At 49.0% G+C, this 69,562-nt stretch overlaps 3 protein-coding genes across 3 annotated transcripts; 1 reads left to right on the plus strand and 2 right to left on the minus strand.

Annotated features, from left to right (window-relative positions):
• The first annotated feature begins 6,204 nt into the window (after nt 1-6,204).
• Nucleotides 6,205-17,921, plus strand: LOC142819207 (stefin-C-like). The gene is made up of 3 exons (XM_075904422.1): nt 6,205-6,358; nt 14,133-14,234; nt 17,678-17,921. The coding sequence occupies exons 1-3, from the start codon at nt 6,290-6,292 to the stop codon at nt 17,810-17,812; spliced, it is 306 nt and encodes a 101-aa protein (XP_075760537.1). The 5' UTR covers nt 6,205-6,289; the 3' UTR covers nt 17,813-17,921.
• A 12,646-nt stretch (nt 17,922-30,567) lies between these two features.
• Nucleotides 30,568-39,747, minus strand: LOC102443525 (cystatin-B). The gene is made up of 3 exons (XM_075904445.1): nt 39,476-39,747; nt 32,592-32,693; nt 30,568-31,253 (listed from the first exon to the last, which is right to left on the minus strand). Exons 1-3 carry the CDS (start codon nt 39,539-39,541, stop codon nt 31,125-31,127), a joined length of 297 nt encoding a protein of 98 aa, XP_075760560.1. The 5' UTR covers nt 39,542-39,747; the 3' UTR covers nt 30,568-31,124.
• A 5,126-nt stretch (nt 39,748-44,873) lies between these two features.
• Nucleotides 44,874-46,932, minus strand: CASR (calcium sensing receptor). Its single transcript, XM_075919804.1, is given in 2 exon segments — nt 44,874-46,128; nt 46,131-46,932. Coding segments are annotated over 2 exon segments (1,149 nt in total). The 5' UTR covers nt 46,879-46,932; the 3' UTR covers nt 44,874-45,727.
• Nucleotides 46,933-69,562: the final 22,630 nt, after the last annotated feature.

The raw sequence follows: 69,562 nt of genomic DNA on the forward strand, positions 1-69,562 counted from the left end.
TCAGGGCCCTAGTTGTGGACCCACCGTAAATGGTCTTTAAGGATAAGGTCAGGCTGCATCCCCACCTGGCTTTTTTGCCCAAGGTGGTGTCTGTCTTCCATGTTCAGCAGGATATTTTTGTCCCTGTGTTTTACCCTAAGCCCCTTAGCTCTGGGACAGAACAGGCTTTACACATACTTGACACGAGGCGCACTTTAGCCTTTTATTTAGAGAGGACCGAGCCCTTCTGCAAGCCCCCCAATTGTTTACAGCATTAGCGGGTAGGATGAAGGGTCGGCCAGTGTCGGCTCAGCGTATCTCTTCCTGGATCTCAGATTGCATCAAGGCATGCTACGAGCTAGCGCAGGCTCCGGCCCCGCCAATTAGGGCGCACTTCACGAGAGCGCAAGCATCTTCCACGGCCTTTGTGGTCCAGGTGCCCATTGTGGAGATTTTCAGGACAGCTACCTGGTCCTCAGTGCACACTTTTGCAGATCATTATGCCATCACACAGCTCGTCAGGGAGGATGCTGCTGTAGGTAGGGCTGTGCTACAGTCCGTCTCTGCGTAGGCTCTGACCTCGCCACCTGAGGGTTGGCTTTGGAGTCACGTAAGTGGAATGGACATGAGCAAGCACTTGAAGATGAAAAAATGGTTAGTTACTTTCGTAACTGTTCTTCGAGATGTGTTGCTCCTGTCCATTCCACATCCCCCTCTGCCTCTCCTGCATCGGAGCATTCTGGGAAGTAGGAGCTGAGGGGGTGGAGGGCCAGCGGGGATATATATGCACCGATATAGGCGGCGCCATTCTAGGCGGCTCCCCAGCTGGCCTGACAGGTTCCGCTAATGAAATACTCTCCGGCAATCCATGTACGCGGCGTGCGCACACCTAAGTGGAATGGACATGATCAACACATCTCGAAGAGCAACAGTTACAAAAGTAAGTAACCGTTTTTAATATGTGCCTTACAGAACACATGCTGGTGTGCAGAGATAGCAAGGCTTTACTTGACCCCGGATTGGCATCACTTGTGTCGATTCCTCAGTCCTGTCACGTTTGTGGTGTAATACGTGCATTTGGCAGGCCGCAGAAATAGTTAAATGAAAGAAACTGACTCCCCATAAAATGTTCTGTAGTCTTGGTGTGTGTGTGTGTGGGGGGGGGGGGGGGGGCGGGAAAGGAGGGGGGAGGTGCACTTACCTGCCAGACTTTTCACAGAATTGGGGAAAGCATTCTCTGAGCCACTGAGGTTCATATTTAACAAACCACCAGATACTGGAGAAGTGCCAGAGGACTGGGAGGAGTTGGGAGAGCACCGATCACTGCCCTCATGAGGTTCTGTGTCTGTCCAGGACAGTGACTGGTGGAATATGTGGGACACCTTATGATAGCGTTGACACCATTATTATAAAATTGCAAGGAATAATGCTAGGTACACCATAGACAGTATCTGCAAAAAAGTTACAATTTGTTATGCACCCTGGGGCAAAGGCAAAATTTGCACGCAAAACCTCTGCTGCTGCTGTGCAGTGGGGCCCTGAACCTGCTGCATGGCTTAGCCTGACCGGGGGGAGAGGGGGGGGAAGGGAAGGCTTGTACCACATCTTCCCCTCACCTCCCTCCAGTTTGGGGCTGGGCCCCCGCATACACTAACCCGCTGGTGGAGACGGAGGAGGGTGGGGCTGGGGGCGGAGAGGTGTGGAGGAGGCTCCAGCTGGCAGCGGTGTGCAGAGAAGGAGCAGGAGAGCTGAGAGATGATTGGAGAACAGAGGGGGACTAAATTGGTGGCCTCCTAGCATGGCGCCCGGGAACAAATGCCCCCCGTCCTCCTCGTTACCCCACTGTTTGTCATTTAAGATAATCTTGTTTATGTGTTTGTATCAACTTTGTGTCATGGGCTATAGAGATGTGGGAATATCTGTACTTCCAAACTTGCGCTGTGTTTCTCAATGACACCCCCCCAGACAGATTGGCGTCAGCACGGTGTTGCTTGTTTGATGGCGCATCGGGGGCCATCAGTGGTACAATGAACACAGTGCAAGGCACGAGGGACGGCCCCCCAAGTCAGCAAGGCTTGTGGTAGGCCTGTGCACAGAGCACTCTCAGGTTTGTCTACACTCAGGACACAAAAGTGCTGCCGGGGCAGCAGCGCTCTGATGCGACTGTGTGGTCGCAGAGCCAGTGCCAGGAGCGTGTCCAGCTGGCACTTTACAGCGCTGAAACTTGCTGTGTTCAGGGGGTGATTACACTGGCCCTCGAGTGTGACCAGACAAGCCCCAGGGCTTTTGTGCTATGTGTCATGAACCCTGTGTGAGAGACAAAGGGAGCACAAGTCGTAGGACGTGGATGGAACGAGGCAGCTGCATCTTCTCCACTTTGTCTGCAATCCCGCTGCCCAGTCTGCAGTGACTTTTCTAGGAACAGAGGCTCTGACCCAAGGACTAAAGGACATGCCCATGCTGTGGCTGTCTGTGTTCCAGAGCAACTTTCCAGCCAGCTAACTTACCAGGACCGCCAATCACCTGACATAGGCACTTTGTAGTCTCATGTGTGCACCCGATTGTTTTCCCATTTAACAACTCTCTTCTGGTTCTTTTTTCTCAACTTTAGTTTTCTACACTACAGGACTGGCTGGCAGCTGTGGCGTTTTGGGTAAACTCCGGACCTATCCCGACTTGCTAATGTGGCTCAGGGGCGCAACTAGCTCTTCGGTGGGGGGCAGGGAGAGGGAGCGGCAAGCAAGATATTACTGTGGGCCCACCTCAGGGGACAAAAAAGAATTGGGATAAATGCATGGAGGTTCGGTCCATCAATGGCTATTAGCCAGGATGGGCAGAATGGGGTCCCTGGCCTCTGTTTGTCAGAAGCTGGGAATGGGTGAAAGGGGAGGGATCACTTGAAGATTCCCTGTTCTGTCCCCTCCCTCTGGGGCACCTGGCATTGGCCACTGTGGGCAGACAGGATGTTGGGCTAGAAGGACCTTTGGTCTGGTCCAGTAAGCAGATCTTACCAGAGAGGAAGATTATTTACCAGACAAGGCTGTGAATATTGTAACCTTCTATGAGTTTGCCGAGAATGTGCCTTTAGCCAGAATCCAGCTGGAATGGAACCCTGTTAAACATGAAGTTATAGCTGATGTATGGAAATTATCACCTACAGATCTTTTCATTGGGAATCTTGCATTGAAAGCATGTTCATTCAAGTTAATGTCATAACCCAATCCCAGAAATGAATGTGATTCATCTATGTTCTCTGTAATCAACAGCGAGATTTATAAAGGGGGAGTGTTTGACTCTAGGGGCTGCCTGTGTTTAATCAGGGTAAAGCCCTACCTGAAGATGGGAAGGGCAGATTTTTGGTGGGTGATGAATTGTTCGCAACTGACATGTGTAAAAGTGAGCCTTAACAAAGTAGGAGTTGCTTAAAGTAGCTTAGTATGATGAGTCATTGTCTGTGAAAAGAAGTGATTGTTTCTTGTGATAACAGGAAGCTGCATTCCAAATTTGGTGATCCTAGCCCTCTGGGGCACCTGGCTTTGGCCTCTCTTAGCACACAGGATCCTGGGCTAGATGGACCTTTGGTCTGACCCAGGATGGCCATTCTCATGTTGTCAGGTGAAACCATGTTTTGAAAGATCTGCTTGTTTTCCAGCAACTTGTCGTAAAAATGCAGCACAGTCTAGGGCAAAATTCACTCCCACAAACAAGATCGCCTTCTTGGGAAAAACACTGAGACAGGCTTTTTCAAGTGACCAAACTGCATTAATTATTTAAAAGACGCATTAAACACAGGCTGCGGTGTCTGGCAAAAAAGCCAAACTCACCTGCCTTTCCCAGAGCTGAGTATTCTGCTTCCTTGTTGTCTGTCTTGGGGAAAATGTTCTCCCCCTCCCCCCTTTCAGAAATGGGGATTTTTGATGTCACAGGCTACTATTGGTTTTGCATGTGTCCATGCATCACAAAGATGATTCTCAGCTATCAAACGTGAGGTGGGAAGTCTTGTGTGGCAAAGGCAAAGATCAGCATCTTCTCAACAGGGCCCACTCAACAGGGAGAAGCTTCTCCAACTTTTCCGTGAACTCAAAGGCAGGTTTCCAGTGCTCCAACTACTTTAAGGATGTTGAATAAAAATTCTCAACTGTATTGTAAAATGCCTCTTTCTTCATTTCCCCATCCTTGCCTCAACCAAAGACTGCAGGAGAGTGTTTGTGTGTGATATGACAAATCTTTCTCTGAGCCTCATGCTAAATTGTTTTGAATATGCAGTGCAACTTCTGTCACCGATAACTTGTTTTTATCGATTGCCTCTACCATGGTAGAAAAGAACATTCAATAATGTGTGTGATTACCACATCAGAAGGGGCAGCTGGGGGCTGTGTGTGGCCACGGGATAGCTCAGAGGACAGGGAGGGGGCTGCTACTCGGGGGGAGGGGCATGCCGGGGTTTGGAGCTGCTATCTGGGGAGGGGAGAGGTGCGCTGAGGACCGGGGCTGCAGCCTGAGTGGTGCTGGCAATTCAGGGGGTGCCCCATGGATAAGGGCTACAGCTCCAGGATGCTGGGAATTCAGTGTGGGAAGAGCCAACAGGGATCAATTTTTCAGCCCCACAGAAGGTGCCGGGGATCATGGCTTCTCTCCCACATCCTGAAAGGGCTGTCAGACCCCTCCCGCCTTGGGACATCTGGCTTCAGGGTGCTCATGGGGAGGGGCGACACACCCCTCACTCACATCCATCCCCATTATCCCTCTGTCACACTCAGGCTGCCTCTCCTCCTACTGGCTTCTTGTCTTTCTGTCAAGAAAAATGGGCTCAAAGTGCTATATGACTGCTTTTTTTGTTTTTGTTTTACCAAGATCAGACCAACACGGCTGCCTCTCTGACCATTGTTAAGAAAAAATCGGGAGAGCTGCAAGAAGGTTTCAATATGAGACTATCCTGTTAAAAATGGGACGGTTGGTCACCCTCACCATCCTGCAAATGATAACTGGGAATTCTTAAGGCATCTATACACTTACTACATAATCCAGAGACCAGCTGCAATGGGTGCATAACCACGTCTACACTGTTAGATATACTTTACATTCAGACATTCCAGGGCTAGAAGTGGCCAGAGTGACAATCTGGTTTGCGCTCTTGTGTAACAAAGGCCATAAACTCCCTCAAAAAATTCCCAGAATGGATCTCTTAGGAAAATATCCAATTTGATTTAAAACTTGCCAGTGATGAAGAACCCACCACTATCCTTGGTAAACTGTTTCAGTGGTAAATTGCTCATTATTAAATTGTATGGATTATTTACTGTCTGAATTCATCTAGCTTCGCTTTCCAGCCTTTGGACCATTTGTGCTGTGGATATCTGTGCGTATATTTTAAATCTTTAAAATTTATCTGTCATTCAAAAACTTCACTAAAAATTAATAAAATATAATCCAAATAATACAAAAGGCTGTGGAGAAGTATATTACTTTCTTTGGGGTCTATCTGCCAATTTATAATGACAAATGTAGAAAAAGAAAATGTTATTCCTGGTGCACAATTAAAACAAGATTAATTGCTAAATGCACATAGGTTTGGGAAAAGTTTGATAAAGAAATGTGCATGCATATTTCTCTTGGAGGGTGGGTCATATTTCTTCAGACTGAAAACTAAAATACAAGCAAAAGAAGGGGTAAGGGTGGCAGGCAGCATGTGCCAGCATTCTTATATGTCCTTTCAACATTTGGAAAACCTTTCAGTTTTGTAACAAGCAATAGAGAAATAAAATAATTAAAAATAAAAGGCCTGCTGCCTTTGCTTGCTTAGGGTAACTTGGAGAACCAAGGTTCAAGTTAAACAGGAATTACTGTTCCTGTAAATGAAACCTGGGGAGAACGTGTGGTAATTTTTAAGTTAATATTGGGAAATATTTGGGTGTTGTTCAGTGTTTACAATCACTTTCCTAAGCACAAAGAATCACACCCTCATGAGATGTGTTGAAACTGGTGCTGAATCAAGAAATTGCCACACCAGCCTGAACCAAATACTGTAATTAATAGGGGCTGGGGACTTATTTGTTTTCTGCTTTTCTGGGGTCCAGAAAGCAATATACACATTATGGTCTTTAAAGTGCTCTTTCCCTTACTATTACTATATTTTGTTTTCCTTTCTTCTCTCCTTTTCCCTTACAAACCTGATGATGGTAAAATCCACATCTACAAATCATGTGACTGTGCGGCTATATAATATCAGCAGTCTGAGTATTCTTGGTCACGTTTGCTCTAGATTTTGCATGTCAGTGTTTGCAAACACCCTAAGAAGTTATTTGCCACTATGAGTGTTCCCGGAGGCTACACCGAGAGCAAGCCTGCAACCCCAGAAATCCAAAAGATTGTTGACCAGGTGAGTGACAGCCAATGAAAGATGTAAAACAAACTAACAGCAAAAAAGGGTATGTCTTTAAAGCACATTCCAGAGAGATTATGGAATGAAGCTAGAATTTATTTTAAAAATCTAACATCCAGCATAGTCAATGAAAGCTCTTTAGACAACTTTAAAGCATGGGGCATGGAGAAATTGCTTAAGAAGAGATGATACTGTCTGCAGTCCAGGAAATTCCTAGATATGCCAACGTTGGAAGGGACTAGCTAGTCTGACCACGTGGTTTCCACAGGCATAGAACTTTTCAATCTTAATCAATTTACTGTGGCAATGTTCATTTTAAATTGGGCTAGTTTTTAATCAAAATGTCATGCAGCACCAAGTATAATGCCGTACAGTGGTCTGTTATATCAGTGGTATTACCTTTTATCAACCACTTTTATAATCTCATCAAAAAAGTTATCAGACTAGTCTGAGTGGATCAAATTTCCATAAATTCAGACTGATTGGCATTAGGTATACTAATTTCCTTTAATTCTTTATTAATCAAGACCCATATCAGCTGCTTTCAGTTTTTACCTATAGTCAATGTCCGATTGGCCTGGATTATCCCGTTTATACTCTTGAAATAGTAACACATTAGTTTCTTCCAATCTTCTGACCTGATTTTCAGTCTTCTCAAAGCTCTAGGGACATGTACAGAAATAGATGAAAGACAGCAAGGTCTAGTGGTCTTTATAGGCACTAGAAATTGAATCTACACAGCCAATTAACTGCCAGTGCAGTTCAACTGATAGTAGCAGTGATAGAAACACCCGTGGAGACAGGCTTTTACAAGTCACCATTGAAGTTTAACCTGTACAGAACTGGCTGACAGGGCACTAAAAATATCAGTGTTCTGTCTACACGGGCACTTGTGTACTTGGACTAGTGGAGCTGCACGGTTGGTGCATTAGGGGTCCCATTTGCTAATGCAGAGCAGCCCAGGGAGTCAGGCTTTTGTTCAGGGCAGCAACTAGAGTCCCATTACTGGGGGAGGGACAGAGAGAGTAGAAGAGGGGAGTGGGTAATTCAGAGACCCTGGATTCCACTATTTACAAAAACAAACAGCCTTCTAGGAGCCCAGGGGCTAGTTAAATCCCTGGGAAACCTTGGATTTTCAGAGTTTGTCAGGATCTTGCTGTGATTTATAACGTTGGCCTTTCCGATAATGATTTAAGGCCCCTTGAAGGTTGTTTGGGTTTGGGGGTTTGGAGGAGGGAAATACCCTGGGCCTGCCTGCTGCTATATGAACTCGCTATGGGACCGGAGCCGTGGACTCACTATGTGACTGGAGGCAAATCTCGTTACCTCTTTGTGCTTCAACTTCTTCAGCTCTAAAAGGAGGACTGAAGGGGGTGGGTTGGAGGACACTGAGGGTATGTCTACACTACTACCCTAGTTCGAACTAGGGTGGTAACGTAGTCAATCGGAGTTGCAAATGAAGCCCAGGATTTGAATTTCCCGGGCTTCATTTGCATGTTGCCGGGCGCCGCCATTTTTAAATGTCCGCTAGTTTGGACTCTGTGCCTGTGGCTACATGCGGCACGACCTAGGTAGTTCGGACTAGGCTTCCTATTCCGAACTACCGTTACTCCTTGTTCTCTCAATCGGTATTTCTAAGCTGACTTTATATTTGTACTCTTAAGCCTTCCTCAAGCAATGCATATTTAACACTCGGGAACAAAGACATTATTTTAAATTAATCAGAGTGGTTTGTGTGTTCATAACAATATTCATTTAGAAAAGGGAATATGAATGTATTTTGTGTGATTGAAATAATGATAGAAACTCATTTGTCCAACTATCTGTAAGAAAAGGGGAGTTCTCTCTTTGAAGGGAGAAAGATTACAGCAAGGATAGACAGTAAGGACAGGAAAAATCTGGAAGCAAATTTTTTGTACTATTGTAATTAAATTGAACATGTGTATTTTTGATCAGGGTGGTCTTTTGAAGAATTTATTTAAAACTTAGATGTCTGAATATCCAAGAATATAAGGTTAAAGATGAATACCTAAATTGTGCATCTAAAAATCGATGCAAGAGTTTTTTAGAGATGTGATTTTATAATCCTCACCAACGAACAATCTACAGTTTGCTTTAAATATTGTATTTAAGGGCCTAGTTCTGAGTAAATACGCCATGCACCACTGTTTGTGTCAGAATTGGAAAGTTCATACTTCAGAGTTCGCAAATGGCATCATTACCGCTTAATGGCTCTTTTAAGAGTTTCAGTGTTAGGTGACTAGGTCTGGTGAACTGGAAGGACTTTCACTTTTAAGTGACTAGATCTGCTCCAGAGAAAGACTCATTAGGCTGCAACAGCCTGTGGTGGGGAGACTTGTGGAAGAGTCAGAATGGGGAGAGGAAGAGAGAAGGGTTTGGGCACTAAAACCCAGGGGGAGCATTGGTTTCCTTTGCCTCTTCTACCCACTGCTTCTGATTTGGGATGAGAGTGGCAGCCTGGGAAGCAGTGGAACAGCTTCTCCTGAGTTCACCTTCAAGCAGAAGATGCTGCACCCGTGTGGCAGAGCACTGCAGAGAGGCCTCCAACACGTTATACCAGTGTTTCTCAACCTTTTTTTATAAAGTACCCCTTTAAAAAATGTTGTAAGTACCACTTACACTTTTCAGACACCTGTAATTTTTTCTACCGTTGCAACACATTTGTTTAAACAACTTAATCGTAGCCAGGCAGACAATAACATTTTTGGGTGTAAAAAGTACAAAAATAATAAAACTCTGTAAAACTTAAAACAAAAATTCTGTTTTCTCCAAATTGCAGTTGTGTTGACGTAGTCCCCAGACTTCTCTTGAGTACCCCTATGGGGACTCGTACCACTGGGTGAGAAACACTGGGATATACACAGACCTGAACTCTGAATTTCTTCTGCTGCGGGAGTGGACTGAAATATTCAGATAGTGAGGCCTGAGGATCCCTACCCTGCATTGGAACTGCCTCCCAAAGGTTACAGTGGGAACTTCTCTAGCCTGTTGGGTGAGCTTAAGGCATTTGACCTTTTTGGCAGCCCTAGTAAATGAGTATTTCATTGGTGCTGTGTATCCCAGAGCTTTTGAGAGCTGTTGCAGCCCAGGCTGCCTTGCAGCTGCAGTTTCTTTAATGCTTTCCCCAGAGATAAGGTACAGCTGGCATGCTCTGCCTAGTTCTGTAGCTGAGAAGGGCTGATGCGCCACAGCCCTCCAATGACCCCACCAGCTGAGGGTGATCACAGCACATCACTTGATTGTGCCAGATAAGACAGTCTCCTGGACAAACTATACTGAATTCCCTTTAAGTGTTATAGGAACATAAGAACATAAGAATGGCCGTACTGGGTCAGACCAAAGGTCCATCTAGCCCAGTATCCTGTCTGCCGATAGTGGCCAATGCCAGATGTCCCAGAGGGAGTGAATCAAACAGGTAATGATCAAGCGATCTCTCTCCTGCCGTCCATCTCCACCTTCTGACAAGCAAAGGCCAAGGACACCATTCCTTACCCATACTGGCTGATAGTCATTTATGGACTTAACCTCCATGAATTTATCTAGTTCTCTTTTAAACCCTTTATAGTCCTAGCTTTCATAAGCTCCTCAAGCAAGGCGTTCTACAGATTGACTCTGCGCTGAAGAAGAAGAACTTCCTTTTATTTGTTTTAAACCTTCTGCCCATTAGTTTCATTTGGTGGCCCCTAGTTCTTGTATTTTGGGAACAAGTAAATAACTTTTCCTTATTCACTTTGTCCACACCAGTCATGATTTTATAGACTTCTATCATATCCCCCCTTAGTCTCCTCTTTTCCAAGCTGAAAAGTCCCAGTCTCTTTAATCTCACTTCATATGGGACCCGTTCCAAATCCCTCATCATTTTAGTTGCCCTTCTCTGAACCTTTTCTAATGAGATGTGGAGACCACATCTGTACACAGTATTCAAGATGTGGGCGTATCATGGATTTATATAAAGGCAATAAGATAGTCTCCGTCTTATTCTCTATCCCATTTTTAATGATTCCTAACATCCTTTTTGCTTTTTTGACTGCAGCTGCACACTGCGTGGATTTCTACAGAGAACTATCCATGATGACTCCAAGATCTCTTTTCTGATTACTTGTGGCTAAATTAGCCGCCATCATATTATATGTATAGTTGGGGTTATTTTTTCCACCATGCATTACTAAACACTTATCCACATTACATTTCATTTGCCATTTTGTTGCCCAATCACTCAGTTTGGTGAGATCTTTTTGAAGTTCTTCACAGTCTGTTTTGGTTTTAACTACCTTGAGCAATTTAGTATCATTTGCAAACTTTGCCACCTCACTGTTTACCCCTTTCTCTAGATCATTTATGAATAAGTTGAATAGCATTTGTCCTAGGACTGACCCCTGGAGAACACCACTAGTTACCTCTCTCCATTCTGAAATTTTACCATTAATTCCTACCCTTTGTTTCCTGTCTTTTAACCAGTTCTCAGTCCATTAAAGGATCTTCCCTCTTATCCCATGACAACTTAATTTATGTAAGAGGTTTTGGTGAGGGACCTTGTCAAAGGCTTTCTGGAAATCTAAGTACACTATATCCACTGGATTCCCCTTGTTCACATGTTTGTTGACCCCTTCAAAGAACTCTAATAGATTTCTAAGACATCTTTACCGGAACCATGTTGTCTTTTGCCCACCAAATTATGTTCTTCTATGTGTCTGACAATTTTATTCTTTACTATTGTTTCAACTAATTTGCCTAGTACTGATGTTAGACTTACCAGTCTGTAATTGCCAGGATTGCTTCTACAGCCCTTTTTAAATATCGGCGTTACACTAGCTATCTTCCAGTCATTGGGTACAGAAGCTGGTTTAAAGGATAGGTTAGAAAACATAGTTAATAGTTCTGCAATTTCATATTTGAGTTCTTTCAGAACTCTTGGGTGAATTCCATCTGGTCCCAGGGACTTATTACCGTTAAGTTTATCAATTAATTCCAAAACCTCCTCTAATGACAATTCAATCTGTGACAAGTCCTCAGCTTTGCCACCAACAAAGGATGGGTCAGATTTGGGAATCTCCTTTAACATCCCCAGCCATGAAGACTGAAGCAAAGAATTCATTTAGTTTCTCCGCTATGACTTTATCGTCTTTAAGTGCTCCTTTGGTATCTCAATCGTCCAGAGGCCCCACTGGTTGTTTAGCTGGCTTCCTGCTTCTGATGTACTTAAAAACCATTTTATTATTATCTTTTGAGTTTTTGGCTAGCTGTTCGTCAAACTCCTTTTTGGCTTTTCTTCTTATATTTTTACACTTAATTTGGCAGTGTTTATGCTCCTTTCTATCTATTTACCTCACTAGGAGTTCGTTTCTGTTCTATTGAGGGATTCAATATAATTCCATGCGGGAGGGGAGACACAGCCCTCTAGGAACTAACAATAGTGCAGAGGGGGCGTGGTTAAGCAAATTGACTGAAATTGTAAGACCTCCGCAGAGATCCCACCACCTGGGGAGATACTTGCATTTACTGATTCAGTCTGGAATCTCCAGAGACCAACTGACAAAAAGGATTTTTAGATAAATAGTTTAAACAGAATCGAGCCTTTTTTCTGACCCTGCAAATGAGCGGGGGCTTGTGTCCAACCTTTGGGGAAAGGCTGGATGGGCCTAACCTACGGGAGCCCTAGGCTGGAGCTGGGGTGATCTCTAGTGAACTAGCTAGCGTGTGTGTAGGGCATGTATTGTGTGAATGGTTTCCATGGAATGCTTTTCCTTCACAATCAATGTGCTGGCTTAGGAGGAGCGGTGTGATAACCGGTCGCTGCTGGCTCAGCATTGTTCAGAGCCTGTGGAGAGAAAGCCGTACAGGTGCTGGCCCGCTGAGGCAGGCTGGCTTGCTGGAGAGATCACACAGTAGCTCAGGAAGCTGTGCAGCCTGGACTCCCTGCTCAGGAAAGAAAGAGAGAAGGGCCTTTGCCCAAGAGAGGTGATGGCTGAGGAGCTGTGGGCCTCGAGTGGTGCCCTTGGTGGCCTCAAGGGGAAGCACAGGTGCACTTGCCCTAGACCGGGGCTACTCAACTTTAGAAGCCTTGGGTGTGTGTGTGGGGGGGTGGGGACAATGATACTCACAGCATGTGCCGAGGGCCGCAACTTAAGTGTGGTTGCATAGACATGCAAATATACATGCAAATATATGCAAATAGCACTCACAGGCATGAATATAAAGATTAAGACTTAAGCCGCGATCCCAGACCCAAATGTGGTCTGTGTGAACCAGTCAGCACCTCTCAGGCTCTGCCCACAAGGCTAAGCAGCCAGCACTTCCCACAATGCACCGGTGCTCCCGGCACCTCCTCCCTGGGGGCTAGAAACACTGACACCCTGTACCTGTCTGTTCCTGTGGGCCCCTCCGCTTGCATCTTTCAGTGCTCACCCCGCCTAGGAGATGCCTCGCCACTGTGGAGCGTGTTCCCAGTGGAGGCCATTTTAAAGGATCCTACCCGTGGGCCCTGTGTTGAGCCCCGTGTAAACCCAAACTGCACCGCAGGCTGCAAACAAATGGGGGGCTGCATGTTGAGTATCCCTGCCCTAAACTGCGCCAGTGGGCACTTAGCCTTTGTAAAGGTCATTAATAATGTGCCTGTCACCTCACTGATGAGCCCCAAACTTCCCTTCCCCTCAGCTGTCTGTTACAATGGGAAACTCTCTTCATTCCATGTCATAGTCTTGAAGTCCTGGCACTGAAGAAGTTTTTAAAAATCCGCAGCATTTGAAGTTTCCCCCAGGCACACACACATCTACCCAAACCTGCCTCCTGCACCAGCACGTCCTGCCTTTGCCAGAGGGTGCCAGAGGGGTGTTAATCCCTGTGAGGCACTCGCCTCTGGGCTGCACCAAACCTGCCTTTGCCCTGCACACTGACAATAGGTGCACCCATGTGGTATCCAGCCCCTGATTCCTGCACAGCCACAGAAATCCCAGATCCTCCATTCCCAAAGGAACAGTGGACCCAGTTTTACTTTAAATCGCTGCTCCTGTAGCACACACAGCACTTGAGTTCACTTACAGTAAAACAAAAGAGAATTTATTAAAGGATGGACAGATTCAAACAGGAACAAGTGTGAAGTATGGAAACAAATGGTTCCATGTTAATCGCATACACGTAAATTACCTGTCCTATCTAATAAAGTATATTCCCAGCCCACAAATCAGTCTTTAACCAGTGTTTGCCAGCCCCAAGGAACCAGGACCCCTGGAGCACCCCTGCTCAGAGCTCATCAAGGTGCCTCCTTAGTCAACATATCATGAGAGTCTTGATATATCATGTGACCTGAGACCACTGGGGTAGCTCACACTGAAAATGTCAGGGCTCTAGGAGGGGTAGGGAGGAGCAGGGATGAAGAGGAGCGGGGATAGGGTGTACTCTGGAAAGGGGATGGGAAAAGGTGGACAAACTCTGAAATCGATGGATGGATGGGGGTATAGGAGGAGATGTTTGCAGAGAGCAGGAGCTTCAGATAAATGCTTTCAGGAAAGGCCAGGCAGCAATCCTAGTTTTGGGATGTGAAGCCTGTTGCAGGATCTGTGGATCTAAGGAAATACCGTGGGAAGCTCTGAGCTGAGTTGAATTGTTTGTTAAGAAGCAAGGCCCAAAGAAGCGAAATGTCTGCTGCATGTAAGTTGATCTACCTTTTCTGGGAAACTGAGGCATTAAACATATGATGAGAAGGAGTGTGCTGAGCTTTTTGCACATCCTAACCCTTTCTTTTTCATTATAGGTGAAGTCACAACTGGAAGAGAAAGAGAACGTGACATACGAATTCTTTAAAGCCGTGGAATTTAGAAGGCAGGTGGTTGCTGGAACAAACTACTTAATCAAGGTCAGTACTCAACAAAATCCCCCGCTTCTTCCAGCCTTGGCCAGTGTTCTACTTTAAGTAGAATGGAGCTGTCATTTGGAGTGGCTTGAGGCAAGATGTTCAAACAGTGAGCAAACAATGCAGGGAAAGGTCCAAGATGACTTTTAATTAAGGAAGAGACTATCTCTCGTGTGATTTTTGCCATGCTCATCTAGCATGTGTTGGCTGTTATTTCTCTACACGAGTTGAAAAGAAAAGAAGGGGGTTTTGTGAATCCCACCTAAGTATTTATAAAGCACGTGTCACAGGAGTTCAGCTGTAAATTGCCACATTTTGGGCTTGCCAAGAGGGCAATCTCCATTCCAGACTCTCCAATGGCTTTTACAACGCTCACCCTCCGGCACTGTCCTTCGCTATTGTGTAAGCACAACAATGGCTTTTCCTTTCTTCCACATCCCCACCCCCACCCCCAGTGCCCTGAGAGGAAGCAGAATCCTTTTCCCCATGCTCACCCCCTAGGCAGAAGGCCGGCCGCGGGAGTCTGGGGAGAGTTACTGAGAGGATCTCAAACTCCTCTAAGCAATACTAGACACAGCGAGTGTGTGTTGGGGAGGGTAGATCTCTAGGTCCCCACAACCTTCTGCTGCAGAAGTGCAGTCCAGCCCATTTTCCTTTCAGTCCTCGTGTCCAATTACACGTTCCAAGGCTTGCACTTCAGGGGAAGGGATGAGAATCTGATTATTAAGGAGATTTTCCCCTTTCCCAAATGTTTTCCTAGAACGGGGCCCTGTGGTTGGTCACAAGCTGCCTGGGACCCAGAGGCCAAGGCTGCTCCTTCTGTGGAACACGCTCTCTGAACATTCCTGCCCCAGGCCTCATTCTGGCCTCCTGAGCCAGAGTCCCACCTCAGACTAGTCTGTAGCCCAGCGGTCAGACATTTCTCTGACAAGTAGAAAACCCATGACCAAGACTTGTCCTGCGCAAAAGGTATTGACTGGGATCTCTCCTGGCCTTGTATCACTAGGGGATGGAAGTGTTTAGGGGTGGGATTTTCAAAAGCACAAAGTAAGGAGGAGGGGACTTTCTGAATTGTCTGTGGTACTGGTGCCCCTAAAATCATGTAGGTTCTTTTGAAAATCTTTTCCAGGAGCCTAACAGGAGGCACTCATTTTTGAAGATCTAGGCCTAAGACTTGAGGATTAAATGTGTACTTTTGCTACCCACATTCTGGGCCAGGCTGGCTCCTGAAACAGATTTACATGGTGTCCCCCAACAAAGGCACAGCATGTCCTGTTGCAGTCCAATATCTTTGGCTCTTTGTTACTGAAGAACAACATATTGGCTGGCTACAGCTGCGCCTGAAGGGCTGTTACTGCTCAGCTGCCCCATTGCAGTCCTTGAACACTTGTGCACAGACCCGGGGAACCGAAAACTGGGCTTCTCTGCTTTGAAAGTACAGGCCTCCACCACATGGATTCAAGGCCAGTTACTGTAAGTTCTGAGCAGATTGCAGGAGGATAGTCTCTGCGGGTGTCCAGCCACCAGAGTGCAACATAAACCTTTGAGCAGCTCAGATTTCACCTAATGGTCAGCTGTGGTGCTAGGCCAGTTTTCTCTGTTTTTAAGCCAGACAATCCGGGTTTATTAGGGCCTGCTCCCCTGTCCAGTAGGGATGTGTTTTTTTCCCATTATAGCGCTGCTCTGGATGGACGATGCCATTTTGAAGAGCGTACTGGTGTGATGTGACATGCAACGTCATGCTGGTGGGGTGGCTGTCCCACCTCCTTACTGAGTGCCCTAGCCACCAAGGTAGCACTACGAAGTGGGAGTCCCAGAATCAACTCTCTTATGTATATCAAATGAGGATAGTATTGAACCCTGGTCTCCCACATCTTAGGAGTACCCCAGCCACTGACGTAAGGGTTACATGGTGGAAACCACCATGTCCTCCTTGGGCTACTTTGTAAATCTCTCTTCCCACAAAATAAAAAAGAATAATTTTGGAAACCTTGAAAAAGCCTGTCACCATTACCAGAGAAATAGTTTGTTTGGTTTTTTTTGACATGTGACAATCCAAATTCACAAAATCCCATATGCTACGTCTACACTGGCAGTTTCTTGCACAAGAACAGCTTTTCTTGTGCAAAAACTTGCCGGGTGTCTACACTGCATGCACGTTCTTGCACAAGTAAATTTACAGTCTAGGTTCGAAAAAGAGGGCTTCTTTTGGAAGAGTTATTCCTCTCCCCATGAGGGATATGCCCTCTTGCGCAAGAGCTCTTGCGCAAGAGGGCAGTGTAGACAAGCAACATTAATTTCTTGCACAAGAAACCCCTATGGTTAAAATGGCCATCAGAGCATTCTTGTGCAAGAGAGCGTCCACACTGCCATGGATGCTCTTGCACAAAAGCACATCTCTTGCGCAAAAGCACATGCCAGTGTAGATGTGCCCTTGTGGAAGACTTTTTGTGAAAGAACTCTTCTGCAAAACAGTTCTTGTGCAAGAAGCTGCCAAGTGTAGACGTAGCCATAGTTTTGTTTGATTTGAAACTGCATTTGTGGTGAATAAGAGATTTGTCTGAAAAATCTTCCACAGCCCATGTTAGAGCACTCGCTTACCTTCCACTAGGACTCACTGCTCTCTGGTTCCTTTCTGGTGGTGGGATGCTTTGGGTTTGGTCCTTTAGCCAAGCAAACAGACGTCCAACAAACATTCCAAACGCACATCAGCCCTTGCTGTAAACTCAGCTAGTCCCTGCAGGGTCCAACAAAAGGGCTTCTTCCCATTACTCCCCTCTTGCCTCTTACCTGGCTTTCATCAACTGACTCTCATGTAGAAGATGAAGAAAACATCTCCTTTCCCCGGCTTTCTTTGCCCCTCCGGAGTGTCTGTACTGCGAAGGACCTTCTAGGGCACAAGGGGTTAAGTCTTCCATGGCCAATGTAGCCATGGGATGTGAGGGAAGTCAATGAGACTTTCCCTCGGGAAAAATGGATTGAAATCTTTTGGGTTTAAATCCTCTGATTTTCCTAATGCAAACTCACCCTGACTGCACCAATCCCCACAGAGATGTGCAAAGTTCAGAAGATAAGGGGTTGAGTGGGGTCATTTTTGGAGTGTGAAGAATGGGACTTAAATTAAGCCCAGGCATAAACAGGTGCAACTCCCAGGGCAACCAATGGAAGTAGCAGCTTGTTAGGGCAGGGCTGAATTTGACTTTGTGAGTGCAGGGATAACATTTCGATTTTTGCTGATCATCAGGAGCATCCTAGTTTAGACACAAAGGCCTGTTTCTGTTCACACATGTGGTATAACATGGGACAGGTTGAGGGGCTTGAATATTCCATGTTGGATTTAATTTTTATTTTAGAGCTACTCAAGGGCTCAGCACAGCATCTCCCCAACACATCCCTTCCTTGGAATCTGCTTAGTCCATGGGTGTCCTACGCTCTTTGTCTTTCAGGTCTCTGTCAGCAACAGCACTGATGAGTGTGTACACCTGAGGGTGTTCGAAAGCCTTCCCCATGAGAACAAGGGGCCCAGTCTTACTGCCTATCAGACTGGCAAAACCAAACATGATCCACTGACCTACTTTTAATGATCCACTTGGAATGGGCTCTTCTGCTGCTCTTTCTACAGAGGCCCGGCTCATAATGCTCGTGCCAATACATGAATGAAAATAAAAGGAATCTGATTTTCAAACCAAAGTTTGTGTTTCCATGTTGCTTGTAACAGAAGGGTACGTTCATTCCAGCAGTAAGCAACTGCTGCTAACTCACCAAGGGCCCTGCTCTCAAAAACTAAAGAAGGAGCCCACATTATGTCACCCAGAATTTAAAGAAAGAAGAAGCACCCGGCATCTTTTTCAGGGGGATAAGGCAGCACGCCACATTTATTGAACATATGTAGATCAATCAATACTTTATCAGATGCATATGATACATGACACTCATGCACTCATACACACAAGCACACTCGGTCTTGTTGTTACCAATAGTTGCTCCCCCTAACTGCACTGGGTTAGATGGGGGAGGGGTGGAGCCAGGTTTCTGCAGATCCGGATCGATGTTCCAATGCTGACAAGATGAAAACCTGGGGTCCTTCTGCAAGATGCCTCATATTTATCCCTCTCATGCAGACAGTTAGTTAGCACCTCGCCTTTTTTAATGCTGCTTCAAAGAGAGTCCTTCCAAATGCAGGCACTTGCTGCTTGACTCCCAAAGCATCTATATGTCCAGTCTTCTTTTCAATGAGCTCACTTCACAGGTATTGTCTTGGATCTGGCTCCCAGCCCCTCTCCACCCTTGCAACTGCTGCTGGAGGTGATCTCCTTTCATTCTCCATTCACACCTCTTTCATTTCAACAGGACAATCAATGAAAGGGGAAAGATCTATTCTACTCCTAGCAAAAGACATTTTTCTTTACCTTAACTATTCCTAAGACCTATAGCATAAAGAGCTTGATACAAAGTTTCTATGGAAAAGACAGGATACAGGGTTTCTCTTAATACAAGTGATTCTATAAGAAGGCTTAATATAAAGGCTGTGTCTACACTGGTGCGTTCTTGTGCGAAAACGGCCACTCTTGTGCAAAAACTTGCTGCCTGTCTACACTGGCCGTGCATTCTTGTGTAAGTAAACTGACATTGTACTGTAGAAAATCAGGGCTTCTTGCGTGAGAACTCTGACGCTCCCTCTCAGGAAGAAGCCCTCTTGCGCAAGAGCTCTTCCAGAAGAGGCCAGTGTAGACAGGCAACGTGAATTTCCTGCGCAAGAAGCCCCTATGGTTAAAATGGCCATCAGAGCTTTCTTGCGGAAAAGAGCATCTAACTGCCATGGATGCTCTTGCGCAAAAGCACATGCCAGTGTAGACGCTCTCTTGTGGAAGAGTTTTTGCAGAAGAATGCTTCCATAAAAGAGTTCTTGCACAAGAAGCTGCCAGTGTAGACGTAGCCACAGATACATCTATAAATATCAAAGGACTTACAAAGTTTCTCTTAATAGAAAGTTATATGAGCATGATACATGGTTATATGGAAATGTTACAGAGATTCATCCACAGACTGGGCAGATGTGCCTGAATGAGTGGGACAGGCTTGGGGTCAGTCAGGGTCTGCATGAGGAAGGTTCCCTAACTCCTGAACAAGCCCCTCCAAAGAAATGAGTCCATACTTCTCCCACCCACACCTAAAAGTCCTCCAGGTTCACTTCCAGGCTCCTTCTCTCTCTCTCAGACTCCCCCAGTCTTTTCACTTGTCTGAGGGATGTGGGAAATACTATAAGACAAACTTTCTGACAGGTATTTTGAACTAAATTACCAAAACAATTGAAACTGGCATTATTATAGTGTCACATATTGAGATATAACGTATGCAGAATTTTAATATACTTTGTGAAGCATTTTTAATATTCTGGAGCAGCATTCCCCCAGAAAAGCCACCCAAGTCACTAGTAGGTGAACACTTTTCACACTCTGTGTTGGAGCTGTCAATTCTTGTCAACTCTCCACTGCTGCTATTTCAAAATAATTACTCCCCCAAGTCATTCCCAGTAATTACTCCCCAGTGCTTCCTGTGGCTCTAAGTCAAGGTGGTGCATCCATGTTAAAGGAGTCTGCCTCGGGCTAATTTCAAGGCTTCCATGTAGTGTGGACATGCTATTTTGAAATAGCTATTTTGGGAGTTATTATTATTTCATTTCAAAATAATTTCCCAGTGTAGACATGCCCTGATTTTTTTTCCTTCTGTTGACCTACTAGCTCAGAAGCCTGTATCTTTCATCAGCAGAATTTGGTCCAGACAAAATATATTACGTCACTGACTTTGTCTCTCTTACATCCTGGGAGCAACACAGCTCCCAAGGTTGCAAACACATATTAAAAGCCGATCCAGTCGCTTCTAATGTACAAGATCAAAGTGCCCAAATTCAATAGTGGGACTTTTTGCTATATTGTAAATTTCCCATTTTCAGGATGAAGAAGTTCCCTGAATCACTGCAGTAAATACATTCTTTAGTAACCTTGAGTATCGCACTGGCAGCTTATGGGAATTTGCAACTTGATGCTTGGTGTATTGTAAGAAGTCAATAAGTTAATATGTAAACTGCACTGTGGTATTTACCAGCACCTTGCTTCCAGGAATACCAGCACCATCAACACATTCAAACGATCTGTTTTCGCTCTTAAGCAGGTGTCTGTCTCAAGACCATCAGCCCTAGATCTGGCATCCACAGCTTGGTGCATAGCTAAGGAATGGCACATAACATACTGTGCTGGTTTCCTCGCCCCCCTAAGGTGAGTTGCAGATGGGTGGGGTTGGAGGGAGACACAGGAGGAAGAGCGTGAAACCAAGGGTTGATCTGAGGTGTGGCCCCTGTTGCTATTGCCAGGGGCAGCACTGCTGAGTCAGGGCCCCAGGCCCAGAGCCTCAGAGGTATTATGGGTACAGTGGGATCTAAAGGCCTGAAAACTTTTGAGGCTCTGGGCGCTAGACACAGAGTTTGTGGGAGTTCTAGCAGGGCTGGCAATTAAACGCCATGGATGCGAGTGATTCCTGCACAGCACAATGAACACCTTCCTTGTGAAGAATAACCCCTGTTAAGCTCAGACCCCAGAGCATGGGAAGAGAAGGGGCTTGGTTCTCATCCTGGCTCCAGCAAAGTAGAGAGCTTGACACACACCCTGTCCCAAATTTCTTAAAGGTGAAACCAGGGTGGCCAGGGGCTAACGGGAGCTGCAACTCCCTTGGACAGCTCACCTGAGCTGCCCTCCCCGTGCCTCTGGGGCTCTCCCCATGCCCATCCCACCCCTTGCAGCCTGCAGCCAACCTCACCTCTGTCCCCCCTCCTGCTCCTGTGCCTGCTGGGGCTGATCTCCTACCCTAGCTCAGGGACTGACCTTCACTCCCTAAGCCCACAGCTGGGGCTGACTCCCGAGTTCCATCATGCCCGGGGCTGGAGCTGACCCCTCCAAGCTTGGAGGCTGATCCCACTTTGATTCCTGTGGCCACCCACTGCTAGGGCTGGGCCCCACTATCCCAGCCCCTGAGCTCTGTAGTGCCCATGGCGGGGTCACACACCCCAACCTTGGGCCACTCTCATCTGTGGCTGGATGGTGATTTCCCCCCTCTCCTAAGCCCCGTGCTACCTGCAGCTGGGCCTGAGCCCTCCTCAGGCCCACTCTGCCCACTGCCGGGGCTGATCGCTCCCCTCCCCGAGCTCTGCACCTCCCCCAGCTGAGGCTGACTGCTGCTTGGCCAGCTTTGCACCCCACTGCTGCTTGGCCAGCTCTGAAACCAGCACTGGCCCCAGCAGCACGTCTCCGCTGGCCTGCAGCTGAGCCCCGGGCAGGAGCTGCCACTCTGCTCTGTCTTGCAGCTGGGACACATGCCAGGTGCAATGAAAAAGTGGGGAGGGCTGGGCAGGGAAAGAACTGGCCAGCCCACGCCCGATTGGTCCTCATGCCTGGGACCCACCCCTCTGCACAGTGCCCCATTGCTCCTAGCAAACCACTAGTTTCGGTGCTACCCCCAAAGAGAGCATGCACCTGGCAAGCTCAGCCTGCCTGTACCAGCCTCTCCTCCCCTGCAGGATGATGAGTTCCTGAGGTAAAATCCACCTTCCCTTGCAAAGAAGGGCTCACTTAGCCGAATGGAGCCCACCCTGCTCAGTATAAAGGAGGGGAGTCTGGGGAGCCCAGTGTCAGAAACCACCCTTCCAGAAGCAGCAGCAAGACACCCCCGCGTCCTCCTCCATAAGTCATTGCCTGCTTCAGCAACTGAATGCGTGTTTGCGAGAGGGGTTGAACAAGCAGTAGGACTGAGTGGACTTGTAAACTCTGAAATGTTACATTCTTTTCTTGTTAATTCTGCATTCATAAGTTCAGTTCTCCTGATGAAGAGATGGCAAAACAGTACTCTAATGAGGTGAATTGAAGTTTTTATTACAAACATTTGCACTGTAAAAAATAGCAAGCACCGTACACTTTGTATCCTGTAATGTAATTGAAATTAATATATAAAAAATGTAGAAAGCATTCTAAACATTTACATAACTGGTATTCTATTGTTTTAACAACACAATTTTTTTGAGTAATCACTTGACAGTGCTAATTTTTAAATCATGTGCGGTCTTGAGTCTTTTTTTTTTTTGGAGGGGGGGGGGGATATTTAACTGCTCTCAGAATTGTGGGCTGTAGAAGAAATGAACCCAGCCAGTAATGGAGCAGGTCTGGTCCCCTTCCCCTCCCCTTCCCAGAATTCACATATCACTCAGGTTGCGCACACGGGGTTTCTGGTCAGCATCTTCAGCAGAGAAACGCAGCATGTCACCCAGTCACACCCTTCCCCAGGACACCCATTAACACCGCCCCCTGCCGTGAAAAATATCATTTGCAGCTTCACAGTTGATGTCTACAACTACCTCATCATCATCCACCATCACACAGCAAACTTCCCTGCCACTCTGACAGGCCAGGACCCAACCCCACGCCCTTCTCATGGCTGGCAACAACAAGCACCAGCACATCCCACCGCTGACCGGCTCAGTCCACCATCTACAGTGTGCCTGTCCCTGGGCTTCTGTTAAGCTGTGTGCCAGCATCCCCTGCAGGGACTCCAGACTGCAGCAGGGAGAGCTGCCTCCCGCCCCAAACCAGCTGCAGTTTTGAGGGGGGGGGGGAGGTGCTTCTCCCTGCTAGCCTTAATCCTGAGCTACTGTGACTGGGTGACAGACTCACTTCTCCCCATTGACATCGGCACAGAGCTTCTGAGGCTGGGGGAGAGGTGCCTCTGCCCACCGGCCTCCTTATGGGGCTGCCCTGGACTTGGAGGCATGTGGAGAGGTCCCCGCCCAGATTAACCCAGAACTGCCCGCTCTGGGGGACAGGAGCCCCTCCACCAGTCAGGCCTGCTGGAACTGCTGCAGTACTAGGGAAGCTCCTCTAAGCTGGTGCTGAGCTACTGTGGGCATCCTCTCCCCCCGGGGCGGCCTGCACCCCAAACTCTTTAGCCCATCCCACCCCAGAGCCCTCACCTCACTCAATCCCTCTGCCACAGCCCTTACCCCTAGCCTGCATTCTGAACCCCCAATCCTTGTCCCCACCCCAGAGTCTGCACCTTCAGGCACAGCCCTCATCTTTCTGCACCCCAACCTCTGCCCTAACCCTTGAGCCCCCCTACACCTCAAACCTCTGGGCACTACTGCTACCCCACACTGCCCGTGTGCAGAATGCCTTTTCTTATATGCTCACCTTTTTATTGTTGCACATGGACATAAAAAAAAGAGAGGGCACTTTGTCCCACACCACCGCTGGAGCCAAGATGCTAAGTGAGCCTGCCCCAGGCCAAGTTCTGCCGACGAGGCAGGCCTCCACCAGAACCCCAGCATTGCTTCACACTCCTTGTCAGAACAAGGCCCTGGTATGGGACGCGGGAGCATGCAAGAGAGCTCCCAAATGTGCCGGGGCACAAGGAGCCAATGCTCCGCAAGGCTCACATGAGCAATTACATTCACAGTAGGATGGAGCAGGCATCTCAGCCTTGGCTATAAGGCCGGAACGGACCAGCAGATGCAGGGCCTTCTCACAATCTGATGGCACCTTCCCAGACTGTTTCAGAAAGCTGGGGTTGAGCCTTGCAATTTGCAGCTTACTCAGTTTTGCTAGGGTGCAAATCTGCTAGGTATGTGTCCCTCTGTCCCCCGAAAGAGCCAGGTAAGGGATCTCTGTTGCACTCACCCTTCTCAATACCTTCTGCACCCGTGCTTTGCACACCTCCCACGACATTTAGTGAAAAGCTGATATGAAAGTGCCCCAGTGTGCTGATGTAATATAATGTGACACACAAATGAATCAGAAAAATTCAGAAAACAGATATAGGAAGCAATATATGCTGGCATCCATATGCTCCAACCATCATATTAGTTAAAATCAGCTCCTAAAAAAAGGCCATTTCTTAGCCCTATCAAGATTATGGAAAATAAGTCCTTATGGGTATGTCTACACTACAGCGCTAATTCGAACTAACTTAGTTCGAATTAGTTAATTTGAACTAAGCTAATTCGAACTAACGCATCTAGAACTAAAAACTAGTTCGAATTAGCGTTTTGCTAATTCGAACTAGCATGTCCACATTAAGTGGACCCTGAAGCGGGGTTAAGGATGGCCGGAAGCAGTGCAGGCAGGGCATCAGAGGAGGACTTAGAGTGTGGAGATGCTGTCTCAGGCTAGCCAAGGGCTGCGCTTAAAGGGTCCCGACCCCCACCCCGGACAGACAGTTCTCAGGGGTGCCCCGCTTGAAAACCAGTCCTGGCTTGGAGTGCCCTGAGTGCCCACACTGGGCACATCACACCACTCGGCCATCAGCCCGGCTGCACTTGCCGCAGGCTGCCATCTGGGCAGAGAGGGGAATTGGGGGGGCTGCAGGAGAGCTTCCGCCCCCAGAAGCCCGCAGAGCCAGCCCAGTCCTCCCCATCGGGGGCTCGTGCCCCATTCCTCCCTCACCTCCTTCCACTTACCCTTCCCTAGCCCCCCTTCCTGATGTACAAAATAAAGATAACGTGTCTTCCAAAATGGAATCTGTCTTTATTGAACAAAACTGGGGGAGACTGGGAAAAGGAGGTGGGAGAGGGGAAGAGAAAGGCTGGGAGAGGGGAGGGCAACTACAATGTTCAGGGGTTGGGAACAGGTCCCATATGAAGAGAGGCTAAAGAGACTGGGACTTTTCATCTTAGAAAAGAGGAGACGGAGGGGGGACAGGATAGAGGTCTCTAAAAGCAGGAGTTGGGTGGAGAGGGTGCATACAGAAAAGTTCTTCATTAGTTCCCACAAAGAAGGACTAGAGGACACCAAAGGAAAGGAATGGGCAGCAGGCTTCAAACTAGTAAAAGAAAGTTGTTCTTCACAAAGCAAAGAGTCAACCTGTGGAACTCCTTGCTGCAGGAGGCTGTGAAGGCTAGAACTAGAACAGAGTTGAAAGGGAAATGAGATCAAGTGATGGAGGTTGGGTCCATGGAGTGGTATTAGCCAGGGGGTAGGAGTGGTGTCCCTGCCCAAAGTTTGTGGAAGGCTGGAGAGGGATGGCACGAGACAAATGGCTTGCTCACTGTCTCCGGTCCATCCCCTCCAGGGTCACTAGGGTTGGCCACTGTCGGCAGACAGGCTACTGGGCTAGATGAACCTTTGGTCTGACCCAGGACGGCCATTGTAAGCTCAGGGCTCAGGGTCGGGGGTCTCAGTGGACCACCTTGATTTTCATGCACACCTGCTCCTGGGTGGCCAGGCTGGCAGCTCTCCTGCCCTAGACGGCCACCTTCCTGTGCCTAGTTCAGAGATCGTGGACAAGGTCCACGATGTCCGCAGTAGCCCAGGCGGGTGCCCGCCTCTTGCGGTCCCGGTCAAGCTCCCGGGAGCCGCCAGCCTGGTCCTGGGAAGAGGGGGAGGGCTGGGGGGCATCGGGTGGGTGGCTCGATCCGTGCCAGGTGCAGGGTCTGCTGGCTGGGTGCTGGCAGGCTTGCACCTGGCACAGGCACCGTAGCCAGTCCGTGCCCCTTTAAGGGGTCAGGGGCCGGGAGGGGGGCATAGAGTTTCCCTGGTGTTGGCCAGAGTGGCCACCAGGGAAACCTGGGAAGCCTTAGCCTCCCACTAGTTCGAATTAAGGGGCTACACACCCCTTAATTCGAACTAGTAAGTTCGAACTAGGCTTAGTCCTCGTAGAATGAGGTTTACCTAGTTCGAACTAAGCGCTCCGCTAGTTCGAATTAAATTCGAACTAGCGGAGCGCTACTGTAGCGCCTATGAAAGTTAGTTCGAACTAACGTCTCTACGTCTCTGTAGTGTAGACATACCCTATGACTCACTAAATTTAGTGATATCGATCTAGCTGATTCCTCTTTAACCAGTCTCTGGAATCTGGCTCTTGCATTAATTCATTAGAAGGGAAGTACCTTAAATTCAAAAAGTACAAAATCAATAATGGATACAGCCTTCTTCTGGGACTCCATAGCTAAGGAAGTTTAGCAGCAGCCCTTGTTTAAATCCATTGTGGTTAACTGTCACACCATATTTCATGTATCATTTTTATTGTACTTTTCCTTGACCTCAACATCCCAGATTTTGACAAAGACTTGCATGAGCAAGGGCAGGTAAGGCGTATGCTACTGTGTAGCAACACTGATCCAGGAATAATTTCTTTCTCTGCATCCAGAGTATTGTAAATTCCCCATAACATTTTTTGAGACTGACATCATCCCGTTTCACCTAAGAGCATCTCCCAGAACAGAGGAGAAAGTCACAGTGGAAATGTCTCAAGCTACATTGTATATCACAGCTTCTCATAGTTCATTTGAGTCACAATGATTGATTTTCCATAATCTTCATAGGGCTAAGAAATGGCCTTCCAGGAGCTGATTTTAACTAATGTGATGGTTGGTGCATATGGATGCCAGCATATATTGCTTCCTATGTCTGTTTCCAGAATTTTTCTGATTCATGTGTCACATTATATTACATCAGCACAATGGGGCACTTTCATACCAGCTTTTCAAGACGTTAAACAAATCTAGAACATAAATCAAGTTAAGGATCCCGAAAAAGAAATACAATGGGCCACTCACAAAGAACAGTCAAAGGGACATCATGTACCAATTAGTCTCCTCTGCCTGAATGACTCAGCAGAAGTAATTTTCTCTGACCTCAGCTGCAGCCAGGGTGCTGACAGATAAGCATCACCAGTTTTACCCATCAGGGCTATGTCTACACTCGCGGCTTCTTGTGCGAGTAATATGCAAATGAGGCTAAGCGTGGAATATCGCCGAGCCTCATTTGCATATTACTTGCACAAGAAGCCGCGAGTGTAGACATAGCCGACAAGTTCACCAGACAGGTTCTGGAATTTGTCTTGTGTATGTAAAAATATTTCTATAATATTGAATACCATGTTACCAGGCCAGGATTATATTAATATAATTTCTCCTTCTCATGAATATACAGTTCAGAGCACAATACATGCAAACACAACACGGAACATGGTCTGAACGCTTTTACTGTCATTTTCTGAAGAACAGGTGATCCAGCCTCTTGGGGTTCCTCATGGAACATCCTCAAAATTGGAGCTACACATTAGTTCAGCCTTACTCAAGATCTCATTAAACTAACAAATGAAGAACACTTTTCTTCCTTGTTTTAATCCCATCAAATGGGGTCCAGTCTATAAGTTCTCTTCCTCCACAGTGCTCTGTTCAGTATCATATCCTCTTATCACACTATTGGCTAACAAGCCTTCCTTTATGTTGACATCTCACCGCTTCTTGTTGGGTCAGCCTGTCTTTTTTTGGTCAATCTTGGTCAGGTGGACTCTCTTACCCATATAGTTGCCAGGACTGTGATGTACACCATCAAACCATCTGGGCCTCCACTGCCTCATTTTTTTATTTAAGGATGTTATTTTGAGCATGTCTCTAACATATATTTAGTCTTTCTTGCTTAGGCCACTCATCCATCTCAACATTCACATTTCTGTGAGACAGATCACCTGCTCATGGTCCTTCTTTGTGGTCCAACACTCAGTGTCATCCATTGAAACCGAAAGAGGTACCGTTTTGTAGACTTTCCCTTTTAACCTTATCAAGATCTTCCTGTCACATTCTGCACCACCTATCTTTTCCCATTAGAAGCAGGGATTTATTATCCTAGCTCTACTTTTGTCTTCCATTGCCCAAGTCTCTGGAACCCAAATTCTGGAGATTTTGCCCTAAATCTGGAAATTTCAGTCCTGTCTGCTAATCTAGTTTCAAGGACAATTCTCCAGCGTTCACATTACTGGAACTACACACCCTTGTACTTTGTGTGCATATTTTGAGCTCATGTCTCTTCAAACATCTCTCCCTTGAGCAAGATCCTCGTCTCACTGCAGAGAACGCCATTTTCATACAGCACACACCGAAGTGCCTCTTTCTGGATGTGTCTCGTGAGAGTATTTAGGACAGGTAGAAAGGGTTCTGTGCTGATGCCTTATGCTCTCCAACTTTAATGATAGCTCATCTGCTTCACCACCAGTCGGAACTTCAGGTGCTGTTGCACCTACATATAAGGCTTCAACAACCTGCACAAAGTCCCACACAATTTTCCCCCTCACACACAACCAGATGGCTACCCCTGGAATTCAGTCAATAGCTTTTTCCAGATTCAAGCACTTCACGGGAATACTTTTCCCCTGCACTAGCCCATTCCAAGCCCAGTTGAAAAGGAGGATTGGCAGCTGGTTGTAAAAAAATGCATTGATACTATAGTCCTGAAATGAATCAAGAACATGAGGAGTATTCTAGAAAGGATGCACAGTGCCCCCTCCCAAGTGTTGTGGAAAGCTGACCAGGGCCATGCCATAACAGCTAAGAAAACCGAGGGTATGTCTACACTACAAAGTTAGTTCGAACTAACGGACGTTAGTTCGAACTAACTTTAATAGGCGCTACACTAGCGCTCCGCTAGTTCGAATTTGAATTGAACTAGCGGAGCGCTTAGTTCGAACTAGGTAAACCTCATTTTACGAGGACTAACGCCTAGTTCGAACTAGCTAGTTCGAACTAAGGGCTGTGTAGCCCTTTAGTTCGAACTAGTGGGAGGCTAGCCCTTCCCAGGTTTCCCTGGTGGCCACTCTGGCCAACACCAGGGAAACTCTATGCCCCCCTCCCGGCCCCGAACCCCTTAAAGGGGCACGGGCTGGCTACGGTGCCGGTGCCAGGTGCAAGCCTGCCAGCACCCAGCTAGCAGACCCTGCACCTGGCACGGCACAGAGCCACACACCCGATGCCCCCCCAGCCCACCCCTTCTTGCCCGGACCAGGCTGGCGGCTCCCGGGAGCTTGCCCTGGACCGCAAGAGGCGGGCACCTTCCTGGGCTAGTGCAGACATCGTGGACCTCGTCCACGATCTCCGCACTAGGCACAGGAAAGTGGCCGTCTAGGGCAGGAGAGCTGCCAGCCTGGCCACCCAGGAACAGGTGTGCATGAAAATCAAGGGGGTCCACTGAGACCCCCGACCCTGAGCCCTGAGCTTACAATGGCCGTCCTGGGTCAGACCAAAGGTCCATCTAGCCCAGTAGCCTGTCTGCCGACAGTGGCCAACCCTAGGGACCCTGGAGGGGATGGACCGAAGACAGTGACCAAGCCATTTGTCTCGTGCCATCCCTCTCCAGCCTTCCACAAACTTTGGGCAGGGACACCACTCCTACCCCCTGGCTAATACCACTCCATGGACCCAACCTCCATCACTTGATCTAACTTCTCTTTCAACTCTGTTCTAGTTCTAGCCTTCACAGCCTCCTGCAGCAAGGAGTTCCGCAGGTTAACTATTTGCTTTGTGAAGAAGAAGAACAACTTTCTCTTACTAGTTTGACGCCTGCTACCCATTCCTTTCGTTTGGTGTCCTCTAGTCCTTCTTTATGGGAACTCAGGAAGAACTTTTCTGAGTGCACGCTCTCCACCCAACCCCTACTTTTAGAGACCTCTATCCTGTCCCCGCTCCATCTCCTCTTTTCTAAGCTGGACAGTCCCAGTCTCTGTAGCCTCTCTTCATCTGGGACCTGTTCCCAACCCCTGATCATGTTAGTTGCCCTCCCCTCTCCCAGCCTTTCTCTTCCCCTCTCCCACCTCCTTTTCCCAGTCTCCCCCAGTTTTGTTCAATAAAGACAGAGTCAATGTTGGAAGAAACGTTATCTTTATTTTGTACATCAATAAGAAGGGGGGCTAGGGAAGGGTAAGTGGAAGGAGGTGAGGGAGGAATGGGGTACGAGCCCCCGATGGGGAGGACTGGGCTGGCTCTGCGGGCTTCTGGGGGTGGAAGCTCTCCTGCAGCCCCCCGATTGCCCCCTCTCCCCAGATGGCAGCCTGCGGCAAGTGCAGCCGGGCTGATGGCCGAGTGGTGTGATGTGCCCAGTGTGGGTACTCCGGGCACTCCAAGCCAGAACTTCTTTGCAAGCGGGGCACCCCTTAGAACTGTGTGTCCGGGGTGGGGGTCGGGACCCTTTAAGCGCAGCCCTCGGCTAGCCTGAGACAGCATCTCCATGCTCTAAGTCCTCCTTTTATGCCCTGCCGGCACTGCTTCCGGCCATCCTTAAGCCCTGTTCAGAGTCCACTCAATGTGGACTTGCTAGTTCGAACTAGCAAAACGCTAGTTCGAACTAGTTTTTAGTTCTAGATGCGTTAGTTCGAACTAGCTTAGTTCGAATTAACTAATTCGAATTAAGTTAGTTCGAACTAGCGCTGTAGTGTAGACGTACCCAGAGTGAAATACCCGTTAAATAGATCATGTAACTTCCATTGAAATGTTATCTGTTTAGAAGTGCCTATATGGTTTTAATGCCTTATAAGGATTTTTGATTCAGATCTGGTGAAGAAACACTTGTATTTATACTTGACATGTCCTGTATTAGGAGCTATCTTCTACCAATTCAGGGGGATGGATCTGATCGCCTAGGAAGAGTTTCTATTTCAAATTACTGTGATCCTATTTCTTTTTACTTTTTCAAGTTTGCTCTGGTGTTGTAAACCTCCATCCTTAGCTCTCTAACAACAATATGCAGAGAACAAATGTGATTTACTGAGGAACATCCCGTTTCTGTCATAGGGTTAGGAGAAATTTTAATTCATATTCTGCCCCACGTCACAGCTGTACTGGTTACACTCCCTTCCTCTTTCGCTCACTTCTCCAGTCACTTATATGGAATTTACACCAGCATAACTCTACTGATTTCAATGGAACTACATCTGTTTTACACGAGTGTGAGAGGAGAGTTAGGGATGGCGAGGAAGGAAGAAAGCTGTAGAAAATTTGTCAGACAAGATTTTTAAGTACATTTTCATCGGTATAGAAACACTTTGCATCCTATAAGCATGAGAGGGGCTCTTTCAAAGAGCCCCCTAGAAGTAAGCCAGCTCATCATGCGTCGTCTTGCTGCTCTGATAGCTGGCGAGGCTCAGTGGTTTGTTCTCGTGAGGAAGGCTTTTGAACACCCGCAAGTGCAAGAACTCCTCATTGCCAACATGGACCTGAAAGGTAAGAAGAAAGGGACAGTGTATGACATGGGGAAAAAGCCTTCCAGGGACAGGGCATTCTAGAACGGGCGCGCTTGGGGATAGGGGAAGGGGCGCTGAGGAGGGGCCATCTTCTTACTGGGGCACAGGTGAGCTCACTTCCTGACTCTTTCACATACTGACTGTGTGGCCCTGGGGCAGGTCACTCAAGCACAGAAAGGTTGTTTCCCACCTGTAATATGAGGATCATCCTACTGGTTTACCTGCCCAGGGTGGGGTTCATTTATTAATGGAAGGAAATGCTCTAGTCTAATCTAAGCTGGGACTGCAAACCCTACAATGCCTTCTAATCACATGGCTGGTGCACGGTGCCACGCTAGGGAAGAGTGGCTTGTTTGGTGTCACAACAGACAAACGTACATTGGGTTTTCCCATCGCCCTCTTCTGGGGCACTCCCAGTGAGTCCCCACCTGGGAACGCTTTGTTCCCAGCTCCTTTTGCCCTAATCCAAGGGGCTCGATACCTGAGTCTTCCCACAGTCCTTGGCTCAGGTCTTCTCCCCAGGGCTCCCTCTCTTCCAGCATTCCACTCCCCCAGGCCCACCCGCCTGCCCGTCCTACCCCACCCTGCTCAGGGGAATCCACCCTCCAGCAAAACCCTCAACTTCCAGGCTCAGCTTCCCCAGACTGAGCTAGCTCTTCCCCTTGGACAAGGGGACGCTGCCTGAGACCTCTGCTTGTCTGGGGGGTTCCCAGCTCCTCTCCAGCAGCTCACACCTACTGGTCTCCTTCTAAACTCGGCTCTCTGCCAAGCAGCTCCTGTCAGATCTTCCTTGCTGCTTCCTGTCCCTCTCCGTATCCCCTTAGACTCTCCAGGTCTCTCGCTCTCTCCTGGTCTCAAACAGTTCTCACTTGCCAATATGCCCCCACCCCCACCCCGCACAGGGCCCTCTTTTAAGCCCAACCGAGGGAGGGCTGATGAGTAACAGGTGTGCTGCACCCCACTCCCTCTTAAAGGGTCCAGTCTCTCTGGGATATGGATGTAGCAGTTTAACTGGGTGTCTGATATACTGATGTTTATTGGTTTCGGTGAATGGTTAAACTCTTGCAGGATTGGAGCTGCCAGTAGCCGGTGAGGTAAGTTGTGCTGGGAGCCCACAGGACTGGCAGCCCGCAGAGCCCGTTTAACCACGTAAGCGGTGGAACTGTAATCGCTTACACAGTTAGTACTTTTTAGCCCTTTTTACTCTGTGGCACTCATTCTAAGGGCCAAATCACAGGCAGCTCTTTGTAATTAACTAATTACTATGCATATAAGATTCAAATTGAGACCCTGTTCCCCACTGCCCTGTACCTTGATGAAGTAGTTTATTCCAGCAACCAGCTGTGTTTTAAATTCCACAGCATTAAAGACCTCAAATTTCTTCCCTTCTTTTTCTTCCACCTGAAGCTTCACCTTAAGGAAACAGAAGAGTTTTTAGTGCTCAGTCTAGGCAGATGCAAAGTCTGGAACCCAGGCGCCCCACGATCAGTGTTTCCATCAGTACAGGTCACCCTGCCGGGGCATCTGTGCACATGTAGCACTTCCCGCATCTCCAAAACAGAATGGCTGAAGTAGGAGATGTTCCATACAGCAGGATGTAACAGAGCGATGGGCAACCTAGGCTCGTGAGTGGCTGCATGAGTGGCCCTCCTTCCGCCCAGCGAGCCACAAGATTGTCCTAACCGAGATGTTCTCTTGGGCTAGGGCAGTGTTGTGGTCTGCGCTTGGGCACTCGGAATTTGAGGGTTGCACTGACTGAACCTCCCGCAAAGCAGCCCCTCTTTAACTGGTGACAGAGGGAGCGCTCAGCAATTACACTCAGTGTTGTGTGCGATCGGCCTGCACCTCACTTCACGTGCCCTTGCTGTACGTGTGGTCACTCCAGTAATGCCAGTAAGAAAAAACCAATGTGGACAAAACCCAGCAGAATCGGGCAACCCTGTGTGTGCGCACCAGGAACAAAAATGTCTCATGGGCCACACGTAGAATTCCAATGGGCCACAAGTCGCCCACCACTGATTTTAACAGATGGCAATTTCGTGCCTTCTCCCCAAAAAGCCTCACTGAATGAAGTGTGAGTATCTTTGGAATCCAGTGTATTAAACCCAAAGGCTACACAGTACTGTGGGCTGGGACTGTATTTTCTCTCTACACGGGGAGATGTGATATCAAGCCTGGGAAGTAGAACTTCCCGACTGTACTGCATACTGTGCCAGAGAACAATGGGCTTTTGGGACAGAGTATCAAGTGGTTTGGCTGGCGTCTCTTCAGGGGGAGGTGAAAGCAAATTCCCTACTTCCAGTGATGCCCCAAACTCAGTCTTTTGAAGCTATACCCTGAGGAGAGGACGATTGTCTGATGATCACCCCCGAGTCTCAAGATTAAAGGCCAATTTTATATGAAGGAGATAACAGAAGAATGACGGGGGGTCACCAAATGAAATTAAAAGGTAGAAGGTTTAAGACAAAGGAAGTTTTTCCTCACACACAACACACAGTCAGCCTGTGGAACTCCTTGCCAGAGGATGGGGTGAAGGCCAGGACTTTAACAGGGTTCAAAAAAGAGCAAGATAGATTCATGGAAGATAGGTCCACCAATGGCTATTAAGCCAGGCCGGGTAGGAATGGAGCCCCTAGTCTGTGTCAGAAGCTGGGAATGGATCACTTGCTGATGACCCGTTCTGTTCATTCCCTTTGGGGCACCTAGCACTGGCCATTGCCAGAAATCAGGATACTGGGCTAGATGGACCCTTGGTCCAACCCAGTATGGGGTAATGGTTCCAGTCAGCGGGAGACCAGGCTGACTCTCTTCCAGGAGCAGAAGTCCGGATCTCGGGCAAGACTACAGGCCCAGTAGCAGTTTATGAGCCCAGGCCCTGGGTCCGGGCGGAGCAGCAGACAAACAGTTAAGCAGTTCAACACTCAGGCCTGTCTGCAGGCCAAGCAGGGGTCAGGTCTTCTTGCAGGCAGAGGGCCGACAGGCGAGGGGGTTTTCTCCCGACTGGGGGATTCTGCCACCCAAGGTGAGGGGTGGCAGGGGGGACGCAGGCCCAGCCGCTCCACTGCGTCCCAGCCCAGGGCCCTAACAGTGGCCGTGCGGGCTGCTTAGCGGGGATCCTGGCTGCAACACACCAACCAGGTCACAGGTCAGCAGGGATCCTGGCCACAACATGCCGCCCAGCTGACCTCTGTCTCCTCTGCTGGAGTCATGCTGGCTGCCCCTGGGCTGCTTCCTGATTCCTCCTGGGGTCCTACCTGGCTCCAACTCAGCTCCGCAGGGTCTGCTGCAGGGCAAAGGGGCTGGCAGCGTGTCCATGGGCTCTGGGTCCAGGGCAGGCAAGAGTCCAGTCCATTCTTCAGGACTTGGCAAGGGTCCTGGCAGCAGTCTCTGCAGCCCCACCCAGTCGTCAGGGCTCAACAGTAATCATGGCAGCCCGGACCAGTCCTCCCGCCGAGGGCAGCGCAGTGGGGCCTTCCTCCTAGGGAACTTGGGCCGAGCATCTGGCCTGCTTAACAGCCGGGCTTCAACTGAGGCGGGAGGTCCTCCTTTTATACTTCTGGCTCCGCCCTTCTGCTTCCTGTGGGTGGGGCCGGGTGGCCACGCTGATTCACTGTACTCCCCCTCCTGCAAACCCAGTCTTGGGTCTCCGGGGCTGGATTCTGGCTCTTTCACTGGGCGGGAGAAAAAGTCAGCATTTAGATGTTCCTTACTGGGTTGGTGTCAGACCGAGAAGGCGTATTGCTGCAGTGTTAGGTACCAATGTGAGGCGGGCATTGGTGTCTTTCATGTGCTGTAGCCACTGCAGAGGGGCATGGTCCGTCGCAAGGACAAAGGGAGCACCTAATAAATAATAACGGAGCCTCAATGGCCCCTTTGATGGTGAGGGCTTCCTTTTCAATAGTGGAGTATTTGCACTCCTGTGGGAACAGCTTCCTACTCAAATACAAGGCAGGGAGTTCATCTCCCTCCCCCTCTTGTGAGAGGAACACCCCCAACCGTACTCCGCAGGTTTCCGTCTGTAGCACAAATCCCTTATCAAAATCCAGACTAAAAAGCACTGGGTCCTGCGACAGAATCCTCTTCAGGGTGCCAAAGGCCTCTTCACACTCAGCAGTGCTGCTGATTTGTCAGGGGCTGTCCTACTTCCGGAGCGAGGCAAGGGGGGGCTGCAATGGCTGCGGATTGGGGAACAAAATGCCGATAATAGCCAGACAGGCCAAGAAATTGGGCGAGATGGACCCTTGGCACAACCCAGTACGGCCAGTCTTGTGCTGAGAGGTTTGGCCTGTTGGTGGGCCTGCTCGTCCTGAGCCAAGACTGTCCTGAACTCGTCACCACAGAAATCCCCCTTTGAGATTCGAAGGGCCGACTCCTACCAGAGCCCTGGCTGGAGACAGGGTGACCTCTGGTAAGTGCACAAGGGTGGGCAGGTTCTTTTCTTGTTTGTAATGTTTTCTCTGTGTTGCTTCCACCTGAAGAACAGAGGTGCTGGCTTAGAAGGAGCTGTGTGATGACTGTCGCTGCTGGCCGTTGCAGCTCTTCAGAGCCCTGGAGGGAAAGCGAGGGCCAGACACTGGCCTGCTTAGGCACCCTGGCTTGCTGGGCAAGGAACTCTGCAGCCTGGAAAACAGCCCTGGAAAAAAGGATGGAACGGGACATGTCACCAGCCAAGGAAGTGACGGCGGAGAAGCGGGGAGCCTAGAGCGGGTGCCCGTCAGGGAGCGCGCAGGGGAAACGAGCTGTGCATCAGGCTAATCCTTTGGTCTTAGCTCCAGCCAGGCAGTGAGCTGGGGAAGCAGCATGGCTCAGCAGCCAGGGTAGGAGGCTGGAAGTCAGGAGCTTTGGATTCTACATCCAGCTAACCAGCCACCTTCCTTTGTGACCTTCGGAAAGTTACGGCCTCTGAGTCTGTTTCCCCTTCTGTGCTGTGGGAAAAGCACATCAACCCACCCATGCAAAATGCTTTGAAGTTGACGGCTGAAAACCAGGGGTGTGATAAGCCGACAAAACCTCTCCTGGGCAACACGAGTCCACTTTGAACCCCGTGTCCTTTTCAAAATTAAAAGCTGGCATGGATGCACTGAAGGCCTTAGGCATTGCCACGCTCCGCGCATTTGCTACGGTGCATTTGTGATTTTTACAGCATCTCACTCTGATCCACAGAGCCTGACCTAGGCACCCAGGTTCCCGTTACAATAATTCGGGAGGAGCAGGTGTCTCAGACGGAGAGCCACGAAGAGGCAGCATTCTAGGAGCTGATGCGGACAGAAGAGTTATGCCCATCTCCACCCCTCCAGCGGATACAGGTGCCTAAGTCTGGGCTGCAGGCAAGGCGCCTCTCTGTGTCCAGTGATGCACAAACAGGAACCCTCTGCCTGGTGTCAGGGATTTAGGTGCCTACATAGTTTCTCATGAGAACAAGATAGGTACCTGCCTGCCTTGTTCACACAAAACAAGGGGCATGATTGTGAGGCAGATGGAGGAGGGATCAAGCTTTTTCAGTTCAACATTCAGAGCACTCATGATGGAGACCTAGGTTCAATTCGCTCCTCTGCTTAAGGGGGCGCAGGGAGACCCTTGTTTAAATCCTCTTAAAAGTCTCCTGTGGAACAAAGATCCCGTTTCCTATGGGAGTAGAACGCGTGTAACTGAAGGCATGTTAAGCGCAATGTGCGAGGAAGTCTGTTGAATGGTTCTTTCAGAGTACGATACCTGCTTGTGACTGATGATAATAATAAAAAAAGTAAAAAGCATTTTGCATTTCATAACTTCTTCAATCTTTCTTTGAGGCTGCCAGCCCCTTGTGAGCTAGGTATCTTTAGTCCCGTTTTACTGACTGGGAAACTGAGGCACACAGCGAGGAAATGACTTTTCTCACATCACAGACAGTGAGAGAACCTGAGAGAAGTCACAAATTACTGGTTGTCTTTCTGTGCTCTGATCACGTAAGCAGACTAGCCTGGGCAAAATACAGTCTGCGGGCTGCATCCACCCCACCAAGGCAGCGGATCTAGCCCGTGGACACTGCAGGGAGTCCCAGGCAGGCTCCCCACTTGCCTCATCCCACCCACACGCCGCTCGGAAACGTGGCTGTGGGGTGGGCTCTTCTTTAAAAACTGAGAGTCTGGAGGGGAGGCGGGGAGAAAGCTTTAGGAGCTGCTCCCACCCCCAGCACAATCCCATTGGCTGGTTTCTGGACAAAAACTGGCCAGTAGGAGCTGCCTGTTTCAAAAACAGGCAGCCACAAAGCACAAGGGGCTACAGAACACAAGGCTGCTGACAGTGCGGGGGCGGGGCAACAGGGAGGCAGATTCAGGAATGGCTGATAAGTCTCCTGGTAGAGCCTACCTCCAGCACCCCAGTCCCTCCCGTCCCCAACCTTCTGCCCCCCACTTCACATAACCCAAATCCTCTACCCCCCTCCTGTACCCATATCTCCTCTCAGATCTATCACCCCAATCTCCTGCCCCAGATCACAGTCCCCCCCGCCCTAGCTCGCAACCCAAACCCCTGCACCCCCTCCTCTATCCCAATTCCCTGCCCTCGGTCACAATCCGACCCTCCTAATGCCCCAGCCCAGTGCCCCAGGTTACAACTGCCTCCCCTTTCCCCAAGCTCCCTTCTGCACCCAACCTCCATCCTAGACCTCCTCCATTAATCTCATGGAAGAGTGCGGCCCTTGATCACTTTTCCAAATTCTTGGAGTGGCTCCCCATAAAAATTATTCTGCACCCCTGTTGTAGGCAGTAGGTTGAGGAGACGGATGAATTCAAACTTCATTTTTAGGGACAAGACAAATTAATTATACTAACACTAATGCAGCCTTGTAGGCCCTGCCTACAACAGCTGGTCTCACTTCTTTGTGATGCATGGGTATGTATCCCTCAACCTATCACAGTCTCTGGTCAAGGTTCCCTCTAAGATTTCCCAGCCAGGAGTGGAGGGAGTTTTGTTTTGTGCACCAGTATCGAGGTCCTGTGCGCTGGTTCGGATATTATTAACAAATATCTTATACATATTGTGTAAAATGTTATTGAAGAATACTAAATCGTGGGGTAATTAACAGGGTGCATTACTTACAAGTGTTCATTTAATATGAAGTCAAATAAAAAGAAAATGCTGCAACATTTTTGGCATATTTTATTTTTCCACCCTAAAGCACAACACAGCTCCCCGGCTCCACAGACACAGATGAGCTAGAGTCACATGAAGCTCTGGGGCTGATTTTATTACCAGAGAAACACTGACTCACAAAATCATGTGACTGACAGGCATCTCCACTCCTGGGAGGAAGATGTGCTCACAGGGAAAAGGGTTCTATGGTCTAGGAAGTGAGAGGCAGACAAGTTGAGAGTTTCTGTGTAAAGATACAAGGGTTACAAATAAGACTGATGTGTGTGTGTGGGGGCAGGGGGGTGAGAGCTGCTATGGACCATCCAATCATTTCTAAAACAAATAATAGCCAAAACAGAGGACCTGGCAACAATGGGGGACTTTAATCACATACACCTGTGGTAAAGTAATGAAGTAAACGGCAAAATCTCCACGAAGTTCTTTCTCTGTACTGGGAACAAGTTGTGGTCCAGGAAAGAAAAGAAAGTAAGGGGGGGAGGAGGGAACACAGCCATTTTACACATGATGCTGCCCAAGAAGGAGGAATCGGTACCGAATCTGAAGGTGAAAGGCAGCTTGAGTAAGTAGGAAAAGATGGATTTCGTGCCGGAAGGAGCGAGATCAGCAAAGTCAGTCAAATGGACTTTACAAGAAGCAGACTTTAGCAAAATCAGAGAACTGACAGTTAAGGCCCCCGGGTTACAAAACTGCAGGGGAAAAGGAGTTGGAGGAGCTGGCGGTTCCTCTGACCTGACAATCCACAAGGAACCCGACAAGTGGTGGAAAGGCGGGCCAGTCGGTAAGGGGCTGCAGGGGAAGTGCCTGAGGGGGGGGATGCCCATCAGCAAGCGGAAGGCACAAAGAGAGTTATTGTACGTGCGTGGGGTCAGCGCACTGTCTGCGGCATCGTCCCGTGCCCTGAGCAGCAGCTGCGCCTCCGGCCGCTCCGCTCCCCCCGTTTCCACGAGAGAATCGCTGCTTTGATTTTGCGGTGCACGCTCCCCCCCCCCAGGCACTGAGCCCAACCCCCCGCTCCTCCCTTGTGCCGGCGGCAGCTCCCCGGCGCGCCCGCGCTCCCTCACCTCATCCACAATCTGCTGCGTCTCCGGGGTGGCCGCCTGGGCGCCCGTGAGCCCCCCGCACTTCATAGCGCAGCAGCTGGGCCGCCTGGGAGACCCCGAACCAGCGAGAGCGAACGTTCGGCAGCGAGTGACAAAGATTCTGTCACGTGAGCTCTGGCCGGGCGGGTGTGGACCACGTGATACCGATTCATTTCCTCTCCCCGGCAGCTGTTCGCCGGGCAGGGAGAGCTGTTGGCAGCAGGAACCTCGCGCAGCCTCAGGCCCCAGCGCTGGTCTGTGTGTGGCTCCCCCCGCCCCATTGGTTCAGTCTGTGCCCGGCCGGGGGGGGGGGGGGACTCTCGAGCCCTGGGAGGGGCGGGGCGAGCGCGGGGCTCGGGCACACGCAGCGGCAAGTTCCATGGCGCCCGCGGGAGGCTTTGAAAAGAACCTTTAGAATTAGCTCGCGGCCGCTGCCGATCGCTGAAGGGGGCGGGGCAGAGCCGGGCGCGTGGGAGGCGCTGGAAATGGCTCCAGGCATCAGCGCGTTCCCGCCTCCTGGCCTGGGGGGCGGGGAGATAAGCCGGGGGGGGGGCCGGAAATGGGCGTTAGGGGCAGAGCTGCTGTCCCATCCCCGATCCCAGTACTGAAGCGGGTCCATGTGGCAGGTTGATCCTAGGCACTAACCCTACATTTAGTCTGTTGTGTGTGCAATTGTGTATACCTGTGGGGTGCAAGCTTTAAGGCCCGTGTCCTCTCCCCTTGTGCTGCAGGAGAAGGGGACTTTGCACTGAGCTCTACTCTGTTGCCAACTTCTGGAAACATGTTGCAAGGGACACTTGGTCAAATATGCTGGTTTGCTGGGGGCCACTGAAAGTTTTGTCTGTTCTGAAAAGATGTAGTAATACTCATGAACTTTATAAACGTAATAGCCACAAGTCCTCTTAGATGTTAAATCCATTTTACAGAGGGGGAAGTTCAGGCTCACATAGATTATGGTCAAAACTATCAAACTTGGGTATATCAAATTACACTGTGGCCCCTTTGTAATGAATGTTCACAAAGCACTTTAAGATCCTCAAAAGGGATTAATTTGTGTGTTCTGTGCTTGCTTGCTTGAAGCACATAGTATGGTCTGTTTGGGGGACTGTGTGCTGTGCTAGGCTAGGCTGAGAGTTTACTAGTGAAACTAGCTTGCCATCTTTCATCCCTAATCCATTCAGGGTACTTGAGAACGGGGAGACACTAACACAGAACTGGAGTTTACAAAGACAGCTTCTAAGTGACTGGAACTGCAGCAACAGGGAAGTTCTGGGAAGGTGTTTAGAGAGGGAGCATGGCAGGCAGATACACCTAACAAACATACTCTGTTTGAAGCGAGGTGGAGAACCTACCAAACATACACCTCCCTCCCTTAAGGGAGTAAAGGGAATGCAGGCAAAAAGTGTGCAGAAGAATGGGAACTAGCCACTTTAGGGTGGTGAATGGAGACACGTGTGCATTAGCTGTAAGCACTCCATGGTGTTCAGAGACTGAGTACAGACTCTTGAGAACAGAATGATTGGACTGGGGGAACTAAGGGAGACAGATACATAAAGGAGATGTTCAGGAACACAGTAAAATAGTTCCTTCCCCAGTCATACAGTCTCTGTGTTGAGGAGAATGAAAGTCTCAGGGAAGGAGAATGTTAAGCTGGAGTGGAGGGAAATGACCCCAGAGTTGGATGTCATGGTATCCTCTTGCACTGAGTTATTAGGAAGAGAGAGACAATTGTAATGGGGAGTTTGATTATTAGAAACATATTTGTGTTTGTGATAATCAGGAGAATTGCATGGTAAATAGCCTGCCAGGTGCAAAGATTGTGGCTCTCAATGAGACATCGGAACAGTCTTATCGGCAGTGCTGGGGAAGAACTGGTGGCTGTGGTACATGTAAGTAAGGAGAGGTTAGAGAGATGTGCTGGATGCCAAATTTAGGCTGCTAAGTAAGAGTAAAGTCGGAGATCTCCACAGTAGCATTCCATGAAATGCTTCTAGTTCCACCCCAAAGGCCAGTTAGACAAGCAGACTTGCAGGGTCTCATTGGTGTGTAAAAGTAAAAAGGTCTCAGAGAGGAGTTTTTAAACTCAGGGCTGGGGGAAAGCCAATAGGAGTAAAGGAGTCCACGGTTTTCATAATTTGTATTCTAGTAAAGGGTAGAAAATAGAAGTTCATGAAATATACATAGGAACTGAAGAGAAACAGGTCAAGTGAAAAAGTGTAGAGAATCTACAAGTATAGTGCTTTGGCCGCATGACAGGGCATCCCAAGGACAAAACCAAGAAAAGCTGCAGACCGTGGAGGACGATCTGAGAGTCAGCGGGAACGCGTGTAATCAAGAGTCCTGAGCCAACAATAATCACATCTGCTTGAGCCAACGCCTTCGAGAATGCTGTGTTTGGGGCTGGGAAAAAGCAGTTTGTGAAAAAGCAGGATGTGGACTTTTGGGAAGTTGAGAGGGTATAAAGATAGTTGTAATCTTGCAATAAAATGATTTCATGCTTGTACCGGCTGGAGTCCGTGCCTTCATACACCACAAAAAAGTCCTATTCAGTTTTATCACAGACAGTCTTGGCAATTGCAGGCTAGCAGGCCTCATTTTAGTGCCAGACAAATTGATTGTAATTACAGTAAAGAACAGAATTGTCAGCTTGAATGGTAGGACTTCTGTTGCACCAAAACAGCACCTACTGTACTAGCTCAGAGTTGCTGGCAAAGCTGCACAAAGACTGAGCCCAGGACGACTCCCAGAGCCCAAGATGAATGTGAGCTGGTGACAATTGGAATCACCCTTCCCACAATTTCTTTACCTACAAACTAACGACATTTGATCTGGAGTCCCTGGTGACCCCTTGGGGCCTGTAGTGAGGCAGTGTGGCCTCCCTGTAAGCCAGAGGGGGAAGAGCCACACGCTCAGCTCAGGTGAGCAGAGCCAAGCTGAGCTCACCCTGCCCGCTGGAAGTGGAGCAGTGGAGCAGGAGTACAAAAGGCAGAGTACCCAGCTCAATGGGAGCCGAACAAGGGAAGGAAACAGACGTGCCCTGTTGGCTGCAGTCCGCTGACCTACTGCTGAGCCAGGAAGCATCCTGGAGCTGGCAAGGCCTGGTGCGCAGGAGGACCAGAGCTGGTGGGACTACGGGTGGCCAAATACCTGGAGGAACCTGATCCAGAGCCGGGAAGGAAGCCACCTAAGGGCTTTTGTTTAACGGTGTTGTGGGGGAAGAGTCCCACTGAACCAGTCGTAGGACACTCAGGGGCTCTGAGCTTGAACGTAACGGAGCTGGGCGGGCCTGCATTCCCCTGTCTCTGCCACCTTCCTCATGGGATGGCAGCCTCCCTACCGGAGCACTACAGGCTCTTTGCCAGGGCTCCCCTGCCTGGGGTTAGAGCGCCTAGTCTGCTTACTGGCTCCATGGGCCGAGGAGCTATTGACTGCTGGGAGCTAAGCCTGGGACCCTGTGCCTAGCCTTCTAATTCTCCTAGCAGTGCAGTGATACAGTGAGGCAGTGTGACCTCCCGCTGACGTAGAGGGGGTAGGGAGGGGTAACTGACCCACCACAGGGCCTCGTGATAGCAAAGTCACTTTTCAGACCAGGACCACACGTTTTGTAAATATAAATAATTTACAAAGCCCCCAAACTTGGAAATAAACATGAAATTATCCCAGGGAAAGAAACCCACTCATTTCAGTCTGTTAAATGAGGAATCTTGACAGAAAGGAGCCCTAAGTTACTTTCCAATTCTCCTGCCTGCAGTATGTGCGGAGATATGTGTTTGTGTTTGTTTTCCTGTTTATACTTTATTTTCCCTCACAGGGTGCAGCTGGGGCTTGGCCCATGACTCTGCGGATTTGTGCCATTTAATGCAGTCAGCAGGACTGACTCTGCCAGGGGAGTCACAGGGAGGGTTACCACTTTGTAGACCATCTTTTGAACTAATTCTCATGTATAGGCTGGAATCCATTTGTCTTATTCTTTAGCTACGTCTGCCATCTAGTGGCCATTTCTTTTCACTCAATTAAAGCCCAAGACCAAGATTTTCAAAATTGGGTGCCTAAAGTTGGGCTCCTAAATCCACATGTAAGCACTTCTATATAGCCTAATTTTGAGAAGCTATGAGTACCTGAAGCTCCCACTGGCTTCAATGGCAGAGGCTATTTTTAAAAATTGTACCATGATGTGTATTTTTAAGTTTTCTCCCTGCTATTTACTTGTTTTTCCTCAAATGTCATTTTAATATGATGGTTACTTTAATTAATTTGCTGGTGTTTTTCTACACAGAAGCAGAAGCTCTGCCAGTCACAGGCATATGGGGACACAGCAAAGAAAAGGTTAATTAATCCGTAGCTTGAAAAAGCATCTCTACAATTCTGATTACCCTTTTGTTCCCCACAATATTCCACCTCAGCTAACAGTGCAGATTGTAAAGCAAGCCCTTGCATGGCAATATCACCGGGAAGTTTTATTTTCCTGCCCCGGCAAAACAAAACAAAACGACAACCAACCATCAACAGTAGCAATGTTTTTTCCAGCACATTTCCACGGACCTTTGTTTGTCTGTGTTCACCGTAAGCCTAAGGCCATCTTGTATTGCTGCAGTGACTAAGAGCATTTTATAGCGTTTTGAGAGAAGATTAAACCAGATTCACACAGGCTGATAACTGTTGCAAAAAGGGGTCTAAACTTTAAAGTGGATGTTTTCCTAATGATGTACTCTAGGAACTATTTGGGGGAAGTTCTGTGAATTACACCACGCAGGAGGTCAGACTAGATGATCACAGTGGTCTCTTCTAGCCTTAGAATCTATGTAGCACTAAATCCCTCATGTAACGCCATTGTCACCCGTGTGTCAGACAGTAAAACGGATTCTCTGATCCATGCACATGCAAGTTCATTTCAGTCATTCTCAAATGGGAGAGAAATGGGCATGTCTTATGAATAATCTGCAGCAATTGGGTCAACCTTGAGAAGCCCATTAAAGAGTGTCTTTAAAAGTCTTTTCTACTCCTCTCCCAACTCTTAAAGCTTCTCTTTCAGACAAAGGAAATATATCACATGCCAGACACCCCTTGAAAATGGACCACACTTGCCCTGGCTCATCAACCATATAAATCCTCCAAAAGCCTCGCTGCTCCAAAATATTCACTTGGCACAAAACCCAAATCATCTGGTTGACCATATGCATTTCCATTATACTCCACCGAGCCTTTTGTCTATGTATGCCCCTCAAATGCTCATTTTTCCTTTAGCTACCCTCAAACATACACACTTTTGAGGGGCAGTTTCCCCATCTTGATTAGCTTGAGTGAGTGAGTGAGTGTGTGTGTGTGTGTGTGTGTGTGTGTGTGTGTGTGTGTGCGCCTGTCTGAATGCATGGCTGTGAATGAGTGTGTGTGTGTGTTTGGGAGAGTGTGTGAGAGCGCGAGAGACACTTCATTGAGCATAGGGATCTAGTAACTCAAGGATACATCTCACTGAGCTCTTACAACATTCTGCCCCAGGAGCAAGCTGTTACCCCTTTCCACTAAAAAAGGCAACTTGGAGGTGATGTATTAACAGACATAGACCAACAGGACACTTGTGACTTGATCTAATGCACTGATGTCTGTGAAGAACACTGTCCGGCATTCACTACCGCTCACATTGGCAGCCACGGGAAGCAGGGGTTGGAACATCTTCTTATATACATACCAGGGAGGACCACCTGTCCTATTAAATACTTTACATGTTCAGACTGTTGGCTATACGAAGCATTCGGAATATTTATGTCTTTATTTGTTGTATTTTTAAAGGACCCCTTTCCTCAGGTCAAACTGCAAATCCTGTTTTAGTAAAGCCAAGTCCTTTCCTTGGTCTTAACACGGTTAGAGATCTCACATGTAGTCTACAGAGGGACTATTATACACAGTGGGGAAGAGGGGTTTTATACATCAGCATAAAAGCAGAGTAAAATGAAATTGCCTAACCCCCTACCTACACCAACTGAGCTGCAGTCTGCAGGCAGGACTGACAATGGCAAGGCAGTAGACAAATCCCAGCTGGGGGAAGATTTTCACTTGTCCTTTCAAGATGTCCGGATCCTGATTTCTTTAAACCAAACACAGTGTCAGTACAAGGGTCCCTAGATGTAGCCTCTGACAATCTGCCTCCTGTGTGACCTTTGGTGGTGAGTGTCTCTTTGCCTGCATTAGCAAGAAGGTGTGGAGGCTTCATCTGAGCCGTGTCGTTGGTGTTTTTCTCTAAGGAGCAAGTGAAGTCGGCAGAGAGCAGGGGTCTTCGTAGTTGCTCTTGCTACTGATGGAGGTTGAGGGGGTGGAGCCTGTGGAACTACCCAGACTGTTAGACCTCTTGCGTGACACATTGCTCCGTCTCAGCGTGGCCCTGGCTGCTACTTTGAAGGCATGGGCAGCCGTGCTGCAGCGCACTTCCTCAATGGTGTTGCGGGAGGGCTTAAAGAAGATGATGTAGACTTTGTTGAAGAAGATGCAGGCCAGCTGCCCAAAGCTGGCAGCCAGTATGGCAATCACCTCCACAGCTGAGACAAACTTGCCAGAGGTACTGGCATAGGCAGGTATGAAGGAGATCCACACAATGAAGAAGATCAGCGTGCTGAAGGTGATGAACTTGGCTTCGTTGAATTCTCAGGCAGCTTCCGAGACTTGAAAGCGAAGAAGAAGCAGATGGCAGCCAGAAGGCAGGTGTAACCATTCAAGAAGCCCAGAGCCATCAGGGAGCCTTCGTGGCTGGTGAGGAAGATGATCTCGTCCTCCAGCTCATGGTTCCAGTAGCTGGAGGGGGGAGCTGTGTAGAGCCAGATCACACAGATGATGATCTGCACAAAAGTGCACAAGAAGACCAGAAGGAACTGCAGGTTGAGGCCCCACCATTTGCGATGGAGGCTTGTAGGGATCTTGGCTTCAAAAACCAGCAGGACACGATTTGTCTTTACCAGGATGCAGGAGATGCAGAGGACAAAGCTGATGCCAAAGGTTGGCCGTCGCAAGCGGCAAGTCCAGTCCTGGGGCTTGCCAATGAAGGACAGGGAGCTGCAGAAGCAACACAGCAGGGAGAACAGGAGGAGGTAGGACAACTCCCGGTTGGTGGCCTTGACAATGGGTGTGTTGCGGAATTTGGTGAAGACCCCCAGAACGAATGAGGTCAGGAAAATTCCAAGCACAGCAAAGAGAGTCAGAGCTATTCCAAAGGGCTCAGTCCAGGACAGGAACTCGATTTGCTTCGGAATGCAAGAGGTGTGGTTTTCGTTGGACCAGAAATCCTCAGGGCACTTGGCACAAGCACTCGCATCTGCAAAATAAATAGGACTGAGTGAACAGTTTGTTAGACTAGATGGCCACCCTAAATAAAATGGAGCAATGTTTAGTCCTTCCATACTAAATATAGAAGTGCTTCCTATAGGAAATGCTCTGCGTGCTTGGATCAAGAAGGAACATTGCATGATGGGACCTCTAGTCCAGTGGTCCCCAACATTTTGGGGCTGCCAGGCGCCTGGGGCCGGGGCCACTCACGGGCCTGGGGGAAGGGCCAAGCATGCGCCGCACCTGGGGCCGGCACCGGCATGTGCCGTGACCCCAGGCAGGGGCTACCCAGGCACTATGCGCCCGGGGCCGGCACCAGCATGTGTCGCGCACCCGGGGGCAGGGCCGGCACCGGCATGTGCTGCGACCCCGGGGCAGCGTCTCCCATGTGCCCGGGACTGGCACCTGCCGCACACCCGGGAGCGGGGCCAGCCCAGATTGCGTTGGGGACCACTGCTTAGTCTCTCAGGAGCCATGGGTCTGTATTAAAGAAGAAGGCTATTTCTGAGCCACACTTTATAGTTTTGGAGCTGCACTCTGGCTTTCCAGACCAATTCCGTGGAATCATTTTAGAATATGTAGTATCTGCTAGACAGCTCTGTGTTTCTTGTTGTCTTCACTATGTACCTCTCTCTTTACTCTCTCCCTCTGAATTTTATCTTCTCACCTCACATACCTACCTCCTCCGTCATCACATCACGGTGGTATCTGAGTCATTCTGGCTGACTTGATGACAAATGATGGAAATCAAAAGAATATGCTAGCTTCTTTAGCTGCAGTGGGATCCCACTTCACATCCTAAGGAGGTAAATCTTGGATGCATTTAAACTGTTCATCTTAAGCAGACAATCAGTGCTCTTGATTTCCCCAAAGCCTTAAAGCTCTCACTTTAGAATGGCAGGGAAAGGGAACCCTGACTAGCTGAGATCTTCTTTACGTTGTTTTAATCATGCACAACATAAGGTCCCAGATCTCTCCTGTCCAGCTCCAAAGAGCTTGGGAAATGGACCGATCCAGGCCTGGTAGGGGGTACAGTCTGGGCATCACCGGAGCTCCGGGCTCTAGAACCTCCCTCACCTCTCAAGTAGAACCTGACCTAGAAACCAGGGGTCTCTGCATTTCTATCTGCTGCCCAGGTTGTGGGTCTTTGGGCAGGTACAGCAAATCCCATCACAAGTGGTGAAGATAGATGGCATTGTCAACTTTATAGGACTGGTGACCCAAGAGACCATTTCCTTAACGTTTATAGTAGAAGGGCATCGGAACCAATATACTTTAATAGGATCCAATTTCCATTCTTCCCAATAATTGTTGGCATTCTTTGGCTGGAGTGACGTGACCTGTGTGGCTCCTGGTGGTGAAGGAACATTAGCTTTTCCCCTAAATATTGCCAGAAAATGTACCTCCAAGAAATTGACCTGCTCCCCCGGAGGTGACATGCAACCCAGGTAATAGCGAGAAAGGTGGGTGTATTGGAAAATATGAATGTGGATTCATTACCCTCCTATAGGGTTTGCAACTGGTGCCCTATGGATACATCTACACTGTGCCTGAATCGGAAATGGAGGCACTATGCGTGCATATCTTGGAAAAGCTCACAAAGAGAGTCATTCAGTGATCCACCTCTTCAGCAGGGACACAAGTCCTCTTTGTGCAAGGAAAGGATGGGTTACCATGCCTCTGCATAGACTATCGTGCATTGAATCAGGTGTCTATTTGTAATTGGTATCTCTTGTCTCTCATCTTGGAACTGCTGGGCCGCTTGATGAACTCACTTAGGTTTTAGGGAGATGTACCATCTAGAGCACATAAGGCCAGGGGACAAATAGAAGACTGATTTTTGTACCTAATATGGGTATTTAGAATGCTCAGTAATGCTGTTTGGCTTAACTAGCATCTTCATAACATTCGAATAGTTCATAAACAGAACGTTCAGAGACATTTTGGACTGTGTGTGACCATCTTATCCTAGTGAGATATTGGTGTTTTCTGCCAACCCGGCGCAGCACTGCCTGTTCTGTCCTGGAGAGACTGGTTTGTTTGCCAAACCAGAGAAATGTACCTTTGACCAGGACACCTTTGAACTTTTAGGTTCCATATAATCTCCCTGGAGGATATTCAGATGGACCTATAGCAGATGGAAACCATGCATGACTGGAGAGCTCCCTGTCTTCTCTGAGAACTTCAGCGCTTCCTCAACTCTGCAAATTTTTATAGGTGACTGACAGCCAACTTCCTTGAACAGATAATCCCCCCATAAAGCCATTTCGTTTACTTGGTCACTTGAAGCCTAGCTTCCTTCTGACCAGCTCAAGATCACCTTCACCCCAGCCCTGATTCTGGCACACCCTGACCCAATCAGTTCTGCACCCTTGTGCATTCTATTCTCAAGAACTCGTCCCTGCTGAGATGAACTATGGAATACTGGACACCTAGCTCATCGCAATCCAAACTGCATTTGAAGATTGGCATCGCCATCTTGAGAGAGCTTGGCATCCAGTATTGATTTTTAACTTACCATAAGAACCTGCAGCAAAAGATCCTGCAGCAAAAAACTTCAGGACAAGACTTCAAAGAGAAACTGCTGAGCTACAGTTCATCTTCAAGTTTGACACAATCAACTCTGGATTAAACAAAGACTGTGAATGGCTAGCTAACTACAAAAGCAGCTTCTCCTCTCTTGGAATTCACACCTCCAGATCAGCTACTAGAAGTGGGCCTCATCCTCCCTGATTGGATCCACCTTGTCATCTCCAGCCTGATTCTGGCCTGCATATTTATACCTGCCTCTGGAAATTTCCACTACATGCATCTGACGAAGTGGGTCTTTGCCCACAAAAGCTTATGCTCCAACACTTCAGTTAGTCTATAAGGTGCCACAGGACTCCTCGCTTCTTTTCCCATAAGAACCTTGAGTACTTCTAGAAGGCCCAAGCTTTGATTCAGAAGCAGTTAAGGTGGGCTTTGCTCTTTCTCTGAGTGTGAGTTTATAGTTACCTGCCACCTGGGAAACTGAAAGGGGAGAGCCAATGCTCTACTGTGGAACAGGAAAGTCTGTTAGGAGAACAAGGAACCTACTTCTGAGACCCTTCCTACCAACTGAAGCCTAATAATGTTGTCAATGTCACAATTCAGCATGACCTCGTCTCCCCCCTCCATTCTGCCTGGAAAGATCTACCCACCCAAGGAACACGATCTGTGCCATTGTGGGCTAAGTACTGTTCTGTGAGAGATGGGATAACATACTTTGGCAAGTGCATATATGTCCCTATGGAGCACACCAACTGGAGGTGCTATGACCATGCCAGAGTGTTGTCAATGTCACAACTGGTGGATCGCTTTGGAATCTTAAATTGTCCTTCATGGTTGCCCATTTTTTCAGGTGGCCCTCTAGTCAGGCTGAAAATCCAAGCTTTTCTGGACTTCTGCAAGTGTTGTGTATGTACCAAGATGTTTTGAATGGAATCCTTCAATTGCTTCATAACCCCAGAGTCCAACTAGTCCTTCTTTGGCCATCAGCCTAAACGTCATTGAGGAGCTCCCAGTGTCTGGTGGCTGTAGACCATCTGACTAAAATGGCCAATTTCATCCTTGCAACCCCTGCCTTTTGCTGAGACTACTTCCCATCTCCTGGCACAAAATGTGGTTTGTCTCCATGGACTTTCAGACCAAGGCTCATGGTTGACACTTCATATTTCCTTTCAGAAGCCCTGTAGTGAGAACCTTTTCCATGACTGAACACCACCACTGCCTCTACCAGGCAAAACAGAAAGCGGTGGTTTGTAACCTATCCTTTAAATCAGCTTCTGTACCAAATGGCTGGAGGAGAGTTAATGCAATGCCAGTTTTTAAAAAGGCTCCAGAAGTGATCCGGGCAATTACATGCCAATGAAACTAATCTCAGTTCTGGGAAAATTGGCCCTGCTTAACTCTAAGACTATATCTACACTACAGACTTCTTGTATAAGAAGCTTTTTTTGGAAGAGATCTTCCGAAAAAACTTCTTGTGCAAGAGAGCGTCCACACTGCCAAAGCACATCAAAAAAGCAATGCGCTTTTTCAAAAGATAGCATCCAGGCAGTCTGGATGCTATCTCGCATGTAAGCAGTGATTTCTATGGACAGATTGGCCACCAGGGCACCTGTGCTTTTTCCTCTTCCCTCATTTTCTGAAAAAACACTCTCTTCCGCATCCACACACACCTTTTTGCAAAAGAGTTGTTTCTTATAGTATTTCTTATAGTATTTGAATCAAGAAACTTATGGTACCATATACCCGCATTTAAAGAATGGTAACTGATATTTTGAGAATGTGATTCACACACATGGCAGCACATTTTAAATACTGCTGAGAGCTTGTTGAAACTTTCATTTCAGTAATGGTTGCACTTTGGAGTGTAGCACGATTTTGGATGCAGAAATACGCTGACACAATAATTTGCTTTCATTTTCTGAGATATGTCCAACCCTGAGGCAGCAGTCTGACAGAGGCATTGGAAATTCAAAAATTTACAATTTGCTCTAAAACTGTTGTTCTGTTTTCCCTCTATAGTGGAATGGTGTGGTTTAATCAAACTCCCACTTCAATAGGAGTTGAATTGTGCCCATGGGTCATATCAATCTGCTTTATTAATTTCCTGCAGAAACTATGGTAGCTGATTCAATTAAGGGAAATGTTCATCTGTGCAGGATGAATACAGGGTTGTCTGATGACAGTGGATGCTCTAGAGAATGGACTTTATTTCCTCATAAAATGGGGAATAAAATCCTGAAAATAGAAAAATTAAAAGTAGGATGCAGATTGGAATTGAGTTATGGAGCATTTCACCTATAGCCTGTGGGGGAACCACAGGGTATGGCCGCGGTGTAGTAGGAATACTGATGTCAGATTCCTGGGTTCTATTCTGGGGGTTTTCTCGGTGCCCTGGAGCAATTTCTGTCCCATCTGTCTCCTAGAAACCCTAACTAGGGATGTAATAGTATTTCGATTAACCGATTAGCGAAAGCTTATAGGTTAATGCTATAAACTACACGCATTTCCCTCCCGCTGCTTGCCAGGAAATTTTTTAGTAGACTGGTCAGCCGCCCAGTTCAGTCCTGGCTTGCGCCAGGCCCGGGACCTACTCCCACGGCAGCTCTGCATTTAAAGTGCATTAGGAGCCAGGCAGGCAGGCAGCCCGGTTCAGTTCTGGCTCATGCTGGGTCTGTATCAGAAGCAGCAGCGCGGGGTGACAGGCAGCCTTTCTGCAAGCCATTCTGGTTTTTAAACTGGCTCCCCTAGTGGGCAGCTCCTGCCTGGCCCCCTCATGCTGCTGCCTCTGATACATGGGCTCTGAGGGGGCTGAGGGCAGTTATTTTAGCAGAGGTTAGGAAATGAATAGGCCATGGAAACTGAATCCCCCTCTGCCCTTTAGTGAAGGCCCCAGTGAAGCCCAGTGGGAGCGCCTGGGGGCAGTTGGAGGGGAGGCTGCTGCATGTGCTGTACCTATTTCCCCAGCAGCGGCTGGTACAACTGATCCAGGAGCTGCCTGAGATGCTCTGGTGACCCCCAGGCCATCCATACTGGTGGTGGCAAAAGTCAGAGAGATCCCAGAAAGTCACAGGATCCATGGCCTCTGTGGGAAACTCGCAGCCTTAACCATGACTTGATCACATTTATATTGTGCACAGAGAATAAATCTAGCTCATATGCCCAGACACACCCAGACAGCTTTAAGGGCCAGTATCACAAAGCTGAAAACAATTGTGAGTGAAATCAGTGGGATGAAGAATTTAATCAGGGAAATATGGATTGTAATTGGGAATCATTTAAGAACACCTGACTTAGGGTACGTCTAGACTACATGCTTCTTGCGACAGAGGCATGTAGATTAGGCTACCGGGCATAGGAAAATGAAGCGGCGATTTAAATAATCGCCGCTTCATTTACATTTAAGTGGGTGCTGCACTGAGCAGATCAGCTGTTTGTCGGCTCAGCGTGGTAGTCTGGACACTCCGTGGTCGACATCAAAGGCATTTCCGACCTCCCAGGTAAACTTCATCCCAGGAGGCGTACCTGGGAGGTCGACAATTGCCTTTGATGTCGACTGCAGGGCGTCCAGACTACCGTGCTGAGCCGACAAACAGCTGATTGGCTCAGCGCGGCAGCCATTTAAATTTAAATGAAACGGCGATTATTTAAATTGCCGCTTCATTTTTCTCTGCTGGGTAGACTAATCTACATGCCTCAGTCTAGACGCATGTAGTCTAGACGTACCCAAGTGCCCTGAAAGCCACAATCCAACAACGGAGGCTGTGCAAGTTAAAAAAACAATCTGAGTTACAGAGGGGAAGTGATGGCAGCGGTAAAAAATAAAATACACAGAGATACCAAATGGAAGAAAGGGAAGCTGACAGTTATGAATATCAATCAGAAGTTAGGAACTGAAGAAAATTAAGAGAAACCAAGGGACACATGGAGAAATCTGTGGCCAATAGAGGTAAAGATAATAGGGCATTTAAAAACATATTAGGAATTAAAAGAATCTTGACAAATGTTATTGGTTCATTCCTAGGTGGAAAAGACAGAATTATCAATAATAATGCAGAAAAGACAAAAATATTTAATACATATTTCTGTTCTGGATTTGAGGAAAAACAGTTGATGTAGTCTCATCATGTGGTGATGATAACACTTTCTCAATTCTACTAAAATCTGAGAAGGATGTGAAACAGAAGCTATCAAAGTTAGACATTATTAAATCAGGAGATCTGGATAGTTTGCATCCAAGAGTTTTAAAAGAGGTGGCTGAAGACCACGGGGGTCCATCAATGCTGACTTTCGATAAGACTTGGTGTACTGGGGAAGTACCGGAAGACTGAAAGAAAGCTAATGCTGTGCCAGTTCTTAATAAGGATAAATGGATCAATCTGGGTAATTATAGGCCTGTGAGCCTGACATCTGTCCCAGGTAAAATAAGGGAAAAACTGATACTGGATTTGATTTATAAAGAATTAAATTCATGCAAATCAACATGGATTTATGGAAAGTAGATCATATCCGACTGACTTGATAACTTTTTGATGAGATAAGTTTGGTTATAAAGGCAATAGTGTGGACTAATTTACTTAGACTTCTGTAAAGCCTTTGTCTTGGTGCTGCAGAACATTTTAATTACAAAAGTGAAACAACATATCGTTGACATGGCACACGCTAACTGGATTATCAGTTGGGTAACTGATAGGTCTTAAAATGTAATTGCAAAGGGGGAATTATCATCAAACAGTAAGGGTGGAATTAAAGGTCGTACTGGTGGAAAGTGTCAGACTGGCAGCCCGGAAGACTGACATCTGCTGAGAGAATGTGTAACTGCAACCAGCTTTACCAGTATTCTGCACTTTAGTGTTTGAAGGACCATTTCTAGAGAGGAGAAGGTAGGCCGTAAGTCTTTGCAATCTACACTGTACAATGGACACAAATTACACTGGGAACTCGTATTTAGGGTTCTGTTTTTCAGTTTTTAACTAATAAAACTTCAATAGAACATCCCCGATTAGAAAAAAATGAAATCAATGTTTAAATGAAATGTGTACTCAACTCATGCTTACTATATCCCTTTTCCAGTATTTATACAGGTGATGTCCATGCTCCCTAGCTCGTATCTAGTGGCTTTTCTACACAGAGCAGTAATGCAAACTCCCAGGGTATGATTTCTAAAATGCACTAATATTTTGTGTATACAACCTACGTGTGTGTGTGTGTGTGTGTGTCTCCAATTTTTGGACATCTCTCGAATTCAAACATTACAAAAAATAAATACTTAACACTGAAATTATTAAACCCTGAGAAACAGAAGTCCAACTTATGTTACTCATAATATCAAAATGTCATAAGATAGTAACAAAAGCCAGTTCCCATTGGCCTGACTTTGAATTAGCAGCCTAGAGGTGAAAGGTTCTTCTTGCCAAGAAACAGACTGCTAAGACAGCCTGCCCCTCTGCTATTACATGGGTTATTACTAGTAACTAAAAAAAAGTAGAATGATTTCTTGCACTTACTTTTACCCAGTGCCCCCATCCTACACAAATCTCCTTCCTCCAACACCGAATAAAATAAATTAACTAACTATAAAAAAATGCTACCCCAAGAAACGGTATAACCCTCAAAAGGGAGACGGGCTAGATTTTTAGGTATTTAGTTTTTAGGTATTTTTAGGTATTTAGGTATTTAGACAGGCACTTGGGAGGATTTTCAAAAACTGCTAGATATGAAATGAGTAGAAATAGGCTAGACACATAATGGGATTTCAGTGCCTAATTGCCATTGAGATCCTCAAAACACCTGGTGCCTAAAGTCCTATTGTGATGGGGCTCTCCATATGCATTATGAAATATGCTTATGATATGACTATGACGTAAATGAGATATACTCTATGCAAGATGGCTCATATAAGGTATCATTGAAAAGGTTATGAATTGCTGAATATGATTATTCCATTTGTGTGCCTGTATCACGTCTGTGCCTGAAGTTAGGAATATTGACCTGTGTATCTATATTTCATATTGGCTGCTTGGGTCACTCCTTCAGCTGACACTTCAGATACTACAATAGGAAATCCAGAAAGAGCTGCTGGTCCATCAGTGAGGACAATGGTCTGTGAACAGGCTTGTCCTTCCTGGGGACACACCACACTACTATTGAGCCATGGATGCTAGAGAATCAGGTCACCTGATATTAATTAGGTATGCAAAGTCCCAGTTAATCAGTTAATCAGTTGACCCTGGGGGGGTCACGAGCAACTTAGAGGGGGGTTGCGATATCACAAAGTTTAAGAACCCCTGGTCTGCTGCTCTTGGGCCGGAATGCAGCCACTTGAGATCAAAAGCTGTGGTGCAGGGAAAGAGATGCTTCAGGTCAAATGGCCCTTCTCTCCGGATACGTGGTACAGGCTAATAATCACCATGAGCAGGTGGACCCTATTGCTCATGGTGATTAGCATCCTGTACCACTATCAAACCAGGTGGCGGATGGGAGAACAGATGCTCACGGACCACCTGAGGACACAGGGCTATGCTCTGCCCCTTTGTCCGTGAGCGGGATAGATGTTGGCATCCTAGTCTGGATTTGAGGGATCTGAATATCTTCGTAGTAAGGTCCAAGTTCAAGATGGTTACCCTGGCCTCCTTCATTCCTTCCATAAACAAGTGAGACTGGTACGCTGTTCTCGGTCTCAAAGACGCCTCTTTCCACATTTCCATCTTCCAAAGGTGGGGGTTTCCCCACCTGGACCTGTTCACCATCTGCTTCAACAGGAAGTGTCCCCGATTTTGCTCTCTGTTTGGGCACAGCCTGGGTTCTCTGGGGGAAGCGTTGACGATCCCCTGGCCTGCTGTAGGTCTTTCCCCTTTCCCGCTGATCCCCAGAGAAATCCTCAGAGTCAGGGAATTCCGGGCCTCAGTGATCTTGATAGCCCCGGCCTGGCCTCATCAGCACTGGTTCCTGGACCACCTCGCCCTTTCAGTGGAGCGGCCTCTGGCCTTCCCCCTGTGCCCGAACCTAATCTCCCAGCAGTTTGGCAGGCTCAGACACCCGAACCTCCACTGTCTGCACCTCATGGCATGGAAGCTCCATGGCTAACAGCCTCAGAGAGGCAGTGCTTGGAGCAGGTCAGGCATGTGGCGGGTTTAATGGGTGCGAGCCCCGCACCCTAGCTCCCCCAAGCAGGGAAAAAGGGGGGGCTCCGCAGACCCACTGCCTTGCTCAGTTTGTCCGGTCGAGTTGCAAAATCGAGTTGATCCGTCGGCTTTGAGGACCAGCACAATGGGACTGCGCCACTCGCTTGCTGATTCTTCTATTACCCCCCACTGTCGCATTAACTGGATCTCCCGCCTTACGGTGTCCCAGGTTTTCCTGGGAAGGGGGCGTAGTGGTTCCCGTACAATCCGGCCTTCCTCCGTGGCAATCTGATGCATCCCCAGGGTCGTTCGGTCCGGCCGCGACATGAGGATCTCTTGATACCGCTGGAGGATGTCCCGCAGTTGTTCCTGTTGTTTTGGGGTCAGGTCGGGGTTCAGGCTAATCTCCGGCTGCTTTGTTTCCGCCCTGCCCCATGGTCCCAAATCGTCTTCTCCTGATGGTGGGGCGATTAGCAGGGCGTCCCGGGGTACCCACTTCTTCAGTAGGTTAACATGGAAAAGTTGGGTCCCTTGGCGTCGGACTGATAGCTTGACCTCATAATCGACCTCCCCTATCTTCTTGATGACCTCGAAAGGTCCCTGCCATTGTGCCAGGAGTTTTGATTTTTTTGTGGGCAGGAGCAGCATGACCCGGTCACCCGGCTGGAACTCCCGCCGACGTGCGTTGATGTCATAATACTTCGCTTGCCGGTGTTGGGCGTCCTCGAGGTTCAGTCGAGCGTACTCGCCCAGGTGACTTAATTTCTCTCAGAGCTGCACAATATACTGTATCGTCACCCGCCCGGTGGTCGGTTGGCATTCCCATCCCTCCTTCAGGAGGTCGAGGATTCCTCGGGGGCGGCGTCCGTACAGCATCTCGAAGGGGGAAAAACCTGTGGAAGACTGCGGGACTTCTCTCACCGCAAACAGAAGACTAGGCAACATCAGATCCCACCCTCTTGGATCGTCCTGTACGAACCGTTGCAGCATCCCTTTAAGTGTCTGATTAAACCGTTAGACTAAACCGTTGGTTTGCGGGTGATAAACCGAGGTTCGTAGCCGCCGGATTTTCAGCATCTTGCACAGCTCTTTGATGACCCGGGAGGTTACATTTGGGCCCTGATCCGTGAGGATCGCTTGGGGCAGGCCCGTTCTCGAGAAAATCCGGAGTAGCTCCCGCACTAGTGTTGGGGCTTTTGTGTTCCTCAGCAGGACGGCTTCGGGGTAACGGGTGGCGTAATCTACGACCACCATAATGTAGCGGTGCCCCCGCCCCGAGGGTTCTAAGGGCCCGACCAGATCCATGGCTATCCGCTCGAAGGGTACGCGTGCTGGGGCCGTCCTTTGGCACTCGGGGCATGAGTCACAAAAATCCCGCACTGCCCGGAAAACCCCTGGCCAGTAAAATTGTTGGAGGACCCGATTCAATGTCCTCTCCCGCCCGAGGTGCCCCGACCAGGGATTGGCATGCCCCAACTCCAGTACCTCCCAGCGGAACCGGGCGGGAACCACTAGTTGTTTCCGCACCCCCCCTTCTGTCTCCTCCGTCACCCTATACAGGCAGTCACCCCATACCTGGAACTGTGGCCCTTGTGGCGGCCTCGCCAAGTCCTGTCCCGCGTCGTCTGGAGCGACGACCTGGTCCCAGGCGTGTTGGAGGGTGGGATCCATCCTCTGCTCGGTCATGAAGTCCGGCTCCGCCTCGAGTTCCAGGCAAATCGCCCCCTCTGTCGGGCTCATTGCTGATGTTCCGGCATCGGGCCCCCCTGTGCCTTTTCCGGCCGTTGGAGGGTCCTGGCCCTTCAGGAATAGCTCAAACCCCGGCCAGTCTCTGCCGATTAACACAGGGTATGGCAGGGTCTTGGCTTTTCCCACCGGCCAAACTCGGTCTTGTCCGCCCCTGGTCAGGCGGAGTTGGAAGGTGGGGTACTCCCTCACGTCTCCGTGGACGCACCTCATCCATACGGGTTCACCTTCCGGACGCCTGGGGGGGACTAGGTCAGCCCTTACGAGTGTTACTGACGAGCCGGAATCCACCAGAGCCTGAACGGGGCGGCCCTCCATCAATACGCTCCGCACCACGGGGCTGCCCCTGCCCCCGCCATCCCCCCTAAGGCCGGCCGCTTTCCCTTGGGTCAGGATGCAGTCCATTAGGGGACATTCCCGCTTGAAATGTCCGTCCTGCCCACACTGGAAGCAGGGTCCCTGGGGTCCGGGTCGGGTCTCCCGCGGCCCTCCCTCTGGCCGTCCCTCGACTTCGGCCCACTCCGGGGTGGGGTGGGACCAGACGGGCGCTAGCCATGGGGCAATGTCCCGCCCTCGTTGCATCCCCAGTGGGGGTTCTCTCCCCGGGGGTCTTCCCTGGGGCCGGGGCCCCCCTACCTTCGGGCTGGGTAGGGCGACTCTTCCGCCGCCACCCTCTTCTCATTCCGCAAGGAGGTGGGCCTCCATTAACTTGACCGCCTCGTTGAGCGTTGTGGGCTGGTTTCGGCGGACCCACCTTTGCCCTTCCCTTGGCAGGATATGGATGAATTGTTCCATCACCACCATTTCGATGACTTGGTCACCCGTTTTGTGCTCTGGTTCTAACCAGCGGTTGGCCCATTCCTTCAGTCGCTGAGCCACTGCTCGGGGGCGGTCCTCCCCCTTAAACGCCTCCTGGCGAAACTTCTGCCGGCAGGTCTCAGGGGAGTGGCCCAGCTGATCTAGGATCGCCTCTCGTACCTTGTGGTAATTTAAAGCTTCTGCAACCTCCAGGCTGCAGTAAGCGAGTTGGGCTGGCCCGCTCAAGTAGGGGGCCAGTAGGGTTGCCCATTGTTCCGGCGGCCACCGGGCTGCCGTTGCCACCCTCTCAGAGGTGGTGAGAAACTCTTCGGGGTCGTCCTGGGGGCCCAGCTTCGTGAGACGCAGGGGCAGATTGGGTCCTTCCCCCCCTGCTCCTTGCCCTCCAGTTGCCTCCCCCCATCACCTTTCTACGGTCTGTCGCCACTGGTCCTGCTGGGCGGCCAACTCCTGGACCAGCAGCCTCTGATGTTCCTGAAATTGAGTGGTCAGCTGCTGGACCAATTGTGTCTGTTGCTCCTGCTGGACTTGATGTTGTTGTCGCTGGGTCTCGATGAACCACTCGAGGAACTGTCTGGGCTCCATCGGCTTGGCTGCCATTTCTCCACCCGCCGCGGGGTCCACGGGCCGATTGGCCTGTTTGCGCTCGTCTGTGGGAGGAAATTTCCTCGATGCCCACATTCTCCACCAGTGTGGCGGGTTTAATGGGTGCAAGCCCTGCACCCCTGCTCCCCCAAGCAGGGAAAAAGGGGGGGGGGCTCCGCGGACCCACCGCCTTGCTCAGTTTGTCCGGTCCCCCGCAGGAATCGGTTCAGGGGGCCAGGGTAGGGTGCGATCACCCCTTGCCTCTGACGGCCGAGGGGGTTCGGCGGACCCTTCCCCATGTCTCTCTGGGCGGTACCCCCAACGGGGCTCAGCCTGGGTGCTTGACCTGCTCCTCGGTCCTTGGCCCTCTCCCCCTCGGAGCCTCGGGGGGGGGGTGATTAGGCAGTACGTTCGTGGGGCTGGGGTGCGGCTTCTGTTCCCCCCCAGCCCCTGCTGCCCGGGTCGTCGCTTCGGGGAATTGCTTCAGGGTGGGGTGTGTGGGGAGTGGGGGACCCGGGCCCGCCCTCTCCTCCGGGTCCCAGCCCGAGGCCCTAAGTGGAGTCGGTGCTCACGCGCAGCTCTCCACGGCCGGCGGGGCCGCTATTCGGCCCTCGCCTGCCCACGGGCGCCAGAAAGGCCCCGCTTCGGGCCCCTTCCACTCCCCGCCAGCTGGCCCCAGCGGCCGGACCGGTGTCGGATCACTTACCCCGCCGAAGACGCCGAGTCCTCCCCAAGGCGAGTCGCCAGCTGCTTGCGCCGTCCTTCCTCGTCGCCCGGGGTGCCGGGGGTCTGACGCCCCTGGAAGCCAGGGTGGCTGCTCCCTGACCTCCCCTCCTCTGGGCGGCCCACCGCTGCCTTTATGGTCGCGGGCAGATGACGTCGGGGGGGTAAGCCCTGCCTCCCCGGCGTCCTGTCCGCGCCCCTCCTCCCACCGTGCGTCCGCGGCCCCGCTCCACGAGGCGAACCGCGGCGCCCTGGCCGAGCGCATCCCCGCGACTCGAGCCCCTGTCCTTGTCCCGCGGCGCGCGCCCGCCCGCCCTCTCCAGCGGGGCCGTGCTGGTGACGCGCCGTTCAGCTGGCTGCCGGCGCCCGCAGCAGCCGCTCTACCGAGGGCCGGGGGGGGGGGTCTCTCCCCTGCGGCCAGTGCGGACCCCGCCGGGTCTGTCACACACCTCCCCCCTTTGGGGTGGCTGGGTCAGGGTGGGGGTGGGATCCCCTATGCGTGAAAAAAAGTCTGCGTTAAGGTGTGTGGCCCCAGGTCGATGGGTTATTTCGAAACAGTAGGGCTGTAGGGCCAGGTACCACCGCATTATATGGGCGTTAGTGTCTTTCATCGAATTTAGCCAGACTAGCGGGGCATGGTCCGTCACCAACTTAAATTTATTTCCCCATAGATAATACCGTTAGGTGTCCACTGCCCATTTTACCGCCAATGCCTCCTTCTCGACGGTTGCGTAGGCCCTTTCGCGTGGCAACAGCTTACGGCTAAGGTATAGGATGGGGTGGTCCCCATCTTTTCCCTCCTGTGTCAATACAGCACCGAGTCCCACCTCTGAGGCATCTGTATAGAGGATAAAGGGTTTGTCAAAGTTTGGCTGCATCAATACTGGGGCTGAGGCCAGTTTCTCCTTCAGTACCTGAAAGGCACGTTCGGCCTGCGGGTTCCATCTTACTTTGGTGGGTTCCGAATTTCTTACCAAGTCAGTCAGGGGGGGTCGCCAGTGAAGTGAACTGTGGTACGAATTTTCTATAATACCCCGCGAGGCTCAGAAACTGGCGTACCTGCCTCTTGGTTATCGGGGTTGGATATTCCTTTAGGGCCTGCACTTTGCTGTAAATGGGATTTAGTTTCCCCCGACCCACGGTGTACCCTAGGTAGGAGACCTCACACTGTGCAAAGCGGCACTTTTTAGGGTTGGCTGTGAGGCCTGCCTTACCTAAGGCCGAGAGTACCGTTCGTAGGTGTCCCACGTCCGGCTATAGATGACAATGTCATCTATGTAGGCGGCGGCGAACTCGTAATAGGGGGCCAATACCCGGTCCATCACTCGTTGGAAGGTCGCTGCCTCCCCATGGAGACCGAAAGGCATGATCCGAAAATGGAATAGACCGAATGGGGTCGAGAATGTGGTCTCCTCTTGGGCCTTTGGGTCTAACGGTATTTGCCAATACCCCTTCGACAGGTCTAACGTCGTTATGTAGACCACCTGTCCAAGGCGTTCCAGTAGCTGATCTACTCTCGGCATTGGGTACGCGTTGAACCGGGACACAGCGTTCACCTTCCGGAAATCGATGCAAAATCGAGTTGATCCGTCGGCTTTGGGGACCAGCACAATGGGACTGCACCACTCGCTTGCTGATTCTTCTATTACCCCCCACTGTCGCATTAACTGGACCTCCCGCCTTACGGTGTCCCAGGCTTTCTGGGGAAGGGGGCGTAGTGGTTCCCGTACAAACCGGCCTTGCTCCGTGGCAATCTGATGCATCCCCAGGGTCGTTTGGTCCGGCCTCTGGTGGGGCCGTGCTGGCGATGTGCCGTTCAGCTGGCTGCCGGCACCCGCGGCAGCCGCTCTACCGAGGGCCGGGGCGGTCTCTCCCCCGCGGCCAGTGCAGACCCCGCCGGGTCCGTCACAAGGCAGCCCTCCTAGGGGGCTGGAAGCCTTCTACCTGACAAGTCTTTCTACCTGGCAAAGTGGAAATGGTTTGTAATCTGTTCAGGTGACAAGGGGGTCCCCCCTATGGAGGCCCCGGTTCCAGCTATCTTGGACTACCTCCTGGGGCTTAGGCTTCAGGACCTGGCTCCTTCTCCATGCAAGTGCACCTAGCAGCCATCTCGACTTTCCACTCTGGTTCAGGGGAAGGACCATTTTCTCGCACCCCATGATGCACCAGTTCCTCAAGGGCTTAGACAGGATTTACCCCCAGGTGCGTGAGCCAGTGCCCTCCTGGGACCTAAATTTGGTCCTCTCAAGGCTCATGGGTCCTTCCTTTGAGCCGTTGGCCCGTGTTCCCTTTCTACACCTTTCCTGGAAGGTGTCTTTCCTGGTGACCATTACCTCAACCAGGTGAGTATTGGAACTCAGGGCCCTAGTATTGGCCCCCTTATATGGTCTTCTTTAAGGATAAGATCAGGCTGTGCCCCTACCCGGCTTTCTTGTCCAAAGCGGTGTCTTACTTCCATGTTCAGCAGGATATTAGTGTCCCTGTGTTTTACCCTAAGCCCCGTAGCTCCGGGATGGAACAGGCGTTGCACACACTTGATGTGAGATGTGCTTTAGTTTTTTATTTAGAGAAGACCAGGCCCTTCCGCAAGTCCCCCCAATTGTTTATAGCATTAGCAGATAGGATGCATTAGTGCATTAGTCTGGGAGCTGACCTTTTCTGTGAAGACAGAGGTTAAAAAAAGCATTGAGTACTTCAGCTTTTCCCGCATCATCTGTCACTAGGTTACCTCCTTCATCCAGTAACGGCCCTACACTCCCTCTGATCACCCTCCTATTGCTAACATGCCTGTAAAAATTTTTCTTGTTACTCTTCACATCCCTTGCTAACTGTAATTCCAGTTGTGCTTTCACCTTCCTGATAACTCCCTTGCATTCTCGAGCAACATATTTATACTCCTCCGTAGTCATCTGTCCAAGATTCCACTTCTTGTAAGCTTCCTTTTTGTGTTTAAGCTTACCATGGATGTCCCCGGTAAGCCAATCTGGTCGTCTACCATATTTGCTTTTCTTACTGCATGCCTGGATGGTTTCTCCCTGTGCCTTCAATAAGGCTTCTTTAAAATACGGCCAGATCTCCTGGACTTCTTTCCCCCTCCTATCAGCATCCCAGGAAGCCTGTCCATCAGTTCTCTGACAGAGTCAAAGTCTGCTTTCCTGAAGTCCAGGGTGTGTATTTTGCTACTCTCCCTTCTTCCTTTGGTCAGGATCCTGAATTCGACCATCTCATGATCACTGCTTCCCAAGTCGTCACCCACCTCGACTTCCCCAAATACTTCCTCCCTGTTTGTGAGCAGCAGGTCAAGCATTCACTGTTCTGTTCCCTCCCTCTGGGGCACCGGGCATTGGCCACTGTTGGCAGGCAGGGTACTGTGCTAGCTGGACCTTTGATCTGACCAACTAAGCAGATCTTACCAGACAGGAAGATTATTTACCAGAAAAGAGTGTGAATATTGTAACCCTCTATGAGTTTGCTAAGAGTGCGCCTTTAGCCAGAATCCAGCTGGAATGGAACCCTATTAAACATAAAGTTATAGCTGATGGAAGGAAATGATCACCTACAGATCTTTTCATTGGGAAATCTTGCATTGAAAGCATGTTTATTCAAGTTAATGTCATAACCCAATTCCAGAAAAAGTCTGAATGTGATTCATCTATGTTATCTGTAATCAACAGAGGGAAGGGTGTATGATGCTAGGCGCTGCCTGTGTTTAATCAGGATAAAGCCCTACCTGAAGAAGGGAAGGACAGATTTTTGTGGGTGATGAATTGTTGGCAACTGACCCATGTAAAAGTGAGCCTTAACAAAGTAGGTTTTGCTTAAAGTAGGTCAGTATGATCATAGAATACTCATAGAATACTAGGACTGGAAGGGACCTCAAGAGATCATCGAGTCCAGTCCCCTGCCCTCATGGCAGGACCAAATACTGTCTAGACCATCCCTGATAGACATTTATCTAACCTACTCTTCAATATCTCCAAAGATGGAGATTCCACAACCACCCTGGGCAATTTATTCCAGTGTTTGACTATCCTGACAGGAGATTTTTCCTAATGTCCAACCTAAACCTCCCTTGCTGCAGTTTAAGCCCATTGCTTCTTGTTCTATCCTCAGAGGCCAAGATGAACAAGTTTTCTTCCTCCTCCTTAGGACACCCTTTTAAATATCTGAAAACTGCGATCAGGTACCCCCTCAATCTTCTCTTTTCTAAGCTAAACAAGCCCAATTCTTCCAGCCTTCCTTCATAGGTCATGTTCTCTAGACCTTTAATCATTCTTGTTGCTCTTCTCTAGACCCTCTTCAATTTCTCCACATCTTCCTTGAAATGTGGTGCCCAGAACTGGACACAGTACTCCAACTGAGGCCTAACCAGCGCAGAGTAGAGCGAAAAATCACTTCTTGTGTCTTGCTCACAACACATCTGTTAATGTATCCCAGAATCGTGTTTGCTTTTTTTGCCACAGCATCACACTGCTGACTCATATTCAGCTTGTGGTCTACTCTAAGCCCTAGATACCTTTCTTCCGTACTCCTTCCTAGACAGTCACTTCCCATTTTGTATGTGTGAAACTGATTGTTCCTTCCCAAGTGGAGCTCTTTGCATTTGTCTTTATTAAACTTCATCCTGTTTACCTCAGACCATTTCTCCAATTTGTCCAGATCATTTGGAATTATGACCCTATCCTCCAGAGCAGTCGCAACCCCTCCCAGCTTTGTATCATCTGCAAACTTAATAAGTGTACTTTCTATGCCAATATCTAAATCGTTGATGAAGATATTGAATAGAGTCAGTCCCAAAACACACCCCTGTTTAACCCCACTTGTTATACCTTTCCAGCAGGATTGTGAACCGTTAATAACTACTCTCTGAGTACGGTTATCCAGCCAGTTATGCACCCACCTTATAGTAGCCCCATCTAAATTGTATTTGCCTAGTTTATTGATAAGAATGTCATGCTAGACCGTATCAAACGCCTTACTATAGTTTAGGTATACCACATCTACCACTTCTCCCTTATCCACAAGACTAGTTATCCCATCAAAGAAAGCTATCAAATTGATTTGACATGATTTGTTCTTTACAAATCCATGCTGGCTGTTCCCTATCACCTTGCCACCTTCCAAGTGTTTACAGACGATTTCCTTAATTACTTGCTCCATTTTCTTCCCTGGCACAGAAGTTAAACTAACTGGTCTGTAGTTTCCTGGGTTGTTCTTATTTCCCTTTTTATAAATGGGCACTATATTTGCCCTTTTCCAGTTTTCTGGAATCTATCCTGTCTCCCATGATTTTACAAAGATGATAGCTCAAATACCTCCTCTAGGTGCTCCTTGAGTATTCTAGAATGCATTTCATCAGGCCCTGCTGACTTGCAGGCATCTAACTTTTCTAGGTGATTTTTAACTTGTTCTTTTTTTTCCTGAATCATTGTCTATGAAAAGAAACGATTGTTGCTTATGATAATAGGAAGTTGTATTCCAAATTTGGTGATCCTCGCCCTTTGGGGCACCTGGCTTTGGCCTCCCTCAGCACACAGGATCCTGGGCTAGATGGACCTTTGGTCTGACCCAGGGTGGCCATTCTTATGTTGCCAGGTGAAGCCATGTTTTGAAGGATCTGCTTGTTTTCCAGCAACTTGTCGTAAAAATGCAGCACAGTCTAGGAAAAAATTCACTCCCACAAACAAGATCGCCTTCTTGGGAAAAACACTGAGACAGGCTTTTTCAAGTGACCAAACTGATTAATTATTTGAAAGACACATTAAACACAGGCTGTGGTGGCTGGCAAAAAAGCCAAACTCACCTGAGTATTCTGCTGCCTTGTTGTCCGTCTTGGGGAAAACGTCCCCCCCCCCCCATGTTCAGAAATGGGGATTTTTGATGTCACAGGCTACTGTTGTTTTGCATGTGTCCATGCATCACAAAGTTGATTCTCAACTATCAAACATGGGGTGGGAATTCTTGTGTGGCAAAGGCAAGACTGCTTTGTATATTATCCCACACCGGCATGCTTCTCAACAGGGCCCGCTCCAACTTTTCCGTGCACTCAAAGGCAGGTTTCCAGTGCTCCAACTACTTCAAGGATGTTGGATAAAAATTCTCAATTGCATTGTAAAATTCCTGTTCCTTCATTTCCCCACCCTTGCCTCAACCAGACCGCAGGAGGGTGTTTGTGGGTGATGTGACAAATCTTTCTCTGAGCCTCGTGAAATTATTTGGAAAGGTACGAATATGCAGTGCAACTTCTGTCACCAATCAGTTGTTTTTCTCGATTGCCTCTGCCGTCTTTGGAAAAGTGGCTGTTTGCCTTCTAGGCAAAACAAGCCTCTATTTTGTGCAAAGGTCACAGAAGACTTTCTTGGACAGCGTTGGGCATGTGTCTTGAGTGAAAAAATATGCCTTGTGCCCATCAAAAAATCAACAACATTCTGTCTAGTGCTGGTCGCAGAGAAGGGGATCGTGTACTGCCATTTTCCAACAATGTGAGATACTAAAGGCTAATACATTGGCAAAAAAGTCTTTCAGTTCTTCCACAGAAACCGTGTAACTGGAAAGTATTTATAAGCTTTCACGGCAAAGAACTCCAAATCCAATGGAAGACAGTCAGCTGCTGTTGGCCGGCCGTTATGAACAAGGTGAGCACCACAACCAAAATCATAGAATCTGATCTCCTCCCCTAATCTGATTTGCAGTTTTTGGCAGACATTCTTTTCCTGGCACCGTTAGCACCTCCACTATTTGTACTGGCACTGTCTGCACAAAACCCAACGAGCATTTTCAATCCCTTGATATAGAAATCCACACTGCACAGCAGAAGTTTCAGGCGGTAGAAAAGAACATTCAATAGTGTTTGTGATTACCACATCAGAGAGGGCAGCTGGGGGTTGTGTGTGTGGCCAAGGGGTAGCTCAGGAGGTAGAGTAAGGGTAGCTGGGGGCTGTGTGTGACCTGGGGGTAGCTCAGGGGGCAGGGAGGGGACAGCTGGGGGCTGTGTGTGGCTAGGGAATAACTCAGGGGGCAGGGAGGGGGAAGCTGGGGGCTGTATGCGGCCAGGAGGTAACTCAGGGGGCAGGGAGAGGGTAGCCCGGGGCTTTGTGTGACCTGGGGGTAGCTCAGGGCAGGGAGGGGACAGCTGGGGGCTGTGTGTGGCTAGGGAGTAACTCAGGGGGCAGGGAGGGGGCAGCTGCGGGCTGCGTGTGGCCGGAGGAGCTAGGGGCTTGTGTGCAGACAGGAGGATACCTCAGGGTTCAGAGAATGGGTATCTGGAGGCTGTGTGCCAGGAGGGATCGGTGGTCCCCACTGTTCCCTTAGGGCTCTGCCAGCCGTGGATCTGGGCTCCCCACCCCTGCCGCTCTCACTGGTTGTGGGAGCCCGGCTGTGGCTTCCTGCCTCCAAACTGTGTCCTGCACTTCCCCTGAAGTGTGGAGGTGCAGCATGCCCAGTGTCGCCCAGCTCTGCCCATGGGCTTCGGGGCTTCTATTGCACGGGGAGCGCTGGGGTCCTGGATTCAGCCCTGGCACTTACTCCTGGCTTCAGTTTTCAGGGGTGGGGATTAGGACTTCGGCCACTTAGCTCCTGCTTCCAGCCCTACAGGGGTTGCCAGGGCTTGTGGCTTTGGTCCTTGGGGGAGGAGAGTGTGGGGGTTCAGGGTTTCAGCTGGGGGGGGGGACATGCCAGCGATCAGGGCTGCTACTCGGGGGGAGGGGCATGCCGGGGTTTGGAGCTGCTATCTGGGGAGGGGAGAGGTGCACTGAGGACCGGGGCTGCAGCCTGAGTGGTGCTGGCAATTCAGGGGGTGCCCCATGGATCAGGGCTACAGCTCCAGGCTGCTGGGAATTCTGTGTGGGAAGAGCCAACAGGGATCAAGTTTTCAGCCCCACAGAAGGTGCCGGGGATCATGGCTTCTCTCCCACATCCTGAAAGGGCTGTCAGACCCCTCCCCCCTTGGGACACTTGGCTGTAGGGTGCTCATGGGGAGGGGCGACACACCCCTCACTCACACCCATCCCCATTACCCCCTGTCACACACAGGCTGCCTCTCCTCCTACTGGCTTCTTGTCTTTCTGTCTCCGCGCCCTGCCTAAGAGCACCACTTGCTGGCCACCCCCTGCTACAGTCACCTGCCAGCCACAAAGAGGAGGCTGCTGCTGCTGAGCTGATGCCCACTGACCAGTAGGGGGAGAGCCAGAACTGAAAATATGGGTCCTCCCCAGGAAAGCTCATCACCTAATAAACTATCTTGTTAGTCTTTAAAGTGCTACATGACTGCTGTTTTTGTTTTTGTTTTACCAAGATCAGACCAACACGGCTGCCTTTCTGACCATTGTTAAGAAAAAGTCGGGAGAGCTGCAAAAGTGTTTAAATATGGGACTGTTCTGTTAAAAATGGGCCGGATGGTCACCCTCGCCATCCTGCAAATGATAACTGGGAATTCTTAAGGAATCTATACACTTACTACATAATCCAGAGACCAGCTGCAATGGGTGCATTAACCACGTCTACACTGTTAGATATACTTTAAATTCAGACATTCCAGGGCTAGAAGTGGCCAGAGTGACAATCTGGTTTGCGCTCTTGTGTAACAAAGGCCATAAACTCCCTCAAAAAATTCCCAGAGTGGATCTCTTAGGAAAACATCCAATTTGATTTAAAATTGCCAGGGATGAAGAACCCACCACGATCCTTGGTAAACTGTTGCAGTGGTAAATTGCTCATTATTAAATTGTATGCATTATTTACTGTCTGAATTCATCTAGCTTTGCTTTCCAGCCATTGGACCATTTGTGCAGTGTATATTTGTGTGTATATTTTAAATCTTTAAAATGTATCTGTCATTCAAAAATTAATACAATTCAATCCAATGAATGCTAATTCTGAGATAATACGAAAGGCTGTGGAGAAGTATATTACTTTCTTTGGGGTCGATCTGCCAATTTATAAAGACAAATGTTAAAGAGATAATGTAGAAAAAGAAAATGTTATTCCTGGTGCACAATTAAAACAAGACTAATTGCTAAATGCACATAGGTTGGGAAAAAGTTTGATAAAGAAATGTTCATGCATGTTTCTTTTGGAGGGCGGGTCATATTCCTTCATATAGAAAGCTAAAAGAAGGGGTAAGGGTAGCAGGCAGCATGTGCCAGCATTCTTATATGTCCTTTCAACAGTTGGAAAACCTTTCACTTTTGTAACAAAAAATAGAGAAATAAAATAGTTAAAAATAAAAGGCTTGCTG

The sequence above is a fragment of the Pelodiscus sinensis genome, chromosome 1, assembly GCF_049634645.1.
Source record: "Pelodiscus sinensis isolate JC-2024 chromosome 1, ASM4963464v1, whole genome shotgun sequence".
Classification (NCBI taxonomy): Eukaryota; Metazoa; Chordata; order Testudines; family Trionychidae; genus Pelodiscus; species Pelodiscus sinensis.

Excerpts from the sequence above, each read along its gene's own strand:
- LOC142819207 (XM_075904422.1), top strand. The coding sequence starts at position 6,290 with ATGAGTGTTCCCGGAGGCTACACCGAGAGCAAGCCTGCAACCCCAGAA. Across the intron at positions 6,359-14,132 it reads TCCAAAAGATTGTTGACCAG|GTGAAGTCACAACTGGAAGA; the intron begins GTGAGTGACAGC and ends TTTTCATTATAG. Across the intron at positions 14,235-17,677 it reads GAACAAACTACTTAATCAAG|GTCTCTGTCAGCAACAGCAC; the intron begins GTCAGTACTCAA and ends TTTGTCTTTCAG.
- LOC102443525 (XM_075904445.1), bottom strand. The coding sequence starts at position 39,541 with ATGAAGTGCGGGGGGCTCACGGGCGCCCAGGCGGCCACCCCGGAGACG. Across the intron at positions 32,694-39,475 it reads CGCAGCAGATTGTGGATGAG|GTGAAGCTTCAGGTGGAAGA; the intron begins GTGAGGGAGCGC and ends TGTTTCCTTAAG. Across the intron at positions 31,254-32,591 it reads GAATAAACTACTTCATCAAG|GTCCATGTTGGCAATGAGGA; the intron begins GTACAGGGCAGT and ends CTTACCTTTCAG.